The following is a 72,089-nucleotide window of genomic DNA, read 5'->3' as shown; positions in this document are numbered from 1 at the left end:
TTGGAATTTTCAAATCACGGCAGTGTCACAAGGATGGCTAGGTGAAATCACTCTTCGCAGCTGTTCCTCAAAATGGGTAAACAATCATATGGAGGTGAACGATCGGCCAAATGAAAAGTGGAGGTGACGGTGCAAACACGACCAAGGCTTTAATGGCTGATGATATTACATTCACAGTGGTTATTTACCGGGTAGGTTCATTTTTTATTTTAAAATGAGCTTAAACACTGGTGGAAACACTTGCTCATTGCTTATGTTTATTTTTTAACGAGCATGAAGTCCGCGTTAAAACTGCTCGGATCTTGCGTTTATTTTTTAACAAGCATGAACTATGTGCTAAAACTGCTCGAATCTTGCGTTTATTTTTTAACGAGCATGAACCGTGTGCTAAAACTGCTCGATTATACCAGTCATATGATAAGAATGTCTCATGTAAGATTCCATTTTTTAAGGAGCTTGCGCCTTACCAAAGCTATGCCCCGCATCCTTTCTTTATGCAAGTTAGGAAATGGCTAACCCAAAAAACAGATAAATAACCGCTCTTTCCTTGCACTCCAAAAGGTTTGCATGCCCCCAGGCATAAAGTACGATTTCAAGGTTACCCCTCAATTTGCAGATAAAACATTTGTTTTACCGGGAGAGGCCTACCTCTTTCAGGCTACCCAAAGATTGTTCTGTTATTCTTTCAACAAAACACTTATTCGGCGATGTCTACCGAGATAAACAAAGGTGAGTGACGAGACCCACCCTCTCACATAACTTTGACAAGAGAATCTTATTCCAGAACAACCCCTCTTCCAACCACGGACGGGGTACGGACCATTCATATTCTCTCGCGGAAACCTACCTTATACGCAAAGTTTTCCTGCCGAAGTAGACCAGGACGCATGCCCCTTGGGTTCCAGTCATATCCTCCCGGATTACTTGCGCTCATCAGGAGGACGGATCGTGGGTTGAGACACTTCTTGCGTGAATAGACCATTTAGGGATGGTATATGACTATTTGCGATGCGTGATCCGAGAAATGAAAGTTGGTCCACGAGCTTGACCATTCTTCCTTCATGTGGAAAACACATTACTCTAAAGAGTGAGGAGACTATAGCTCCCATGCAATATATATAGTCTCGTCCAAGGAGTAGGTTATAATCCAAGGGTCCTTGAACGACCATCACGTTCATTTGAACGGTCTTCCCTTTCAATGTTATGGGCACATTAGGGAGGATCCCTAAAGGTCGACTGGTTCCTTTAGCAAAACCTGATAGATTTCTCATTTCAGGCAAAAGCGCTGGCGAACCAAGCGTTTTCCAAGCAATAGAGGAAAGGATACTCACAGATGCCCCCTCATCAATGATAGTGCCAACCATTACCATTCTGTATATTTGAACGATAATTCTGAATGGTATGCTTGCTGGCAACCGGGGTCTGCCTAGTTGGTTCCAGTCGAACGAGACAACCAGGTTGCTTGGTGGTGGGACCAAATAGACGGTCGGGTATGACTCTGACGAAGTTCCTTCCTGTGATAAAGGAATGGGCAAATTGCCCCCTTGTTCGTCGGAGTCTGTGTTGATGAAGAGAATTTGGACGGTGTCATCTTTATTCTCCTCTGTGATGGTATCATACGAAGATAGAGCCTCTGAAGGAAAAACCGGGTCAACTGCCGCCTCAACCTTTTGACTTTCGTCAGGCATGGATCCAGACGGTTCATATTCAATGATAGGTGCTTCGGCTGACCACTTGGGCGGGCCAGCCGGGTTCTCAACTAGTGAAGGACTTGGCAAGAGTTTTTGATATCCAGGAGGAAGTTGCGCTCGTAAAATTGAGCGATCTTCTAGAACTCTTTTATCCTCGTCTAAGAAGGGACAACCATGGATGGCATGGTCGCCTTCACACAGTTTACAGGGAAATCTAGCTTTCCCTCTCTGTCCTGGGACTTCACTTTCACTAGTCGACGGTGAGCAGTCAACATGGCTATCAGAGGTTGATGCTACCGAATTTTGCAAATGGGGAGACCAGTCCCTTAGTATCCGAGGGATGCAGGGACAATTTCTGTGGAAGTGGTCTCCCTTGCATATGACACATGGCGATTTAGGCCTGGTCAGTGCTGTGTGTGGATTTTTGTCAGACGACACTTGTTTGCCCCCAGTCGCTTTTGGCTCCTTCTTCTTCTTCTATTTCCTCTTCTTTTCCTTCTTCTCCTTAGGAACTTGGTTTTTTGTTTTACCAGTTCCGTCAAGCGAAGAGGAAGGAGGAGAGGAAGAGTTAGATGAAGTAGAAGGCTGGCTGGCAACTCTGGTCTGGTCTAACTGTTGACTCGACTGTTCAGGAATAGTGGTGTTCTGAACGACATTGGTTGAAAAGAGCCAGACCGATAGGCCAATTGTCAGTCCTGGAAGCGACAATGTGGCCATATGGGGCGCACCAACATCTCCCCAAGAGGAGAAAGGACTAGGATTTCCACCAAGGGGAATTCCTTGGTTGGTGTGCTCCATTTTTCAACCTAAAGATCAACGCAGGAATAAGGGGTGATTGTTCCGTTTAAAATAAATTTTAACGATTTAGACACAACTTGATTTTTCAGTTTTAAAGAGTCGAGAAAAAGCTAAAGATGACTCTAGTCTCCTTCGATGTTTTAACGAGCCCGAAGTGACAAATGCTCGGATGGACTTTTTCCGTTATAGAGTCTAAAAAAGGCCAAAAGGAATTGCTCTGGAGTTCTAGGCAGAGGGTGTGCCAAACTTTTCGCAAAACCGCATAATACTTTTTAGGGTACGGGCGGTCGATCTTCCTGAATGCTGTGTTCAGTGCATTGCGATCAGTAGGGCGGCCGACACGGCTTCCTAAGGATAAAGGTTTTATGCCTATAGGGGTCTCCCAATATATACGCGACGGCACGTGGGAGCACAATCCATACTGGCGCTATTGTCCCTCAGGAGGAATCACCCACCATCCACGAGATCGACAGTCACCAGGCTTAACGACGCCGGAACACGTCTCTAGCCTAGACCTCTATGTTGTGCGTTATGTTGCAAAGCGTTGTTAAGTTCATTCAATTTATTTTAGGTTGACCTTTTTAGAAGTTTGCCTTTCAAGGTTCACCACGAGATGTATGATACAATTCCTAAATGCAGTCTAAAGATGATAAGCAAGCTTTATATCTTTTCAACTTTGAAAATCCTAGCTACTAAGGGAAAAGAAAGACACCATCTTTTCTCAAACAGCAATCAGCACACTCTAATGCACTTTTCCTAAATCAGACATGCAAACTATCAAGATGCAAATGCACAATGCAGGTGTTTGTTTTCCGATTTCTTAGTATTGATGCCTACACAGAAAGCTTTTTGTACAACTTTGAATTTGCTTTTAAATGACAAATACAAACAAGTTTACTTTTTCAAAATTAGAGAGGGTAGAAGAGATTACAACACTTAACGATTTTTGAAATGAATACTTGTTTCGATACTTAAAAGAGACAAACTCAAACCAATAAGCAATAGTAAATGTACAATCAATCTGCAAACAGCCAATGAACTCTCTTCTAAGATCACAATCAACAGATCTGAATCAAGGGCTACAGGATGACTATTTCACTCATGCAAAGGAAAACTGTAAATGACGCCACAAACACATAAAAACACTCACAGTCTTTTTGTACAAAAGGAGGCGGAATCTAAGCAGAGAAAAGGAGTTATTAGACTGTACCTATGCTGGTTACAGGCTGCAAAAATCAGAGATCAAAACAAGGCAAAACAGAGCAGAGAACCCCAGCTGTACAAGGGCAAACTGGTTCAGCGCAACCTCAACACAGGGGTTTTGACATTCAGCGCAGGTAGCCTTCACGGGACCTGCGTTGAAATGCAGAATCCCTTCACTGGGTCTGCGCTGAAGGAGAAACTCGCGTTTCTCACTGGGTTCTGGGTCACATATTGCTATTTAATTCACTTTTTCAGGCCAAATAAAAGCAACAAGCAAGGTACAATCAAAGGGATGCTTTGAGGGGGTACTAAGATCTATCACAAAGGATCATCAAATCATTTGTGAGTCCATTGTTCAGATCATAGACAAGTCCAGTGATTGGATCAAAGCAGCAACTGTCCACTTTGCATCCGGGAATAGCAGATGCAGTTCGATTGTTGTTGTCAAGTCTATGAAACAAACAATGATAGAAACACAAATAAAATGACTAAACAGATCTCCCCAGTGGAGTCGCCAATTTGTTGTGGGGAAAAATGCCTATGCAAGACGATCCTATCCACCTAAGGTGTGACAGTGCCTTAGCAACAAACAGAGACAGCTATGCTGGTTTCTTCCTTTATGAAATGTGAAAGAAGAGAGATAAATAGACTTACCGGTGTCTTCCGTTTGTCCCTCGATCCGGTCTCTCTTCTCTTTGGGAGTTCACAGCTACTTGCCTTCTCACTCGCCCAACTTCAACAGGTTCATGCAAGATCACAAGAGAAAAACTACTTGCCTTCTTGCTTGTCCAGCTTCAACGGGTTCCTGCAAGATCACAAGAGAACAGCTACTTGCGACAAGAGAAGAACACTACGCAAAGACAGATATTCACATTCATAACTAGTTTAGGATTAGAAATAAACCAAATACACTAATGCAATCATACATCAAAGACACATCAGTATATAGGAGAAACCAAGATGGCTTTATTGATGAATAACAAGGTTCAAGAAGAGATACAATGCAGAGGGCTCCAATCCAGCATCTCCTTCCCATCAAATGGAATTCCTATCTTCACCCCCTTCAAAGCATTGAGCACCCAATGATTCCAATCTCAAACCAGCAGCAATTCTTCGCAATAACAAAATTCCAGCCTCCAGATCTCATGGAGGAGAGATCCATATATAGATGTTTGGACAGAGGATGAGTCAGCTTGAGATCTGACTAGTGTCCTCTCCCTCTGTCAGTTCTTGATTCCACTTGGAGGTTCTTGCTTCCACTTGGAGATTTGGAACCTCTTACTCATCACCAGTCGAATTCCCTGAGGTAAGTGTCATTTTGGAAGCTTCCTGGGTTTTGACACCTTGAGAAATGAGCTTTCCACATGTCCACTCTCGTTCAGCGCAGGTAGCCAGTGTTCCTTTTGACATTCAACGCAGGTATCCAGTGTTGGCTTTGACATTCAGCGCAAACAGCTAGTGTAGCCACTGAAATGATCCTGAATTGACTTGTTTTTTAGCAGTTTCTGGTGGAGAACTTCTGTGAATTGTTGTGGTTTGTTAGCCTTGTTCCTCTAGGGGTAGGAACAACATGTTTAGGGACTTTGGATCCCTTAGATTATGGACATTTCATGCTCAATGTTGTAAGGCACAAAAATGTCTATAACACACATGATTGAGAGTAATGATTTCAAATTCATGTACCAATAGCTTCACTCGTAGATATTTTCCAAATAGGACTTGGTTATGCACATGATACACACCATTCAATTGCATGACAAGTAATAAGGAACCTAAATGAACATGAAGATGAAGGATGCGATGAGCAAGGGAATCAACTGACAAACCTATCACTACATCATATTCGTCCTGCTTATTGGTGGCAGATCCAAAGCACATGCCATTTGAAATGAATAACATAGTCAAGGGGGTAAAAATGGCCCAAGTTGTCGAGGCTAGATTCTTAGAGAAGCGACTTGCACTGTCAACATGACCGATATATGGTGTGGATGATGGATCCATCTGAAAGGTGCAAAAGACAATGGATGAGATGATGCAATCTACCTAACTTTATGGCAGAAATAAAGTCACACAAATCAAAGGGATGTGCTGTGAGCAACATTTCTGTAGGTAGAACGGATTGAGAGAATTAGGATGGAGATCATCTTCAAAATTCTCTTGAAGGAATGCCACCTTACTCAAGTGTAGGGTTAATCAGGGGTATACATAGCTTCCATGGTGTCCTCATTAGGCTGGGAGATGGGTGAACGGGAGGAAGACTAAGTACATGATGCAGCGACATTACCTGGTGCATAAACCTAAGGAATAAGGTTCGCATACTCATCATCTTGAAAGGCAGATGTCGTACTAGTAGACGGAGGGTACACTGATGTTGAGACCTCAGATTTTGTCAAAAAATGTTTGATAGAAATGCATGTAACAACCTCGGGAAGGTTTGCCAGCGAGGAACTCAAGGATGATGATAGGTAAAGAATCGGGCCTGTGGTGTCTGTCATCTCGGCATTGGGGGGAGGGATCACAATAGAAGGGCCAAAGATTCCCTATTCTAGTTGAGTGATGGTACCAAAATCCATAGGTAGTGGAGTAGAGGTTCCACTATGAGCAGCCCCATAGTCACAAATTTTCCCAAGGCAACCGTAAAACTCATCGAGACGAGGGAAACAACGAGAGTAGTGACCATGAAGGTCACACAAGGCACAACGATGGTATGTGTGAAGCATTTTGAGTTTCTTAGTTACCGGTATGTTAAAATGGACTTCCAAAATATTTGACTCAGGAAACGCTTCATGAAGCAATGGTTTAAGTTGAGAAAGTTTAGGACAATTGTTGGTGGTGTGCCCAATGACGTCACACAAAGCACATGGAGGTGTCAGCTTTGAGGCCTTAGGGATGGGGGGAGGTTGGGGAACCTTGTCCTTCAAATCTTTCCTTTTGGCTTTTCCCCCTTGGCTAGATGCCTTCACAATAGGAGCTGGTTCCTGTTGAGGTTGTGATGGAATTGATGCAATGGCAAGGTTCATGGGGATCAATTGAACCAGGTTCAAAGTGTGATATCGTCTTGACTAACCAAGCAGTGTGTTTGCAGGGGGATCAATGTACCATACTGGGATCTTGAGAGTAATGTTAGGAAGGACCAGTGAAGCCATGACAGGTATAGAAAAAACTCCTGGAGGGGGGAATAAGAAAGGTATCTGGCCAACAGGATAATGTCCTGATGGAATAGCTCCTGAATGGTTAAGACCTTAAGGAACAATTCCTAGAGGAAGCATAGGAGAGGAACTGAGAAATGGAGGAGGTCTTGGGGGAATGGCTCCAAAGGGTTCAGCTAGAAGAGAAACACCAGGATGTTGAGGAGTTGGTTGTTGATCAGGTGTACCTGAATTCTTAAGGGAAGGCTGTGACACTTGTAACATGCAAACACTCATGGAAGTAGGTTCAAAAATGAGAGGGGGAGGACCAGGGAAGGAACCCAACAATGAGGAATCCTTATAGACTCTAGGCGAGACACTGGTGCAAGGAGTTGAAGACTGGTTGTCGGACATTGACAAGATGATGGAGTCGTGAGAGGTCATGGATGTCAGCTCGTAGTAAGTCAACTGATCAATGGTATCGATCTTCCCTTCATGGGGGAAGCACATCTTGCAGAACACCATAGATGCAACAACTGACATGGGATATGTGTAACTATGACCTAAGAGGATGTTTTAATCCAAAGGGGCATCAATGAGTTCGATATTGACATGAAAGTCTTGCCCACAAGGGTCACTAGACAGTTGCGATACATGCCAAGGGGCTGGGAGGAGTGTCCATCCCAAGCATGAAAGAAGATGCTGGAGGGGGACAAATCAAGTGATTTGAATTTTTTTCCAAATAGCAGTGGACATCACACAGGTAGATGCACCTTTCGTCAAAAATTCATCTCGAGATGATGGCATTATGAACCCTAACTGATATCTAAAAAGCAATAAATGAAGGTAATGTGGGGTGCTCTGATGTATCAACCGGGAAGAGAATCAAACAAGCATCGAAAGGATACACTACACCCAAGGAAGTTAGTAGAGCCTTATTTTGGGAAGGGAACGACTCGAGAACTTCCAGTGTCGACATGGCGGCAGGTGTTTGCGCCAAGTCGTCTACTATACCGTATGTATGGGTAGCTCTGTCAAGAGCCGCATTACGATGTAATGGTCCCTTTGGGATCTTGGGAATGGCCTCAACTTTGGGTTGAGGGATCTGCAAAGGACCATTCGGTGTCGTAAGAGGCTTAGCGAAAACTTTGGTTTTGGACTCAAGAGCTCACGAAGTACAGGGCTTGTCATATTGATGTGACCGAGTTTGTAGGTTGATATTGGAGGGATTAACCTCATCAGAGTTCATCATTAGGATCTGGTAGTCACTTGGACTAGAAGGTTGGGGGAGGCGGGCTGATTAGCCTGGCTGTGGTTGAGAAGCAAGAAATCCTTACAGAGGGAATGGATTTGTGGGCATGACTAGTTGATGTGGCGCAGGATTCTAAGGTGATTGTTGACCTTGAGAAACTGCTTGAGTTTACCACAGTTAGCGCATTTGGGGTAAAAGAGGACACTCATGTGTATGGTGGCCATGACACCACCACATGAACAAGGCTTGTTCGTACAAATAACATTGTTCTGCTTGGGCTGCCTGCCCTATTGTTGGTTGTTAGTGTTAGCCTAGTTCCCTTAGGGTTTAGTAGGCTGGTTACCTTGGTCACCCTAGTTAACCTTGTTACCCTTCCCCTTATTCTTTTTCTTCAAATCCTAGGGATTGGTATCACTATGTTGCAAAAACACTTGTCCCTGAGGGGGAAGTGGCTGTTGGGGATGAGGATGCGTGGGAGGTTTCAGTGCTAATGCCTAAGGGGCTAAAGAAATAGGCTATGCATAAGAAGGAGCAACCGCTTGGTAGATGAGTTAGGGCCCTGGAAACATGTTGCTAGCAGGAGGGGCATAAATGTTGGAGAAAATGGTACCCCCCTGTGGATAGCCATAACTCTGCTGAGAATATGGTGAAGAGTGTGAAAGGGATCCAATGATAATGTCAGTGGCGTGAGATGCCCCCAGTGCATTAGCACTTCCATGACAAGGGAGGTTTGGAATGACGGTATAGACATAATCGAATTGAGCATAAATCAGATCATATCTTAAAGCAGTCTGGAGAGCTTCTTCCTCAGTCTAAGGAAAATGGGATGCAACATCTTTCCCAATGGGGGATAAAAGGCTCTTAAGAAACCAATCTATATATACACAGTCATTGAAAGGTGGGGCATGGCTTGTGCTCCTCCTTCGACGCCGCTCTTGAACATGGTCAAAAAGGCGAGTGGCAGAGGACTGATGGAAAGTGGTCAATAGCTTTGTACCAGTGTTGTATCAGAGAGGTAACTAGAAATATGATAAGAACACTTTAGGAAGCATCGCGAAAATGGAATGAGAGGCGCAGGGCTGGTCTACATACCATTTTTCATCATCTCCAGTGAACGTGCATTGGAAACGATGAAGACAAATGGAGTCATCGGTTATGGAGTTGGATGAACACTACATGTGGTAGGATCCTCTCCAGCAATACCCTCAAACTTTGGGATGTATGAGGGAAGATTAGTTGACATAGAGGGCCAACCTGCATCATGGTGTATGGGGTCATTTATCAACTGGTTAAGATCCGATAGACTTAACCCAGCCATAAAGAGGAGCACGGGGGCTACTAGAACGGTTCCTGAGACTATTTCGCCTGATGTGACCATCATCATAGCACTGGAGCCACCACCAGGTTGGGTTCCTGCACCAGCTGTGGGTCCAGACATGATGATGATATGAAGTGAAGGAGGCTCAAAATCAGATGACGAATCAGAAGGACCAGGAGAAGAGTCAGGATGGGGACTCAGAGGGATATGAACTCGAACCAGATGGGGAGGAGTAATACGCCCAAGAGGAAACTGGGGGTGAAGGTATAATAGTCTCCACAACTCACGCCTTGGTGGGGAAATGATGGAAGGACACGCAGAACATAGAAATGGTGATGGGAGATCAACAATATATCTTATGTCTCTGATGCAGTGAGATAAATTTATTATGTTAAGTCTTGGCTTGGCGTTGTAAACCAAGCGCCCTTTGCTTAAGGTGTGCTTGTGTGTGCAAGTGTATTAATTGATTTAGCCTAGATCATGTTTGTAAAAAAGAAAAAGATTTGCTGAAAATAAACTGAAATAAATAACAGAAAATAAACAACAAAGCAATTAACTAAACCCCACCTAAACTGGGTTTGCAAACATTGTACTGCTTGGTGGCTAAACCGATGGAAAATAAATTGAAACGGTCAACAGATCTGAATGTCAGTGTGGCTGGGATCAAGTGACACTAAGCTGTTGTAAAGTGGTGCAGCAATAGCAAAAAACCAGAGGGAAAATCACTGCAAAAATATAAGGAGATGGGTGAAACACCTAGGGATAGCGCTGGGACCCTAAGGGAATGACCAAACAAGTTTAAATCTGAAATTATGGATGGTAGAAACCTATCTTATTAGATCTAAAGCAAAAGGTTACAGATCTAGAAAATGTGATTGTAAGTGTTGCAGAAACTTAGACTTCTCATTGAGCTAAACTCCTCCTAGAAAGGTGGAAGTGTACTAGAAACCATAGGGGAGGCTAAATTTGACTTCGATGAGTAAAATAGAATGGATCAAGGCCTAACTGGGATAACTCGGAGGTCAGACACCCAGCAGATAGCTCTCAGCAAAACCCTGAAACAAATCTGAGAAAAACCCTAAAACCCAAAAATCGCAGGTTCTGATATGTTTTTTGATGAAATCACACATTTTGGACTGAAAGCTACGTGCTAGAGCACATATCGGACCTTTTGGGCTGAAAATTTCGATTTCTATTTTGAGACTCTTTGTTTGCAAATTAAAAAAAAAAAATCGCCTTTATCGCAACTAGTTCTTGTGACCTGCGGAAACAACCAGAAAGCTTACGGAAGTCAGAAATTTATCAAATCTAGGGTTAAAACACTAGGAAACATTAAAGAATTTGAAAAAGAAGAAACCCTAAGTTGAAAACTAAATGTCACGCAGGTCTCTGGATCTGAAGTATAAAACCTAGTGGAGTCACCAATTTGTTGTAGTGTTTTCCTCTCAATGATGTACGAAAAGAACCCACTTAATATTGTGGATGAAAAACAATATCAACAATAGAAATGACTGCTAAACATTGTAGATCTACAACTATTGATAGAAACAAAACTTGCGAAAATTCTAATTTATGCTATGATCATAGTTAAATAGTGAAAGAAAGAGTAATAACCCCAAACATCCAATGCAAACAAGATATGCAAAGAATAATTTAATAATCACACCTGTGAAGAGAACAGATAAATGTTACCAGTCCCCCTCTATGGGATGGGTTCTTGGCTATCCTCAAATGTCTTTAGCTTTTGTAGAGTCTCTCTCCTCTATAATGCATAAACCCAACAAAAATATGGTGTGCGACAATGAAAATAATCAAAAGTGAATAATGAATGGAAAACCCTCCTATTTATAACAAAATATTGAGTTATCCTCAAATAATGAGAAATAATAAAATATTATTGATCTCATTCTTGGAATTACGACTTGGAATATTTTATTATATTTGTTTAGGAGGGAAAAAGTATTTAAACTTTTATTTAGAAATAATCAACAAATAAATGATTTATTTATTATCTCAATGAATTTATTAAGGAATAATAAACAAATAATGATTTATTTAATTATTCTTAAGGGATTTAGTCCAATTTAACAAAGAATAGTAATTAATTAATGATTAATTAGTTATTCTTAGAGAAAAATAAGATAAATAATGATTTATCTGTTTATTTTTCATGATTGGGTTAAATTTAATAAGGAATAATAATAAAACAATGGTTTAATTAATTATTCCTAGAAGAAAATCAAATAAATACTAAATTATTTAATTATTCTTCATGGGTTTAACTATAAATTACTTAATAAAGGTGGTTTATTAGGTAATTTCTCACAATGAAAGAAATTTTACTATGGTAAAATTGGCTTTATGTTGTGTACTTCGATCCATCTAGAAAATTAGGCTAGATGATCAATGTTTTGGTGATAACAAATATACAGTTGAGTGTTGCAGCCAACCTTACACCTCCTTTTGCAAGTTGCTTCTCTAGAATGGGCAAGCAAGAGAGGAAATAGTCATACGTAGAAGAAGGAATTTCAGTTCTCATGGATGCCAGAAAACACAGAAAATACAATAATCGCATCTGAAATTCATGAGTATACCCTCCAAAACACTATCTTCCTCACTATCTTTGTAAGCCCACTTGCAAGCTAGAATTATACTTTCATCTGCATACCTGATGTCAACAATTTGAATTCCAATAAATCATGATTAATAAAGCCAAAAAAATATCAAATAAGGTGAATCATATAAATAATGAAATCATAGTGGTCATTATTCAAGTTCTATGGAATTAATGTCTTAACTTAATTCTGAAATGGAGCTTCCTCCCTGAAAAACCCTAAACTTATACTACAATTTGACAAACAAATTATGGTTATGAATATATCCTCTCCCTAACAGCTAAACAATTTAGACGAAATCATCTTAGAAATTTTATAAAAAACAAGTCAGACAATCAATTGAAAATACATTAACATAACAAGTATTCCACCAGTTTTAGCAAGTCATTGCATGGTGCAGCTAGCTGAAAGGAGACTGTATTTGGTCACAGCTCTTTATTTTTTTATGGATGGTATTAGTTTGACTCAAACCCTCAATCACCTGGACCCTGTTTCAAAGCAACAAATGTCATCTAAAGGCATTATGTTCTAAGTATCGAGATACAAGTCACAAGTTCCATCCATTTTTGTGTTTATGTTTGAGTCCTAAGCTCTGGAAATCCAAAATCAAAATTTTATGCTTGAGGTTATTGAGAGGGGTGTAGTTCAAACTAGGATAATTTGGTGGTTTTACAAAATGAGTTGGAAGAAATAAAAAAAAGTTTACCAAGTTCATCAAGAACCATATGTTGGAGCAATAGTTAACAAAGCCATTAAAATAAGTCCATTTCACAAATTTCAATCCAAGGGTGTTGGCAGTTTAGGAATTTTAAGACTTACACTGTCGGGAATACAACCTCATGTCTCTTACATTTCTCCCATGTAGGTACTTCATGAGACCAACTGCCCTATTTTTTAAACAATACATAAATTTTATCCTTGATGAAAGTCATTATACTTACATAAACTGAGACTTTTTTCTTGCACAATTTTTCTTCTTCTTCAGAAGCTCATTATGATGAAGAAGTAATTAAGCAATCTACCAATTTAACTACATTTTCAGATGAGAGAAAGGGGGACAAAAAAAAAAAAAAATCCGAATTGCTTTTATCATAACATCCAGATCATTGTCACAAAATTATCTCTAAACTCTTTCTACTCCAACTACAAATTATTTCATTTCAATGATTAAAAAAAGCTATTTATACACATCCTCATTTCACTGTTTAAACAAAGGTATCTATACATGTCCTTCCAACAGAATTAGAGTTAAGATAGATCTAGGCTGGTTATATATTAGTCATCATCATATTTCTTGATTGAGTGAGTATCATTTTTTTATATATAAATACACAAAACATTGCTAAATAGTAATGGTTTTAAAAAAATATGTACATTATGCACACAAAACAACAAAGCTTAAAAAATGTATTAATTATGGGGAAATGAAATTCTAAATGAAAATGCAGAAAATATTTCTCAATCAATATTAATTGCCCTCTAATATCTACTATTTTTATTATGGTCAAGTATGATCAATATTATGGTCATGTATGATCATAGGATATAAACTTTATTCTTTGTCATATGGCTAAGACTATGATATTTTTATGATATTTATTAGGGAAGTTTAACATGCAATTTCTAACTTCCAAAGCCTTTTCAACCACATACAAGCTTCCAAGTGCTATCCAAGGTGGGTAGGTGGGATTCAAGAGGCATGCTCCAGCCTTCACGTCATCATCCAAATGAACATTTTTCCTCCAAAAGATATGCGAGGGTATGCCTCCTCTACAATTCATGCAAATAATCCCCATAATTCTTTTATCATTAAAGCTTACAAAGTATACATATTTAACCCAAAATATTATGGAAAAATATAAAAAAATGTCTAATCTAACCACATAAAACTAATGAAATCAAAGCCATGAAAATAGAAAACAATCCTTCTCGTTCTAAGAAATTTAATTCCAAAACCCAACTCATAGGGGGAGATCAATTGGCCATTGAGATGTTATGAAATATTATGTAAACCATGAAATTCAACATTCAAATCCTATGGGTCAAAACAACAACAAAAATTTAATCCCAAGACCCTAGTTCCTAGCATTCAAGTTTTCTTCAACTCAAATAGACTTCATTAGTGCCATGCATGCTCAGTATAATACAGAATTTTAAAATTTAAATGAATTTTTGTTAGGAAGCTTAAGGTTTCAATCGTTAATTAGGTTGTTGATACATATTAAAGTTGATGGAGAGAAGCATTCTTAGAGAAGATTCATATGTACTGCAAGGCTTGGATATGACAGTACAATTCACTCTACACAAGTATATGTAGAAAATGACAAACCCATCCTTCTAATCTTCATACCAAATCTAGTTCTTCTTACATGACTGTCCACTATAATCATGAACATGTTTTTGATGAAGATGCATGCTCGTAGTTCCACTGCCATGAGATAATTTATCAAAAATACCATTTTAACTAACTATTTGTGAATGTGATCTTGATTGGAAAGAAAATAGTGTTAAATGTTTAACATAATATACCGGCTTAAGATTGATAATAAAGAATTTTAAAATTTAAATGAATTGTTGATAGGAAGCTTAAGGTTTCACTCGTTAATTAGGTCCTTGATACATATTAAAGTTGATGGAGAGAAGAATTCTTAGAGAAGATTCATATGTACTGCAAGGCTTGGATATGATGGTACAATTCACTCTACACAAGTATATGTAGAAAATGACAAACCCAACCTTCTAATCTTCATACCAAATCTACTTCTTCTTACATGACTGTCCACTATAATCATGAACATGTTTTCGATGAAGATGCATGCTTCTAGTTCCACTGCCATGAGATAATTTATCAAAAATACCATTTTAACTAACTATTTGTGAAAGTGATCTTGAATGGAAAGAAAATAGTGTTAAATGTTTAACATAAATACCAGCTTAAGATTGATAATTTCGATGGAATTGACAAATCTAGTCCCCTCAATGGTTGATGGGATCCCATGATTTTGATATTTGTCAATCAATATCCTATGCACTCCCTCTAACCGAAAGTTTTGATATTTCCTTGCATCCTTAAACCTTATTCTTGGAAATAATTGTTAGGTTCTGAATCCTCACAATTACCTACAAATCTCTTTGCCCATGTGAAATATTCTTTCCTAGATTGACTTTAACCAACATGTTCATTAACACACAACTCCTTGATTCTTTCCTAGCTTGTTTTAACCAACAAGTGCATTAACACACGACTCCTTGATTTGGGATAATTGATCAAAAATAATTTTTACCTATTGACTATTATAAAACCAAGAGTGAAAAAACATAACAATATAGATAGTTTAAAATAAGAAATACTAAATCACAACTTTCCAACTACACCATGATTAAACCAGTTCCTATAGGAAACTACAAAGTAAAAGCCTAAGAAAAAACTCAGGCTTTTCAGTCAGCCTGAATTTTCCATTCCTCCCTAACCTCCAAAGAGAGGGACAAAAAACAATCTACACCCCCAAACTCCCCAACCCAAAAATAAAACTACAACATAGAATATTATCCATTCTACTCACCCCCAAAATCTACGACATGGGCAAGTATCATTAATATTAAAATAACCAATTAACTACAAGGCCTTCTCGATCTTTCCAATCGCATGACAATGTCTGACTCGAGAATGTTGGTTTTGATTTCATTATGAGGAATGACCACACCTCCATTACTATATACCTCATTAGAGACATGGACATCCTCCCCCGATATGGTCATGTTTCCAACGCGAGCCCATTGACCAATAGTAGAGTGCCAACCAATGCTACTTATAGACACACAATTATGTTTATTGATGCACACTCCACACATAGTGGTGCACCGTGATGGTCTCACTCCTGCCTCAATCACACTGCATGGGCCAATGGCCACATCTGACCTAATCAGGGAACCCTCACCAATCTCTGCAGTGTTGTCAACAATCACATTTCCAACAATGTTAACCCATGTTGCTAATTTATCTGGGATGTTTCTTCGAAGAGAACCTAAGTAGAGCCTTAGGCCAAAAATATAGTCTCTAGGTTGCCCAATATCTATCCAAAAACTAGGTAAAGCCATAACATAAAGTTGTTTCTCATGTATAATATTTGGGAACACATATTTTTCAATGGATGTGGGTCTCAACTCAATTGAGTCCAAAACACTTGGGTTCAGAAGGTAGATTCTTGCATTGATGTTGTTACCAATAAAGACTCTAAGGGTTCAGAAGGTAGGTTCCCGCATTGATCTTGTTACTAGCAAAGAACCTAGGATTCTCAACAAACCTCTCTACCTTTAGAGTGTCCTTGTCAATAATAACAATTCCATATTTCAAGGATTCATCAACCTAATTAAAGAGATCAATTCTTTACTATTTACCTTAGAAACGATAAAAAAATTGAACAAAGAATGAATTTACAAAATGAAATTATGAAAATAAGTTCCCTTGCAATTTGGCTTTTGCAAAGAAATGCCTTGAAAAAAAACAAAGAAAGGGAAATGGTTGCAAGTGAAAAGGGGCTTCAGGAGTTAGGACAACAAACTTTACATTGGTCACTGTGATGGATGCTTCTCCTCCATGTTTTGTATGGAATCAACCATTTCCTTTAATGGGTATTCACTAATTTCATCACTGTTGAGAACAAAATGGCTCCCCCAATCCATCTCTCAATTTGTCCCTTTCAAGAGCTAAAGACCTAGCAATGACCATGGGATCTGTTTCCTTTGAAACAGGTAATCGTAATCCCATGTTTCATTTCAAACGCATTCAATAAGCTAAGCATAACTTCATCAACACTGATAACTTTGAGTGCTTCAATCCACTCAAAATTTGAAATCCAATTTGTTTATTTTTGATACAAGAAACAAACAACCTCCTTCACCACTACTACTCTTACAAGTTTATGTGCTATACCTAACGAAAAATCATTGACTTATTCACAAAGTCAATCGGAGGCTTAGGGACACTCGGTGTCAAGTAGCGCAGCCTGGTTCCAAAACCACCTACCAATATGAGGGTCGTCATGGTTTCTTATTACTTCTCCTAGTTGTTCTAACCATTTCCCTCCTTTGTTAATCGATCGGAGTCAAATATGCCCAAAATGGGTCCAAGAACTCCCATATCAAAGCCTAAGTAACTTGTGGTGGTGCATTAGAATGTGATGGGTGCTACAATTCCGGCATCATCAGGACTAAATCAATTCCTGTATGAAACCACAAAGTGCAAGCTTAAGAAAAGACCAGTATTTTGAGTGAGCCTCAATTTTCCATTCCTCCCCTAACCTCCAAAGAGAAAAACAAAAAACATTCTGCACCTCCAAACTCCCCAGACCAAAAAGAAGCCTACAACATAGAAGATTATCATTTTTACTCACCCCCAAAATATACTACATGGACAAGTATCATTAAACTTATTTCTTCAAAAGAAGCTAGTAGATATGAAGAGAAATTAGTTCATCTTGTGAGTATTCTTAGAGTCTCTTGTATTATAGAATATGTAAATTTAGGAAAGCAGGTCCATTCTCACATGATAAAAGTTGAGCCTAAGGCAGATGTATTCATTGAGAGTGCTCTGGTCGACATGTATGCTAATTATGGCTATCTAAAATAGGCATGCAATGTGTTTTATAAGATGCCAAAATGGTATTTAGTTTGATGTAAATCCATGATCATAGTGTATGCCCTTAACCAACATCTTCATAAGGCAGTATAACTGCACCTTCTCATTTCAATCTAGACAAAACAAGATCTGATTTTGTTAATCTATTTCCAATAAAACCATTCATAGCCACTATGGCAGCAATTAAACTAGTTTCACTTGAGACAATACCACTTCCCAAAGGTATACCTTTATGAAGACCCAATAAGAATCCAACCGACCTAACTCCCACCAATTCCATCGTTGCTTTGGTTGTAATACCAACACAATTTTTCATTGGATTGAGACTGAATCAATTATTGTCCTCATCGATGAAAGATATAATGATCTTACCAAGTTTCAAATCCTCATCCACCTCTACAGTGACATGATCCCCCAGTCCCTCAATATAATAACCCATAAAGACAAATCTAGATCCAAGACTAGCTATTGTTTCTGGAGAAAATCCTGTAACTAACTGAAGAAGAGGGGTCGCTTCAAACTAGATCACATGTTTCAGACTCACTTGTTGTGCATTGCATCAGACATTAAATACATGGGGTAGGTACCCAAGTGATAATTTGGTTCTAAATCTACCCAATCCAAAACAATAATTAATTAGGCCCAAATAAGGTTCTAAATAAAAGTAATGGTTCTTTGTTTATGCAAAAAGGCTTTCCATATGTGCCTTGATCACTAACTTTGCCAAAACTTATGCAAAGGGAAAAATTGTGCACTCAAAATTTAGCTTCTTCCATACTCTTTGGATATCCATTGTATTCAAGATGAACTAATAGTCTTGCACAAATGGCGCGCAATTTTGTTCGCATGGCTTCCAAGATGCTCATTTTCCGATTTTTGAATCCCAAAGTGGGTAACTATCTGCCAATTCCTCAAGTATTTTTAGTTACTTCTTTACCTTTGCAGAGAATACAGTCAACTTAACTTCAATTGCAAATTTCCATATATTGATACAACCCCTATAAAAACCCAATTCCTCCCCTGTCTCAAAACCAGTCTTCAAACCACCATATCTTCCTTCTGCTTTACCCAACTCTACTATGTCTTTGAACCCTTCACTGTACCCTTGTTGAATGTGTTGATCCTCAATATTTAGAGAGGATTCAAATATGTCTACAAAATCTCCTACTTGCCCAGATGAACCTAGCATGACCAAAATGAAAGCTTCAAAGCTAGTTTGAACCTAGTGCTTTGGTGTGGCAAGCATTGCTTGATACTTGCAGAGTGCATGACAATATGAAAGTTTGAAAAGGGGTGTAAAAATGTCTCAGTGTGCTGGAACCACAAGATGATGACCCATCCAGTACACTTCGCACGAGGGGAGCACCATTTGTGGAAAACCAGAGTCTTCCTCATCCCAACAATCACCCCTCTCAACAGAACGAGGCCATCTTTACCAGTGATTTTCCAGTACCCACCTTTGGTAGCCTAATTCTTTCGTAATCCATTAGGGTATTTCTTTGTATTCCCCTTTAGAAAAAAAAACTAGTGTTGATCCAAGCCCTCGAAGCATCCCCTGACCATTATGTTAGATGTCTCTTACTTGTAAATATCAATATCTGTAATTACATTCAAGTAAATGGGTTTTGACTCCGACTTCGACTGTGATTTGAAGTTAGAAAGCCTCCTATGGAGATAATAGCAGACCAACTCTTTGTTGGTTGGATGAAATGGAAAGCTTGAAATTAAGAAGTTCAAGTCATTCATGAACGCCAGTACTTGTGATATGCTGTGAACTAAATGTAGAGTTGTGTTCGTTGAAGGCTCAAGGTTTTTAGTTCATGTTCAACCCCGCCACTTTCCTTAGCGTTGCCTCCTTTTGCAAAATGGGTACAAAGTCAAATGGAAAAAGACGGAAACCTCGCTACATATTGACCATGACTACCAAAGGATTGAATAAAAAAATATAGTAACACTGAGTAACGTGGTGAAAAATTGTTGGATGCTTTACCATGTGGTCAAAAATTATTTGTAGGATGAAATTAAGCCTTTCTTATTAGTTTAATCTACCCAACCAAATCCATCATAGGAACACCTTCAGTATAAAAATTAATTATATGAGGCACATTTACTCTATGTATAAATATGTTTGGTTAGTCTTGATTAAAATCATTGTAAAACATCAATAATTCTACTCTCATTGTGCTTGCTTCATTGCTACTAATATTATATCTCATTGCTAAGGAGTTGTAAAAATATTTCACTCTCATTTCTTTTTTTTTTTAATGTCGACCATAATAAAAATTTCAATGTCCAAAGAGAAAAAATAATTGAAAAAAAAAATAGCTAAATTACTTGTAATAAGAATAATAAGAAGTTCATTAAATTTTTAATATAAAGGTAATATGTGAAAATATTAACAACAATAATAAATAAATAAAATAAATAAATAAATAAATAAAATAAAATCAATGTGTGTCATAAATAAAATATTTCAATATCTAGCATTAATTAATATTGATATGTATTTAAAAATATATTTATAACAAGAAATATTTTAATGTGTATAACGTGGTTTCTAAATAAATATTTCAATGTTCATATTAAGTAAAATATTGTAATGCCAACTATGTATATTTTATATATGCACCATTTAACTAATAGAGGAAATTGACATTTTCTGAGCATTTTTCCAAAAATTAGGTAGATATTTTTATGAATCAAAAAGAGTGTTGAATCCATTTATGCATTCAAAAGTGCACTCTAAAAAATAAGAAATCACAATCTTCCTAGAAATTGTATGGGCAAAAGAAACATGTGTCTACTAGTTGAAATTTTGCACACACACATAATGGTTAAAATGTTTTAACCATACTCATTATTCTAGATACTAACCCTTTTTCAAATATATATTTTTAGTGAATTTTCTCTCAAATCCAACAAATATTTATTAAAATTGCAAGTTCAAGTTTGAACTTTACACAACCCACTCAAAGGCAATTTTCAATATATATATATATATAAACCACAAATCTATCAAACCCTAAGAGATCATATAAAAATGTTTTGCTCTTTAAAAACAGTTTGCACCTACAAAAATTTGATTTATCCAGCTAGGATAGATCTATATTGGTTTTGGTCCATTGGATTTACTTTTTGTTATTGTTAACTTTGATATAATGGTTTTGACTATATATATATATAAAACCCTAAATTACCAATTTCTCAGAAAGATAAAACTGCACTAGAAAATATCTAATCCATCCCAAGCTCGAAAATCCCTAACCGCAGCAGAGTGGAAATGGCACACGGTTTGCCTTCTAAATTACTAATTGCTAATGAAGATAAAACTGCACAACAAAATATCTAACCCATCCCAAGCTTGATTTATTATCTATTTAAAAAGCCAAAATCCAATAGAGATCTCGTTTAGCTGGAATGGTTTATGGCTAAGAAAAACAATGAATCTCCATATATGCATGGAACGATAAATCTCAAAACGCTATTAAAATGAATAAAAAGTTTAAATTCCAATTTGATATAAAAATTTCTATAATCTAAATATAAATCTCAAAATGCTATTAAAATAATATAAATCTCAATATATCCATATCTTCTTAAAATCTTTAAAACACATCAATAATTTAAGTGTGAGTGCTAATATAGGAGAATAAAATTTACTCTAGCATCAATTCCTGTTCAAAATTTACTTTAGAAGAAATAATCATCATCATTAGTGTTCAAAATGTCTATAATCTAAATATAAATCTCAAAATGCTATTAAAATGAATATAAACCTCAATAAAACTCCTCATCATTATCATTAATATATCTATATCCTCTTAAAAATTTTAAAACACATCAATAAGTTAAGTGTGAGTGCTAATATAGTAGGATCAAATTTACTTTAGGATCAAATCCTTGAAAATGTTTGTTGTATATTTTGGGTTTTGATTTAAAATTGTTTTATTAAATAAAAAAATATGTTAGAAAAGAAAAAAAATATATCTTGAGTGATAATTTAAAATGAAAGTTATATTTTTATCTAATTATCAATAAACTTTTTAAAGTAATATATACATATTTTTTTAAATAGTTATAAATTATTTTTTACATTCATAAAAAAATAATTATTTTAGTCAATTAGATTTATTTTAGGTGGTTGGTAAGAAATAATTGAATTTAACTAGTGCCTATGATACACTGAAACTTGTACAATCCTCATATAAAATATAGAATATTTAAATAATTACCTTAACTATAAATCAACAATTTATTACCAGTGTTAACCAAACTATACTATTTATAAATTCAAGTGCTAAAAAATATTTTACATAAATTCAAAACAATATAAAACTAATAAAACATTTACAAAATAAAAAATAAAATAAAAAACTAGATTTTATAACCAAGTTTCCTAAGGTATATTAAAAAATCCCCAATCAAATTAATAATAATAAAAATTTAAAATGAATATAAACATCTATACCTTTGTATAATAACCATAAGTAGAATAAATAGATCTTATTATAAATATCTAAACTCTATAATCAAGTTCTAAACCATATGAAAAGAAAAAAAACACAAACAAACAAACTTAATCATATTGATAATAATAAATTTGAAATATAAACCTTAACAATCGAAATAATAATAATAAAATAATCCTTAAAATTGAAGTTTAAACCTGAACATCAAATTAATAATAATAAAATTGAAAAATAAACATAAATATCCCTATAAAATTCATAAATTAATATTTTTTTCAGAACGAAAAAACTGAGATATATTATATTAAGGCAATATAAAGAGCAGATAATTACAATCAGATAAGGGTCTTTAAGTAGGCCCCGTGCATCAGAGAAGGATCAAAACAAAATGCCGGATAAGAAGATACACTTGATCAGATAATGCCTAGGATGTGGAGCAGATTGTCAGATGTGGACAACAAAAATTATAGTACCTGTAGAGGAAGCACGTAACAAAGAGGAACAAAATGACATCACGCCTGAAACTTCGGTGCATCAAAAACCCAGGAGGGAGAAATCCTGTATGGGGAAAGAAATCCCCTCAGAAATAACTTTTTACAGACCATATACCTGAAGGAGATAACATCCCGTCCTTGGATGATTTCTTGCAGGGAGGGAGTCATAAAGGGCGACTACATTATGAAAAATAGACATGAGAGGTGCTCTCATGTTCCTGAAAATAAAATCATTTCTCCACTTCCAGACATACCATAGAGTTATGACGATAATGGATCTCCATGATTCACGCTGCCCACTCCACCAAAAGAAAGCATCCTGCGAAGAAGCATGGGCCACAACGGGGAAGCCAAGAAATGCTGCCAATTCATACCACAACAAACGCGTTTTCTGGCATTGAAAAAACATGTGGAAATTGCTTTCCTCTGCCTCTTCACATAACAAGCATATACCCGGACTGTGCCAGTTCCTCTTAATCAAGTTCTCCCAAGACAGGTTTTTGTTGTAGAACACTAGCCACGCAAAGAAGATAAGTTTGGGGGGACATCCTGATTTCCAGAAACAGGGAGGAAAAAGAGGGCCTGCGGGAGCATTATACAGCCCAATCAGGTGGGAGTATATGTCTTTAACAGAAACCTGTAATTTTGAATTTGGAACTTGCCAGACCAGAACATCAACCGGCTGAGTGCGAAAAAAACCACTACTCCTCAAACTGTCCCTGATACTGTTCCACTGTCAAGCCAGAAGATCATTCATCCCCAAACTGTCAGCCTCGATCCACGAAGGGGTGTGGTCCTACCATGACACGATGAGTTTATCCCAGGTGAAGAAGCCCTTTCGATGGAAGAAGCTTAGAAGATGCTCCGGAATAGAAATTTTCTCTCGCCCACTAATGAAAGAGTCAACGCCAATGAAAATCTTGGTGCCTGTTTGGAAGCTCCATATAAAGTTCTTTAGAAAATAGTTTTCGATCTTCCGAAAACTCAGCCAGATGGCCGACCCTTGCTTGGACCCGATCCTTCCTAATCTGTACCAATGGTCCTCCTCTTTTCCGCCCATGTATTTCATTTTGATAGTGCTGCTCCAGGGTCCCTCGCCATAGATCCCCCTCCATAATGATTTACAGAGGAGCGCCTTCCCGAAAGTTCTCAGGTCCAACAGACCCCATCCGCCAGAAGACTTCGGCATGGAAATCTTTTCCATTTTTACGAGATGAAATTTACTCTGCTGATATTTACCACCCCAAATAAAGTTAGCAGTGATCTTATTCATCTTCTGGAGGATACTCGCAGGGAGAAAGAATAAATGAGCCCAATAGACAGCTAGTTGAGATAGAACTGCTTGCACCAGAGTAATCCTACCAGCCAGAGATAGGCTCCTAAATTCCCATGCAGATATTCTATTATAGTATCTGTCAATTATCCATAACCAGTCAGCTTTTGAATATCCCTTTGGCTTTAGCTGAAAGCCAAGATATTTAAAACCATTCTTTATGGATTTCATATCAATATCAAATAACCGGGAGACCCATTCAGCTGTATCCATGTTTGTGTCATTGTGGAAAAGGGTAGACTTTGACTTGTTGATATGGAGACCAGTTGCATCTTGAAACCTTTTCAAAATGAAATAGAGGTGGGACCAGGTTCCTCTGCACAACATAGCGAGGATGAGCACATCATCAACAAACAGGTTATGCGAAATGAAGATTGTCCTGCAGATCTTAAGAGGTCTGCATCTGTTAGCCCTGACAGCTTCATTAATACGAAGGCTAAGAGAGTTCATGGACAAGATAAATAAGAGAGGAGATAGGGGGCAGCCTTGACGGAGGCCCCTTTCAGCAAGAAAGAAAGGGGAGGGGATCCCATTTATGATAACAGCATAGCTAACTTTCTCCACGCAAGCCATGATCCAGCTAATGATGTTGGATTTGAGACCAATCTTAGCTAATAAGCAACGGATAAAACCCCAGTCTAAGCAATCAAATGCTTTTTGCAAATCAATTTTCAGGATGGCAGCATCAGACTTATTTGAGATCATGGAGAATAAACTTTCTTGCGTGATGGCCACCGCATCCAGAATATTCCTCCCTTTGAGAAAAGCATGCTGGTCCTTTGTTATATAACAAGCTAAGATAGATTTGATTCGCTCCGCGATGATTTTTGTGATGATTTTGAAGGAAATATTGCAAAGGGAGATCGGCCTGAAGTCTTGGAAAGAAACAGCCTCCGATTTCTTTGGGATGAGGGCTATTTGAGTGGAGGACATAAACTGGTGAATGCTGCCTGACATTCTCGCCGCCTCGACCATCCTTAGCAGGTCTCGTTTGATAAGATCAAAGAAGTGGATGTAGAAATCTATCGTCCAGCCGTCTGGTCCAGGGCAACTGTCTTTCTTGAAGGATTTTATAACAGCCAGCATTTCGTCCTCCGTGATGGGCCGGAAGAGTTCTTCGTTTTTTCCCTCATCAAACATTTGGGGGAAAAGATCTATGCCCCATAGAATGTCCTGAAACCTGCATGCATCCCCTCTTTTATATTGCTTTTCAAAATATCTCACGGCTTCCATTTGGATATCTTGTTGGGAAAGGAGGAAGCCACCCTGACCATCACTGATTTTCCATATGGAGTTTTTTTCCCGCCTGGAGCTAGCGAACCTGTGGAAAAATTTAGTGTTATTGTCGCCTTCTTTAAGCCAAGTCGCCCTGCTTTTGAGTCTCCAAGAAGCCTCCTCCTGCTTTAAGATTTTTTGCTTACTCCTTTCAAGCTCATTTATGCGACATCTGATCTCAAAAGGAAGTGTATCAGCATCCAGGGGTCCGGAGATGCTGTCCAGTTCCTTTTGAATTTCCCATAGGAGCTTTTTGTCTGAGAGGCTCTTCTTTATTTGCCAGTCTTTAACTACCTTTTTAATCGAAGCCATTTTGTCTCTGAAGGTCAAAAAGGGGGGGAGCTTATCTCTTGCTGACAGGTCTTTCCATGCATTAGAAACAGTCTCATTGAAGTTTTGGTCTTCCAACCAGCACCTGTTAAATTTAAAGGGGTATCCTTTCTTGAAACCCTTCTCCCTCCATTTGAGAGATATCGGCCTATGATCAGAGATGAAGACATTTTCTGTTGATGAGAAAGGCATCCCCAATCTGTCTATAATACTGGCTTGAACAATAAAGCAGTCGATTCTTTTTGTTACACACGCCTCCCCGGACCTTCCATTATCCCAGGTTAGCATCATTTTGGAGGGGGAAATGTCTATGCGATTTCTATGCAAAAATTCATATTTGATGAGATCTGCCAATGGGTCTCTTTTCGTACTTTTTCCCCAATGTTCCTCTGGATTTAGAGTCACATTGAGATCCGCTGCAATCATTAAGAAGTCTATATCAAAAAATTTTGAAGCAAAAAACTTGGTCCAAAAAGGAAGTCTGTTTTTGTATGGGGCATAGATATTCAAGATGTTGATTGGGTAGACATTTCCTCTTACAGTTGCCGAGATAAGAATGCCTGCGAAACATTTGAAAGCTTTTGCTCTGATCCAAGCAGGATCCCATAAAACTGCAAGGCCTCCCGACAGACCATTTGCCTCCGAGGCAGCCATGTGCCAGGAAGGAAACATCTTCCTAAAGTAAGAGATGGTCACCGACTTATTATGCATAGTTTCTTGGATTAGAATAATTTTTGGCTGATCTGAGAGAAACAAGTTTTTTAGAGCCAAAAATTTGTGGTCTGCTCCCAGACCTCTAATGTTCATAGATAAGATGAAAGTCATCGAGGAGATTTCTCAGCCGCCCTTGCTCTAAGAGGCCGATTCTCAGTCATATCAACGATGGGAACATCAACCAGAGACAGGTTCCTTACTCCTTTTGCAGTGCCCTCCGGCCTCCCCCTAAAATGTCTGTTGCCTCTGTTGTTTTTCTCCGCACCATGATATTCTTTGCAGAGTCAGGGCTTATAAAAAGAGGCGAAGGATTTCTCGGCTTGTGGATAGTCAGGGGTTCCAGTTCAAGCGACTTCTTGCTAAGGAGAAAGTCTGTGTTGCTGTCAAACAGGTTTTGAGGTGAAGAGGTTGGGGAGTTGAGAGGGGTAGCAGAGATCAAAACCTCTTTTCCTTTTATAGATGGGCCAGCTGCCTTTTTGAGGGGTGGGGATGGAGACGAAATGACTATGGTTTGGGACCCCACAGAGAATTCTTTGATGGGCTGGGCAGACTGCGGAGGAAGAGGAACCTCTTTGTCGTCCATAGGAATCAGGGGGGGACACTGGAGGCCTTGGGGTAGAAAGCTGGATGACAAAATAGCCTTACTAGAAATTTCCAGGAGGGAGTTATCCTAAGAAAAATATAACGGGGATTGACTGGTAAACTGTCCCAAATTAGGCAGATGAAGCACTTCATCGCGATCTGAAGGCGAAAGGTTGATAGTGGAGGATGGCTTAGCCCATTCAAGGGGTTGTGGAAACGTTCTATGTCTGGTTTTATTTGTATGATAGCTGCTAGAAGCCGACCTGCACTGTGAGAAATTATTTATCAAATGTCCTGTTTTGTGACAAACCGCGCATCTAAAAGGGACTCCCCAGAAGTCCAATCTTTGAACAATTTTTGAGTCCTTCCACGATATCTCTAAATGGTCCGGGAACCCTCCTCTGAAAGCCTTTTCTATAAGAATCCATGCTATCCTTTTATCCTTTTCCCCAAGGCATCTTGGGTCGACATACACACATTTACCTATGGCGTTTCCAATCTCCATAAGAGTTTCCTTTGACCATAGCTCCAAGGGCAAACCCGGGAGTTTAACCCATATTAGGTTGTTTGAGGGAGTGTTCTTCAGTGGGTTGTATCCAATATACCAGTTGTAAAGAGCTAGGAAGCTCCTTTTATAGACCCATGGCAGTTTCTGTATGGCTTTGAGGTCACTGGCGTTGATGAAATGAAAGCAGTACCAGTCTTTCATGAGGTTTGAAATGATTGGGACATAACCAATCAGGGGCTTCCATTGAATCTCCAGCCATTTCCGCATCATGGCGTCGTCCATCTCTGGAAAATGCCACTTACCAACTAGAGCCAGATCCTATAAACTTGAGATGCGATCAGACAGAAAGATGTTGTCTAAGTGAATAGCAGCGGGCAGAGGAGAGATTTTGACAGGCTTTAAGTTTTTGTTATATCCGTTGTCGTGTTCATGTCTAATTTTATATTTGCTATATTCCATGCGGTTACCGACTGTTTCATAGGTTACCTTCCACGTGGCGTGCATTTTGGATGACTCACCTCCCAACCTGGCATCAATCGGCAACGAAGGATGAGTGACCACGTCGTCAAGGGCTGACTGCCAAGCCCTCGAAAAAGTGGCACCATTCGGGCCGGCCTCGGCTTGGATGGCTGCTTGAATCATGGCCTCCGTGGCCATAGAGTCCGATGCACTATCCATGCGGCTTCACATGCCACACCTTGGGATTGTCTAGGGTACCTTCTGTCCTGGCCGGATTTCCCAAATCAGGACTTTACTTCCCCTGTTAATGGAAGTTGTACTTTGGCTGTGACAAAACAGCCGAATAGTGTAGGGCCAGAAGAGAATAATTAAGAATGCACTGATGGAAGAACCTCCAGATGGAGGAGCTGGGGACCCAAAGTAGGTCGATACCCAAGGAGAAATAAATCCTGATGACGGATCCAGCAATAAGACAAGATTGGAATAAGACTAGCTTTTACTTTACAATCCCATCAAGTACATGCCATGTCAAACTCAGTACAGAATTTCAAAAACCAATAAGATTTGCAATCCAAGAATTGCAGACTTTTGCAAGGCTTCGCTTGGAAGTTGAAATTTCTGGGGACCAGCAGGTTTTCCGACCCTGAAAAATCAGGGAGGTCTTATGAGATGGAACCTGTCACGCCCCCAATTCTTTTTTCATTTAATTGAGCGGGTGCGGCACTGCCTAAGTTATAAAGATGTTCCATCGTTAATAAAATTTACGAACTACGCCTTAACAATTCATAATCAACATGAATTCATATTATTAATGTGCGGAAACCATTAACAATATACAACAATAAATCAACTCGACAATATAATAATAATCAATATTTTATTAGATATGCAAAGTTTACATGACCGGGAGCTGCGCTCAACCGGCGTTCTATAAACGGGAGGGCTCCCGCCCATGCAAGAGCGCACGGCGGTCTGCCAAGACTCCACCAAAATACAACTTTACACATACAACATACAACCCTTGTGTCGTTCGGCGGGCAGGCGCACCCGTGCACGAACCCACCGCCGAACCGCAACACACAACAAGTTATATTATCGTGTGGTGGCGACCGACCGCACACACACACAACCGACTCACACCCGGAACAATGCCCGACTCGGCGGGCTCATCCACCAGCTCGGCGTTTTACCCCTACGCACTTCTTTTTTGCGCACTCCACTTGTGCGATGAAGCAAGAGTGAAGTTCATTGATGCAAATGAACCGCAGGTCGCCCATGTTTATACGCACACTAGCTTGTGCGTTGTCTCCTGGCCGACGCTACAAAACATAACGATGAACGCCCCTCACTTAGTTTCTCCACCGTCGGCTCGCCCTAAGTTCGGTTACGCTCATCGCTCACCCATCCATCGCATATATAACCGCCACAAGTCATATTACTTGCGCGCCTCTTATGCGATGGTGACCAACACTTAGTCATTTTTGCGAGTTGGAGGAGCGCGCGCCCGGTATGAACCGCATGGCGTTACATCCTCCCCCACCAGAAGTCATTGTCGTCCCGACAATTCCTACTCTCCTCTTCAACTTCATGTCGTACTTCGTTATCTTGTTCTTCCATCTCCAAAGTGAATCCTCCATTTCCCAGTTGTCCTCCTCCGGTGCATCCTTCCATCTGCAAAGAAATTCCCGTCGCATGTGGCAACCAACTCCCGTAGTTCTGAGACTCAAAATCTTCTCCAACTCTAGTCTTGGTCTGTCCACAATCTCGGCTGGTCCTCTCGTCGGTTCAACCCTCTCTGGATGGTCTGAATCAAGTCTACATCTCTTCAACTGACTCACATGAAAAACTGGGTTTTTCATGTTCATATGGAGTGGAAGCTCCAGCTCGTAAGCAACATCCCCCACTCTCTTCTTCACTGGGAATGGTCCCTCATACTTCCGTGTCAGTTTGCTCGTCGTCCCCTTGGCTGGCTAAAACTGCTCCCCGGTAATCCTGAGAAACACCATATCTCCCACACCGAAGTGTGCCTCCCGTCTTCCACGATCAGCATACTTTTTCATCCTCCTTGCAGCATCGTTCAAGCGTAACCGTGCTAACTCCAAGGTCTCCTCCCAAGCCTTCATGAACTTCCTCGTATGAGGACTTCTCAAGAAGCCTCCCGTCACTACGGTATGTGGTGCAACCGGCATCTGCCTATTTACCAACTCAAATGGACGATACCCCGTCGCAGAACTCTTTTGAATATTGTAGCTAAACTGAGCAATATCCAAGAGTTCAGGGCAATTCTTCTGATCAGCCGTCACATAATGTCGCAAGTAGTCCTCCAGCAATGCGTTGATCCTCTCGGTCTGTCCATCTGTCTGCGGATGGTAACTCGAACTCATCAACAATTCTGTCCCGGCCAACTTGAACAATGTGGTCCAAAATCTCCCTATAAAACGCGGATCTCTATCCGACACAATACTCAACGACATCCCCCAATACTTCACTATGTTCTTAAAGAACAACTCTGCAATCCACTCGGCTCCACAAGGTATCTTTGTAGGAACAAAAACAGCATACTTGGAAAAACGATCAACCACGACCATAATCCCATTATACCCCTGAACCTGTGGTAACTGAGTGATGAAGTCCATCGAGAAACTCATCCATGGCCTCTCTGGAATCGGTAAAGGCTGCAACAGTCCTCCTTGTCTCTGAGTATCCAATTTGTCCTGCTGACAAATGATGCACATGTGTACATACTCCTCCACATCCTCTCTCATCTTCTCCCAAAAGAATCCTCTCTCCAACAATGCCAAAGAACGACGCTGCCCTGGGTGGCCAACCCATGGAGAATCGTGGCACTCCTTCAAAAGGTGCCTCCTGAGTCCAGATGACTTTGGAACATAGAGTTGATTTCCAAAGAACAAGAACCCGTCTCGTAGAAAGAACTTTCATGTCTTCCCCTCCTTTATCTGCTTCACTATATTCTGCACCAAAGTATCGGTTTCAACACTTTCCTTGATCTTATTCTGCATCTCTTCTGACATCTGAACTCAACTCCTACTCCTTGCTGCCCGGTCTTCCTCCTCCTCCAATGCTACAAGTTGTCCCTTTCTGCTAAGGGCATCTGCTACCGCATTGTGTCTACCCAGTCTATACTCGATAGTCATGTCGAATTCTGCCAAGAAGTCCTACCAACGAGCTTGCTTTGCAGAAAGCTTCGGTTGTGATGCAAAATAACTTGCTGCAACGTTGTCAGTCTTGACAACAAACGACTTCCCAATCAGGTAATGCCTCCACACATGAAGAAAATGGATGATGGCAGTCATCTCCTTCTCATGGACCGGATACCTTCGTTCTCTATCCTGCAACTTCCGGCTCTCATACGCCACTGGATGCCCATCCAGCATAAGAACTCCTCCTGTGGCAAAATCTAAAGCATCAGTGTGTACCTCAAACGGTCTCTCGAAGTCAGGAAACTTCAGTATCGGTGTTGTAACCATCCTCTTCTTCAAGTCATCAAATGCCTCTTGACATTTGCTCGTCCAACTCCACCTCTTGTCTTTCTCCAATAAGTCTGTCACTGCCGATGTCACCTTGGAGTACCCCTCTACAAACTTCTGTTGGTAGTTGGTCATGCCCAAAAACACCCTCATCTCATGGACATTCTTCGGTTCAACCCAGTCCTCAATCGCCTTTACTCTGCTCGGCTCCATCCGTATGTACCCTTGACCAACAATATGCCCAAGGAAAGGAATCTCGGTCTGAGCGAACACACACTTAGACTTCTTCAAGAACAACTGATTTGCCCTCAGTGCCTCAAATACCATCGCCAAGTGTTTCTTATGATCCTCCATGTTGTCACTGAACACCACTATATCGTCCAAGTATACTACTACGAACGAATCCAAGTATGGTCGTAGAACATCATTCATCAAAGTGCAAAACGTAGCAGGAGCATTGCACAAATCGAATGGCATAACAAGGAACTCAAAGCTACCATACCTTGTTACTATTGCGGTCTTCTTCTCGTCTCCTTCAGCTATCCGCACCTGATAATACCCACGCCTTAAGTCCAGTTTGGAAAACACTCGGGCTTTCGCATGCTTGTCAAAGCAATCAGCAGCCAATGGCAAAGGATACATGTTCCTTACCGTCTGCTTGTTCAATGCACGGTAATCACAGCACATCCGTAGCTCATTCGAATCCTTCTTCCGCTGGAACAATACCGGAGCTCCATAAGGGGACCTTGAAGGTCTAATGAAACCTGCCTCAGTTAACCCCTTTAACTGGCGTTTCAATTCCTCCAACTCAGGCCCTGACAATCGATAAGGTGCTTTAGCCGGGGGTTGCTTTCCTGGCTCAAGCTCAATGCTATGGTCCACTGCACGCCTTGGTGGAAGTTTCTTCGGAAGCTCATCAGGCATCAAATCCGCATACTTGGTAAGTACATCAGATATCTCAGCTAGAACAGGCGTCCCCACTCCATCACCTTCAGCATCCTTGAACATCACCGCATATGTCTCCATATTTGAATCCTTCATAGCCTTCTCCAAAATCAGTGCCGAAACATGCTGCACCTTGACTTCCCTCCTTTGCCTATGAGTGGGCAAAGTCCAAGTTTGTGATTGTCCATCCAGCACTTCCTCATCACAGAAGGGGACAACAATAGCCTTGTTGCCCTTCAAGAAATCCTGTCCGAGTATCATATCAAAGTCGTTCATCTCCATCACCGTGAAGTCCAACTGACCTTTCCAGTCTTTTATCTGCACAGGTACTTCGTGTACCAAACCCGCCACCTTAGCTCTAGAGTTCACTACCTTGACCTCCATATTCGATGGGGTGATCGTCAGCCCAGCCTCTTTTGCCAACCGTGTCGTCATAAAGTTATGTGTGGCACCCGTGTCCACCAGAGCTTGAATGGTCTTGCCATGAACCATCAAGTCCACGAAACCCAGACTGTTCATCCATGATTTCTCCATAACCTTATCAGCTTCACCTGTCATGAGCAACCCTGCTCTATCAGGCTTCACCATTTCACCTTCACTTCGTTCAGCAGCTTCAACACCCCGTGAACCTGCTTCATCAAGCTTCTTCAACCCTGAATCAGCTCTGATACCACCTGTCACGCCCCCAATTCTTTTTTCGTTTAATTGAGCGGGTGCGGCACCGCCTAAGTTATTAAGATGTTCCATCGTTAATAAACTTTACGAACTACGCCTTAACAATTCATAATCAACATGAATTCATATTATTAATGTGCGGAAACCATTAACAATATACAATAATAAAATCAACTCGACAATATAATAATAATCAATCTTTTATTATATATGCAAAGTTTACATGACCGGGAGCCGCGCTCAACCGGCGTTCTATAAACGGGAGGGCGCCCGCCCGTGCAAGAGCGCACGGCGGTCTGCCAAGACTCCACCAAAATACAACTTTACACATACAACATACAACCCTTGTGTCGTTGGGCGGGCGGGCGCACTCGTGCACGAACCCACCGCCGAACCGCAACACACAACAAGTTATATTATCGTGCCGACCGCGCACACACACAACCGACTCACACCCGGAACAATGCCCGACTCGGCGGGCTCATCCACCAGCTGGTCGTTTTACCCCTACGCACTTCTTTTCTGCGCACTCCACTTGTGCGATGAAGCAAGAGTGAAGTTCGTTGATGCAAATGAACCGCAGGTCGCCCATGTTTATACGCACACTATCTTGTGCGTTGTCTCCTGGCCGACGCTACAAAACATAACGATGAACCGGTTACGCTCATCACTCACCCATCCATCGCATATATAACCGCCACAAGTCATATTACTCGTGCGCCTCTTATGCGATGGTGACCAACACTTAGTCATTTTTGTGAGTCGGAGGAGCGCGCACCCGGTATGAATCGCAGGGCGTTACAGAACCCCTCTAGTTACAGGCTCAGTGGGGTTCAAGGCTAACCTTCGGGGATTAAGTAGGCCAAAAACATAGATTGAGACAATCCTACCTTAAATCCAGTCTTTCAGGAAGAAAAGCTTGGGCATGAAAGACAACAAGAATACTTTTCTGAGATGGAACCCCTCCAGTTGCAGGCTCAGTGGTGTTCAAGGCTAACCTTCGGAGATTAAGCAGGCCAAAAACGTAGATTGAGACAATCCTACCTGAAGTCCAGTCTTTAAGGAAGAAAAACTTGGGCATGAAAGACAACAGCAATACATTTCGATTATGCACCACCATGAGCCTATTTTGAACCGGAGATCTGAACAAGGTTTGTAAAAAACGATGTAATTCTTTGCTTTCTGTGCTAAAATTCGGAGGACACTGGAACTATGAGCTTGGGAGGGTTTGGCTTCAGGATTCATTGGAGTAAAAGCAGTCTATAACACTTTTTATGAAAACCAGATAGTCATCAATCTCTCTGATAACCGAGACTATACACTATGTAATTCAGAGCTATCCCATCGTAGTTCTTTATACACAACTTATAACTAGACTGAGAGCAGATGAAAGACTGACCTTTACATCAGAAACGAGCCGAGGAAGGAGCCGATACGTCGCCTCCTAAACTGTGAACATAATCATCTATGTAGAAACTAAGATAGATAGCTGAGTGGTGAACATTAGCAGCCATGTAGAAACTCAGACCATAATGAATGACTCGTTATATTGAAAATTCATATTAACCGTAGTAAAGGACGAATCGCAATTAACAACAGGTTTATTCCGGAGAGTGAGGCAGTCATAGAGTACTATAAACTGCAGCACACAATATCGAACCCATAAAAAGCTCAATTTATTATTACAAACACAATATAGATCTGCCCTAGCTGAAATGGTTCATGGCCAAACAAGAAAAACAGGCCGCATTGCCCCGCAGAGGAATGCATAGCCATTCATTCAGCTTACGTGAACCCCACCACCTGCGCTGGACGAGAATACTCGAAACCCTAATAAAATGAATAAAAGCTGAACTTCCAACCTCATAAACAATAACCCATCCGAGAAAGCGTCTATATATATATAATTTTTAAAAACAGATTTTTTCCGAAAGACTTTGAAAATTTCAGATTGTATTTGAATTTATGAATATTTCAAAATGCAGAGAATGAAATTTTTAAAATTGGATGATGTATTGCAAATTTCTGGAATATTTCAAAATCTACACTTACTCATATTAATCTTTTATCCACTATTTAAAACTATATTTATTAAAATTAGCTTTTCCAGAATTGACAGATTTACGGATCAGATATACTATGTGTTTACTCATATTAATCTTTTATCCACTATTTAAAACTATATTTATTAAAATTAGCTTTTCCAGAATTGACAGATTTACGGATCAGATATACTATGTGTTATGGGATATATTATCCGAAAAATAATTTACACTGTTTTTTCGATAAGAGTCATCCTCGCCTATATGGAGTAACGTAAAGCGCAAGCGCAAGCCCAAGCCCAGGATGTGACTTAATGATTAATGCTAATAATATTTAACAGCCCTCGCTTTGAGTTTGAAAACCCCGTTTTCAGTTATCTGATAATACGTTACGTTACTTTGATAACCCAAATTTATGATTTACGATTTTCGTGAGGGTGATAATTCTTTCCAGAAATATATACATTTCTAGAATCTGCAATTGAAATAAACTCATCTCATATAACACACATTAAAAAAATTAAAGAGAATTTAAGCTCAAATGCTTACCATGACTAGAAGGAGGAGGAAGGCGCAGGTGGTTGAGGTGGAGTGGTGGAGTTGGATGTGGGGGGTGGAGTGGTGTAGGTGGAGCTGGAGCTGGGAGTTGGAGTGGGTGAGACGGAGGTGGAGCTGGGAGTTGGAGTGGGGAAGGTGGACGTGGGGCTGGGAGTCGGAGCTGGAGGTGGAGTGGTGTAGGTGGAGGTGGGAGGTGGAGTGGTGAAGGTGGAGCTGGGAGGTGGAGTGGTGTAGGTGGAGGTGGAGCTGGGAGGTGGAGGTGGAGTGGTGTAGGTGGAGCTGGGAGGTGCAGGGGCAAGAGGGTCTTGTGAAGGACTGGCCTCAGACTGTGGAATGGGCAGAAGAACGGTAATGATCACCGCGAACAGTGCAAGAAGAAAAGCTCTGTTGTATGCCATTTGAATTCCTGAAATATATACGCCTTCAAACTCCTCCACCTCAAATCTTGAAGTCTGTCAATAAAACCAAAAGCAAAAGCAACTAAAGCAGCAGAAGCGTTGAGACTTTGATGTGAGAAGAAAAGGGTAGCGAGAAGAATTTATAGGCAGAGACGAGATGAAGGGTCAACGAATACTCGCGCTAAACTACGAAAACGTCACGCAACGTTCATTATAGGTTGCCCACTACTAACGTTGATCTCAACGGCATCATAATTATTATTTTAGGAAAACATAAAATGATGGTGAAATTTGCTGGTTGTATTTATCCGGAATTGCCGAGAGTACAAGGAATAGTGCTGATAACGATCACGACTTCGTTCTTAAGAAGGCATAGCTGTTATAGTAATAATTGTCCCAAACAGTACAAAGAGAGGTCTATAGGATTATTAAATTAGAATTGTTGAATTTCTCTAGAAGAGATGTTGTTTCAAGCCTACCAGGAACAAAGAGATTTGTTGTTTGAAGTTCTATGATTTTTGGACACCATATTCCATTAAATACAACTTAATTTTTTAGAAAAATTCAAGCCCAATGTAGTTCTGCCATGCAAATAGTTCTGCCATGCAGACATACACTTAAATCGCTACTGGGCTTATGATATTGACAAATTCAAAGTAAAATGGTATACAAGAGAATGTACCAAGCTAAACCACAAGTTAGACATCTTCAAACCTAAAAAAGTACATAACAATGGTTTGGCAAATCAATAGCGATCATAATTGCTTTTCCTTCCACATACATACAATTGCTCCAAAGGGGAGTGCAAAAGCAATCTCCTATAAAAATGGACCTATATATCTAAAAACAATATCTTAGCCATGAGGAAAAAGAATAGAAAGGTCTGAGGACCATAAAGCCACAGCCATGAGGATATCATAGCCTACTGGTGCTGTCTGATGAATGAACCATGAAGGGGGAAAGCTCTGGTCCGTGAAAACTGCTTTCTTTCACACAACTACCGAAGGGAGAAGAGAAACAAACAGGTCATCTAGAATAAGGCTCGAAAGAAGAACTCATATCAGCTCTTTGTATTAAGACCGCAGCAAAATCTTACTACCAAAACCTCCTAACAGAGCCTTTTGATATCTCAAATCCCGCTAGCAGACTAAACATGGGTCCTCGTCTAGGAAGAACTGAGATCAGTTGTGTAATCGATGGAAATAGGTAAGGGCCCCAGGCCTGTTGGTTTCCCTATTGATTTCTACCAAAAACTGTGGCACATTATTAGTAGGGACCTTTTAGCAGCTGCTAAGGAATCTAGGGTGTCTGGAAAGATACTGAAGGATATCAATTCACCTTTTTCTACACACTTAAAAGTAGAAAGTAGAAATGGGGAAAGATTTTATTTAGGTTCATCCAAAAATAAAATAACAAAGGGGATTCAAGCAAGAACCCTCCATACAAAACAGTACCCAGAAGAACAAATGCGTAAGGAAAACAGTCAAGGTTTTGAATTCAGTTTCAAATTTTAGAATAGAGAAAACAAAATAACTTATGAGTTCACTTGACCTTCACTTGAAATTTTGGTTAAGAAGTAATTCAACGCCCAAGGATCATCCAATTGTACAGAGTCTCTCGTGTAATTGTCTACAACCTCTAAAGTTCTCCTAATTGGATAGTGGTACCGATGTCTAAGAAGAGTGACACCCTTGCATTTCTCATGAAAATGATCAAGTTGTCCTAACACAGAGAAAAACTACAAAACAACCATCAGGTGACTTGCTTAACAGACATCAAACTTACATCAGAGATTGATGGGTTTTTACATATCACTTTTATTGAAATAGAGAAGAGATGGTGGGAAAGACTTGATATTATGTATTATTCTTTTTTTCAATAAGTATGGTGAGCCTTTTTTTCCTTAGTTAATGTCCATGTGGATAACAATACTAAACTTCATTGTAGCTATCCTATTATGTATCCTTTTTTACTTCATTTCATATTATTTTAGATTGAACTTTGGCATTTTCTAAGAGTTGCACTTGCATTCCCACATTGTACTCATATTAATTGTATCCTTCAGTCTCATTGACCTATTTATGGTTATTTGTTAAACATTAATAAAATTATATTTGCACTCTCACATTGTATTCATACTAGTTGTATCTTTCAGTCCCATTCACCTATTTATGGTTATTTGTTAGACTCATACTAGTTGTATCCTTCAGCCCCATTCACCTATTTATGGTTATTTGTTAGACATTAATAAAATTATATTATCTTACTTTATGGAGCAATTTCATCTGACTTACTGTGGATTCTTGTTACCACTCCCACATTGTACTAATACTAGTTGTATCCTTGTCCCATTGACTTATTTATGATAATTTGTCCCATTGATCTATTTATGACAATTTGTGGGACATTAATAAAATTAGATCATCTTATCTTACGGAGCATTTTCTTCTGACTTACTGTGGATTCTTGTAGATCACTCCTCGAGTTCAAAGAATTTCCAACCCCCAGCTAATTTAAATAGGGATCATTTTTCATAGTTGTAGCTTTTTGCTTGATTAGCATGATCAGTGTCATGCCAGTTTCCTTGAAATTAGTTACAGCGTGAAGCTCAACATTGAAAAAAGGAGATACATCCCACTGATTAAACTGATACAACAGAACAAACATAGTAAATAGTACTACAATGAGACATCATGCATGCAGAATTACAAGAGGACTAGAAGGCTCACTTGTAATTGCCAAGCCAAGTAGATGCCATTTAATTTTGATGTGAGTCATATATATGATGAAAAGAATAAATTAAAAAGATAGTTTATGTTGGGTCGCTATAATGCTAGTGATTACCCCATTACTATTGTAGTTATACCCCTTATTTATATTGTTGTGCCCCTATTACCCCCATATTGTTATTTATGTGCCCCATAGAATCCCCCTATTGTTATTTTTGTGGATTTATATTATTATTGTTAGGTTGGCTGGATTATATTGTGACTCCCTAGACTCCTATATATAGAAATGAGGTTTTGTCATTTGTATCATCCAAGAATTGTTCATTTATGTAATGTAAAGGAGGTTGCCCCCTCAAAGAGGCTGAATTCTAAGGCGTTGATCTATCTTTTCTATCTTTTCTTGAGCTGGTTTCATAACATTTGGTATCAGAGCTTTGGATTCTAGGGTTTCGCTGCTCCAAACAGGTCTTCGTGGAATTTTCGCTATAACTTTTTTTCAGTGATGTTTCAGAATCCGCAAAAAAACCCATTTGAGAAGAAATCGCGCTGAACCTTGGGTCTGAATTTCAGAGCTTTTCGCGTGATATTTGCTGAGATATGATCTGAGGAAGTTGGCCTTTTTGCAGACTCCTGAATTACATGCAAAACAGGTGACCTGGGGAAAATCGTCATAACTTTCTCTCTGAGGATCAGATTGAAATTTCGTAAGAAGGTACAGAAAGAGAACGGACTGTAGCTTCTTGTGTGTGTGTTTCAGATTCAAAGGTTGAAACAGTGACTCGCGGCACGTTGTACAAGTTCGCTCTACTGAACCAGACTAAAAACAAGTCACTGTGGGAGATTTCACATAACTCTTCCTTGGAGAATCCAATTTGGCTCAGAGCTGTTGCATTGGAAAGAGGACACAGAAGGCTACTACAGGTAGTAATTTCAGAATTTTATGATCCGAAATTATAGAGATACATCAGATTCAATATCAGGCTTCTATAAATTGAAAAAAGGTGTGTAGTTTTTTTTAAACTTTTGTGTAAGCTTGGTTTAACGGAATTCAAAGGGCATAGTAAAGCATTATTATCGGTAACTGATGCCTCGAGGAAAGAAAATGCAAACACCTAGTAAGGAACCTGAAAGCTCTAGCATGACCCATGAAGAAGAGGAAGAAATGCTACATGATCTATCAAAATTACAAGAACAAGTGCAACAAATGTCACGCTCACAAAAGCTAACAGAAGCTAAGATAAGTGGTGTGGAATCTAAGATAAATGGCGTGGAATCTAAGATAAATGGCGTGGAATCTAAGATAAAGGGCATGGAAGCTAAGATGGATGATTCGAAGACAGATTTGAAGAGAGACATGGCAGATTTGAAGATAGATATGAAGACAGACATGGAAGAATTGAAGAAGTTGCAACAAGACAGGGTCAATAATGGTGAAAAGGTAGTAAAGGAAACTCATGATGAGAAGAAAAGAAATGTTAATCATGATTCCATAGACGCTAATGTTGGATCGAAGAATCACCATATTCCAAAAATCGATATGAGGAAGTTTGATGGCAAGGATCCCGCCACATGGATATTACAGATGGAGCAATTCTTCGATCTCAATAATGTGCAAAATGCACAAAAGGTACGTATGGCAATTGTATATTTGGAACCAAATCAGTTTGTATGGTATCAATGGCTTTTCTCTCGTAAAAAATTTATCACTTGGTCAATTTTTACGAAAGAATTGATAGCACATTATGAAGATACAAAAAGCAACATTTTTTTTAGCCAATTGATAAGTCGCAAACAAAAGGGTTCAGTAATGGAGCACATTGAGGAGTTCCAAAAATTGAACATAAGGGTAAAAGATATTCCAGAGGAGCATAGGATTGATGTGTTCATAGGGTCTTTAAAGGATAATATCCAACATGATGTTCGCCTTTGGGAACCTGATTCATTAGAGAAGGCATTCTGGTTAGCAAGAAAAATGGAAAGCAAAATTATGGCAACCAGGAAGCATACCACTCACAACTATAAAGATGGAAGTGTGGTTGCCTCTTCACAATCTATGTAAAATAATTTCTTCTCAGCACACTTATCACCTTTTGTGTATTTGCTATCACAACTGTAACAAAGCCCTTTTGCTCTTTTTTCTTCCAATTGTTGTGGTGTCAACCTTATAGGTTGTGGAAGACTAGGGGCAACCACACTTCCATCTTTATAGTTGTGAGTGGTATCCAGCACCAGAGTGTCAAGTGATGATTGCAAATGGAGGAACAATAAATTGCTCTAGAAAGTGCCATAATATCAAGCTATCCATGGGAGAATATGTATTGACTAGCCCAATGCTTTCCATTCCAATGGGAGGTGTGGATGTTGTACTAGGAGTCCAATGGCTACAATCCTTGGGTACAATAGCTTTTAATTTTCAAGAACTTTTCATCAAATTTTCTACGAAAGGAAAGGAAGTTGAATTAAGGGGTATTGCAGGGAAACCAGGAAAGATAATCAGCTCTCATGGTATGACAAAGCTTCTAAAAAAGGAGCAAAGAGGTGTAATTGCACAATTATGCTCGCTAGATGTTTCCACATTGGAATCATCTATTTCTCCAGATCTCCAAAAAGTCCCAGACAATCATTCCAAGGTATATGAGACTCCCAAGGGTCTCCCACCTATGTGTGATCATGATCATGCTATTCATCTGATTCCAGGAAGTGTTCCTCCAAACATCAGGCCGTACAGATATCCCTATGTCCAAAAAAGTGAAATTGAACGTATGGTTGCAGAAATGCTAGAGGTTGGTATAATTCAACCGAGTCAAAGTTCTTTCTCATCTCCAGTAGTATTGGTGCACAAGAAGGATGGATCATGGCGCATGTGTCCGGATTATAGGGAGCTCAACAAGCTCACTATTAAAGATAAGTTCCCCATTCCTGTTATTGATGAATTACTGGATGAATTGCATGGATCAATTTACTTCACCAAGTTGGATCTTCGTTCGAGATATCATCAAATCAGAATGAAGATTGAAGACATTTCGAAAACGGCATTTAGAACTCATGAGGGTCATTATGAATTTTTGGTCATGCCTTTTGGCCTTACCAATGCACCTTCAACATTTCAAGGTTTGATGAATTCAATTTTCAAACCATTCCTTAGAAAATTTGTGTTAGTATTTTTTGATGATATACTAATCTACAGCAAGTCTTGGAAGGATCATGTTGAACATGTTGACAGGGTGCTACAACTATTGGAGGAGAAACAATTATATGCAAAAAGATCCAAATGTTTCTTTGGAGTCCAGGAGGTGGAATATTTGGGTCATATTGTATCTCATGAAGGAGTTAAGGTAGACCCTAGCAAAATTAAAGCCATTAAGGAATGGAAAATCCCCACATCCATAAAGCATCTGCGAGGATTTCTTGGGTTGACAGGGTATTATCGCAAGTTTGTTAAGAATTATGGGAGAATAGCAGCACCTCTAACAACATTATTGAAGAAAGATTCATTTTCATGGACTCCGGAAGCAACAAAGGCCTTTGAACATCTTAAAGAGGCAATGTGCCAAGCATCGGTCTTAGCTACACCGGACTTCACAAAAACCTTTATTGTGGAATGTGATGCTTCAGGAAATGGAATTGGTGTTGTTCTAATGCAAGATGAAAGACCCATTGCTTTTGAAAGTCGTCCAATCAAGGGAAAGTTTTTAAGCAAAGCTATTTATGAGAAGGAAATGTTGGCAATACTCCATGCACTTAAGAAATGGCGACCCTACCTAATGGGAAGACACTTCAAGGTAAAAACGGATCATGATAGCCTTAAATACTTTTAGAACAAAGATTATCCTCTGAAGAGCAACAAAAGTGGGTCACAAAGATGTTGGGTTATGACTTTGAAATCATCTACAAAAAAGGGAAGCAAAATGTGGTGGCAGATGCACTCTCAAGAAAGGATGAGGATGTGGAAGCATTGTTGTGTGCCATTTCTATTATCCAACCAGATTGGATAAACGAAGCAAGGGAGGAATGGAAGAATGACGAAGAAGTGTGGGCACTTATTCGAAAGCTACAACAAGATTCCAGTACTTCTGATACATTTAGCTGGCAAAATGATTCGTTATGGTACAAAGATCGCTTATACCTCTGTAAGAATTCCCAGCTAAAACAAAAGATTCTTATGGAATTGCACACTTCTCCCTTAGGAGGGCACTCAGGATTTTTAAAAACTTACCACAGGGTTAAGAAGGAATTTTTTTGGGATGGCCTTAAATCAGATATTCAAAAGTTTGTGGCGGAATGTTTGGTTTGCCAGCAAAATAAAGTTGAAACAATTAAGACACCGGGTCTATTACAACCTTTATCCATTCCAAGCCAACGTTGGGAGGAGGTTTCAATGGATTTTATCACAGGTTTACCCAAGTCTGAGGGAAAGAGTGTCATCATGGTGGTAGTTGACAGACTTACCAAGTATGCACACTTTTGTGCATTATCACATCCATTTAAAGCCAGTACAGTTTCTACTGCATTTATGGAAACAGTTCAAAAGCTACATGGAAACCCAAAGATTATTGTAAGTGACAGAGATCCCATTTTCACTGGAAATTTTTGGACAGAATTATTTTCTTGTCTTGGTACTCAGTTAGCTCATAGCTCATCTTATCATCCTCAATCTGATGGGCAAACTGAGATAGTAAACAAATGTTTGGAAGGATATCTTCGTTGCTTTGTATCTGATAAACAGACACAATGGGTCAAATGGTTGCCTCTGGCTGAATGGTGGTATAACACTTCCTTCCATACAGCAACAAAAATGACCCCATTTATGGCACTTTATGGGTATCAACCACCATCCATCACATCATATTTAAGAGAAAATTCTAAGGTTCAGGCAGTGGAACATCACATCGAACATCAACAACAAGTCCTCCAACTCTTAAAGGATAACCTCGTGTTGGCACAAAATAGAATGAAACAACAGGCAGATCAACATCGCAGTGAAAGAAGTTTTGATGTAGGTGATTGGGTATTCCTACGGCTACAACCATATAAGAAAATGTCCCTAAAGCAAGCTAAGAAGGATAATAAATTATCACCAAAGTATTATGGTCCATACAAGGTGTTGCAAAAGATTGGTACTATGGCATACAAATTGGAGCTTCCTGCAGCTTCTCGATTGCACCCAGTTTTCCATGTTTCATGTTTAAAGAAGGTTATAGGTGACAAGCTCCCAATTCAAACAATATTGCCAGAACTTGACGAGGAAGGAAAAATTATATTGGAACCGGAAGCAGTCACAGAAACAAGAACTCGACAGCTACGAAATCGATCAATTTCAGAGTATCTTATCAAGTGGAAGAACTTATCCGCTGAAGATTCCACATGGGAGGATGAGAATTTTATGCAGAAGTATCCAGAACTACTCAAGCGTTGAGGACAACACTTTTTTGAAGGAGAGGGGCATGTTGGGTCCCTATAATACTAGTGATTACCCCATTACTATTGTAGTTATACCCCTTATTTATATTGTTGTGCCCCTATTACCCCCATATTGTTATTTCTATGCCCCATAGAATCCCCTATTGTTATTTTTCTGGATCTATATTATTATTGTTAGGTCGGCTGGATTATATTGTGACTCCCTAGACTCCTATATATAGAAAGGAGGTTTTGTCATTTGTATCACCCAAGAATTTTTCATTTATGTAATGTAAAGGAGGTTTCCCCCTCGAAGAGGCTGAATTCTAAGGCGTTGATCTATCTTTTCTATCTTTTCTTGAGCTGGTTTCATAACAGTTTACCCATAAAGATATGCAGAAACCTAATTCCCAAATGGGTTAACCATCACATACATTATCCAGCTGCAAACTCCGGCATGGCATATCACCAACAGAAACCCACTGGCCAATGTACAACAATATTTTGTTGGCATCTAGTGTTATAACCATGGAGTAATTTTATGATCAAATTTAGGTTTTTTTTCCGATCTGAAAAATTAAAAAATGGCGAATGAGAAACATAAGGATTTGACATTCCATTCTTTCGTATTCAGATGAGTTGAATACTGGAGTCTCTCAAGCCATCAATGAGGGACTTAACCTTCCTGTGGTATTTTTGTTCCCTCTTCATGAAGGCTGAGACTGCAGGGATGTCCTAGAAGAGGGGACACTACCCCAATATTTTTCTGATCATGCCAGCTACGGACACATCCCGAGTGGACCCCTGCGAGCAGATAGATGACACTACCGTGGCGGTGGGAGTGTGAAATACTTGGTCTGTGATGTACTTGTTAGAGAAATGGACCTTGAGCACGTATGGCTTCAAGTACTTTATGATGATTCTCGTGGTTGCATCAGGAGGAGGAGAAAACACCATCTTCTCTTCTCTGCAACTTGCAACTGATGTCCTTCGATTTTTCACAGTGACCGTAGTTTCGTGGTTGCAACGCTGATTTATCCTGTGTTGTATACATCCGAGAGTCGAGTTATGGGAGACACTCTGTATATATATATATATATATATATATATATATATATATATGGTATACAAGTTACAGATTTTATATCTGGCCAGGTTTAATGACTGGTAAAGTGCTTTGAAGTTTAATGAAAGAAAAACATTTATACTTCACTGCTTCTTTTTTTTCGGTACGATACTTCACTGTTTTTTATTTATATGGACTGTAATTAATGTTAAATTTTGTATTTAAATCACATTTTCATTGATTCAATTGTTCTTCCCTTGCATATTTTAATATAAGGACTTATCTAATTGCTCTATATTTTCCTTGTGACAAAATCTTGCAAATATAGCATAAAACAACAAAAGAGTGTTTGAAAATGTACATTTGCTGAGACAGGAATCTGATATCCATAATCAGACGATGCCCATCACTAGATTATAGTCAGTCACGTCATACGATGCTCATCACTAGATTATAGTTAGTCACATCAAAATTTGACAACGGACAAAACAAGAAATCATAGTTTCATTGATATAATTGTTTTTCCCTTGCATATTTCCAATATAAGGACTTGTCCAATTGCTCTATATTTTCCCTTGTGACAGTATCTTGCAAATTTTTAGAACAACCAACAATTGATTTCAGATGAAATAGTGAAGTAACTTCTTAGCTGTTATGACTTGAAGTTCAGATGGCCTCCAAGTTCGCAAGGATAATAATCCCGAAGATTGTTGCTCTGTATTGAAATTGCTTCGTTGGTTTGTTCCTAGACCAGATGGGGCAGAAGTATTGTATTCAATCATTTCCAATCACAATTCCAAGGCCTGCACCGCTTCTGCTGCATGAAGCCCATGTAGATCTAACTTCCAAATGTCCTTATGTTTTTCATTTCTAATTTGAAGAATTTCTGCAGCTGCCTTAGCATTTAGTTTATCTGCAGCCAAATGTTCCTCTTTTGATTTTAGAGAAATATTCCTAGCAGTGCTGTGATCGCCTCGCAAATAAGCTCTTTCAGCTTCCCTTGAATGTCGATTTGCAGCCCTGCTTGAAAACAAGCGATGATAATATATGTTCATGCCTTCCCAATTATCAGTAATGATCACCTTAGAAAAATTCAATGTACTTCATGGAAATAGGCTGGAAAAATACCTGAGCATCCGCAATGATTCCTTTCAATGTTTCAAATATACATCATCTTCCTCCCATTCTGGCTCAGGGGGAGCAGTTAGCATATGTCCTCTTGAAACTGTCACATGTAAATTTTCAAAACCCAAGGACTCAGGCAATAGAGGGCCACTTCCTTCATAACTCTAATCAGGTAGAGAATTCTCAACAGCTTCAGATGCATCAGAGGGATCTGAATTCTCCGGCAACGTCATCACAACCATAGACTCCAGGGAAGCAGAGGCTTGTTCAAGCTCATAATTAACAGCCACTAAAACATCCTCTATCAGGCTCTCATCAGCCCAACCATACAAGGCCTTCAGTTTCTCTACTGCAACCTTTTTCTTATTTGCATCATCTGTCACGCCCGACAGCATAACAGTGCTAGCCAGGGTTGTATTAGAATAAAGATCAATCAATTTCTCTGGCCTAACAACAACTTTTTCTATTAATTGAGAAAATCCTTTCCAGGGTTTGCCTCTAGAATTTGGAGATATAAAGGAAATATTTTCATGCCGCACCACAACCGAGACATCATTCTATCTTTCAGATAATTCTTGTCCATAATAGAACCCTGACTTAGCTTTCTCTGGAGATGATTAGAAGAGGACGAGTTTGGAGGAAAAGGTGGGAAAGGGTCCACGTCAGCCTTAGGAACCCCACCCCGCTGTTGGGCATCAAAGGAAGCCCATCCTAGAACCTTAACCCTTTACCGCGGTGGTCGGATGGACCTCTTGGGAGCATCACTAGTGCCCATCATGGAGCACTTACCTGCCGAGAAAAGTATTGTTGGGTCTGTATAAGGAGATCACACGATTGAAACGGTTTCCGTCCAAAGCAAGATTAAAAATCGAGGTCTACTATTTACTCCTTCAGCTAAAGATAAAGGGAAACAGATCATTCATTAATGAGGATCTTATGCATAGAATTTCAATGTCGTACCTAGCTAAAGAACTCCCAAAGCCACCCGTCTGTACTTCCAGAGCTCCCAAAACCATGCGCAGGATTTCAAAAAAACAGAGTCGCTAGATTTTTGTTGTCGATTTTTCTTTTTTCAAAGGATTTGATGTACAAATATGAAGAAGATGCATTGAACTTGCATTGAGAATTGAACTGAGAATCCGTTAACAAAGCGCGTGAGCTCTGATAAATTTTGACCCCCCTCAAGAATTGCAGGCTGAGAACAGATCCAAATCGAATTGCGCTCGGCTCTTGTCGTGTTGCTATAGAAAAAGGAGCAGTTGGATTTTTGAGCGAATATATACACGGCACTATACTAACCTCTAAACCCTATCGAATGTAAAGGGAGGAGTTTGTGCAGACATGTGCATGCACCTGGACTTGGGATTGTGCTGCACCCAAGTGGTCTACCGTAACTCCGCCGTAAAATGGGTAAAAACTGACTGTAAAATCGGCTGCAGAAACCACTCTTTAGATCAATGGTTGAAAGTGTGTCTCATCTGATCGAATGGAGCAGAGTAAATAGGTTGACAATTGTTGATGCATAGGAAGGCCTATCGGCCTAATTAATCTGTTTAGTCTCTCCTTTTGCAAGTTTAGTGTGTGATTTTTATATAAATTAATAAATTAGCAAGAGAACAAACAAAAGTCATGCTTGGTCACTAAACACAACTTGCATGAAGCATGGTGAGAGTGATTCCATTGTGATGAGTGTTTTTCTTTTGTTGAATGGATATTAATGGTTAACCATTTTTGTAATCACTAAAAAGACTAATATGATTTTGTAAATTATTTATGGGGAGTGGTGCTCGATGAGATAGAGATGTTTTAGGAAGGAAATGGAAACAAAATGAATTATGAATTATGATAGGATGCATTCACAACCAGCATTCTATATGTAAAATATGATGTTTCACAATCAGTACTCTATGTTTTTGGAAATAACATATAAGTTGCTTTTTATCATATGGGATGTTATTTTGAATAAATTTAGTATGTGATTTATGAGATTTGGAAATATATTTTATTTATGGTGTATTTTTACGATGAATTATAATAAAGTCATCACCTTTGTAAATTTAATATGTTTTTATAATGATTTAGTAAATTTGCTTGAGTTTTTTTAATATGGTTTTTACATAAGTTGAAATTATCATTTTCTTATGTTTAATATGTGTTTTATAATAATTTAATAATATCTGTATAATTTAATAATATTTAATAATGATAATATTTAATAATTTAATAATTTAAAAAAAAAAAAAAAAGATTTTTAATAATAAAAAAATTATATCAAGGGACAATTTTATCATCAATACGCAAATATTTAATGTTTACATTTTGACATGTCTTATATTTTAAGACATCTGACTCAAAGATGCTCACTATTAAGTTTAATATATCTAAAATATATTTATGGAAATTGTTATAAATACTTTGTACGGCTAGAGGTGCATTCTACAACTTAGTATTAAGGAGGTTCTTAATTCCTTCCATTCTTCAAGTTTACGTGTCTTTTTAAAATAAAAATAAAATATTTTCCTTAGCATCTCCATTCACTTCAATGTAAAAAAGTTTTACATTTAATTTGATTCATGACTACTCCAATAACAAATAAATGTTATGATAGATCTACTTGCGTAGGTTCATCCTTTCTTTACAAGGTATCTGCATTTCCTACCTATATAATATGAACATGGTGCTTCCTACTTATATTTGGTTTGTATCTACATATGATTGGATGATGTATTGTTTATCATTTGGAATGCATATATGATGTGAGATTGTATAATGGGTAAATGGCTCTGCCTTCAATCTCACTCCCAAGATGCTTCTCTAACTTATCCCATTTTCAATGTTCAATCCCCGACAAGCATCTCTATCACTTGTCTCAGTTAAAATTTGATGGTGAGGATGGAACATCCATAACCGATCACATTTTTTATTTCCTTAAGTTTTCCGAATCTTACGAGATCGATGATGAATAGTTTTATTGTGTGCTCTTCTACCTCACCCTTGAAGGTTGCATCAAGTGATGGTGCCACACATTGCCATTAGCTTCCATCTATTCATTCGAGCAACTCATTAGTGAGCTCCGACAAGCTTTTCATAGGTATGATTCTCAAGATGTGTTAATAAGGATAAATGAGCTAAGAACGAAACCTAAAGAATCTCTAGAGGATTTTTCTATTAGATTTTTCCATCTTTGTTTTGAATTTCCTAAAAGATATGTTGACTATGTTTATTTGAGTGAAAAATTTCAACGGTTGGTTTTCGTTTCTCTGTAACATCTTCAATTCAAAACAAATTCTGATTGTTATGAGTATCATGATAATTTACAAGTTACAAAGTATCTAGATTTTAGGCCTAATCTTGTTTTTCCTATCTCTTTGAATCGGGAACAACCTCAAGCCTCTAAGGGGGGAGATTTATTCTTGTGGGATTTCTAATCCTCCTCCTTCTTGTTACCTAACGAAGTTCTGGTCGCAAATAGTTCAGATGATGAAGAGTGCTTTCAAGGAGATGAATCAAATTGTCTTAGTTCCCAAGCTCTCGTATATCCTTTTGAATTTTAATATGAAAATTATGTTGATGCAACATCTCTCACTGTTGATGAAACCCAACTTGAGCCTGTTAAACATATGCCTAGGTTTATTCTTGGATTTCATTCACTTGTCGATAATGACTCGGGTCTTGTCTTAGATAAAGTTGATTGTCCTATCAAATCCACGGGCCATATCATGCATGCAAATCAATTTTTCCCTCTACATGACACTAATGTGCAGAATGTGAGTCCTGGTCTGAATAGTGCCCCTTCATATGACCCTTTTCATCCATTATACCCCAATGTATTTCATGGGTCTACTACATTGGCGGTTTCTGCAAATATTTCAAAACTTTATCCTACTAGTGGTGTTGGGTGCAGTCATGTTCATCATGGTGATTTTACACAAGCATATTATGAGAATATTGAATATCTTATTGTTGATCTCTTCCATCCGTAGTCTTTAACATGTGAAGAAGAAAACCTTACATCTGGGCCAATTCAAGATGATTCTCTCATTTCTTCCTCTTCACATTCAATCCAAGAAGAGCCTTATGTGTGAGATATCCAACCTAATCAAACTGGTGGCTTCAGCGATTGCCATTATATTGAAAAAATATTCACTCACACCTCAAGTGATTATAATTTGTACCCATTTGTTGATCCCCCGAAGCCATTGAAGTTTGTTGTTTCCCATTTCAAAGGTTTGGAGTCTCATCGGGAAGTTGAGGCACTTCAGTGCCCACTCATGGTTATGTTTGATTCTCACATTCTTGATGAGACCCCTGAAACAAGTCAAATTATGGTTTTTGCACATCACTCCCCTCTCAGCATCATCTTGCGAGAAGCAAGATCATCTCAGAAATCCTTTGATTTAGGTGAGGTTTCTCTGAACATGCTTTTCCACCCCCTCTCAGCTAATATGCATCAACCTCTATACCCTAATTTGTTTTCTGAAGGGAGTACACTGACCATTGTCCCAATTATTTTTGACTGGTTCCCAGCTGGTATGATTTTTGAACATATACAAGAAGATGATGTCTTACAATCCTCTACATATGCAAGTACGAATCGCCTAACCTCTCATTTTCCTTAGAATCTTCCATCTAATTCATTACATTCTTGGGAATCTAAAGAATTTGATCTGTTGAACTACCAATCTATCAGTATTCAGACATTTGATCCAATAAATAATATTTTCACTAAAAGTTGTACTATCACAACTAATGATGATCATATGCATTCACCTATCAATCTTGCCAAACTACCGATATTTGATGACTTGTTTTTTGAAGGTTCAGAGATTTGTCAGGATGGTGAGGCACTTCAACTTCGGTTGATGGTTATGTCAGGTCCTAAAAACCTTGAAAAAATCCATGGACAACTTCAAAATAGGGTTCTCGGGATTAGGGTTTGCCTGCTTGAATCTTCTGGTATCTTAGTTAAAGCTCAAAAAAACTCCTCTTTTAAAAGTTATCAGGTTGATCATCCTCGATATCATGATAGGGTTGTTGATTGGCTTGAAGGATCTTATCTAGTGGATTTCTCTGCTAGCAGGCAACATCTTTCCTCACTTACATTGGATTTAGGGTTAACCATGAATGGATGTATGTCATGGCTAGATGATTATAGATTTCAAGTTTGTGATTATGTTTGCTAGGATTAGATTGCAGTTTGGCTTGAATGGTCTTTTTTGGCACATTTTCTTTTAAGTAGACATGCCTTCTTGTTGTTATGCATGTTTCACAGGTGGCCATTTTGGTTTTTGTACAATTATTTTTACAGATTATAATCGTTGTCATCATTTTTTTGTAGGCTCAGAACTGCTGTGGTGGCTGCATTGGAATTTTTATTTCACATGACCCGACCTCCTCTCTCGTTAAATTTGGGTATAGGGTTTAGACTAGTTAGGTTTTAGGTTTTGCTTATTAATTTATTGATTAAGGTTTTATCCTTATTATTTTCTTTATGGTTTAAATTTGTTATGTTTTCTTTTCCTTACTATAGGTAGTTTAGTTTCCTTCATTTTGATTTTCCACTAGCTTTCACTCGGATTCTTGCACTACTCGTTGTTGCATAGCGTGCATAACATATTTGCATGGTTATTTTATCTACAATCATATGATATCTTCCACAAATTTACATAACACAAGATTGCATTTCATCATAAGACCTACCTATTGCATTACATCATGCATTTATATTCTCACATAGCACACATTGGTCAATGACCTAGTCATGCATTTTTCCCTATGTTGCATGAAATCTCATGAGACTTCACGAACCTAGAGCCTTACATCCTTTGATTTTATGACTAGTTTTCTCTCACTTGTTTTCATGTGATCAAACCTTAAAGTGATTTCTTTGACCTATTCGAACATGTTGAAACCTTAGAAGAGCTTCCCTAGTCACCTTGCCTTAACATTTAAAACCTAGCCCTAATGATTGTGTGTAGTTGTGATGTTTACTCCAATAGGTAGGTTCTCTTAGAACCAATAATCAAAGTTACATCCTGGATATCTCTCCTATGATTCTAATGTATTAACAAGGAAAACAGGAATAGATTTCTCATGAGGAACCGTAATCAATTTGAATTACGTGTACCCATAACCTGAACCTTGTGCTCAGCATGGTCTTCAATGTTACAATGACTTGTTTTCATTGCTCACTTGTTAGTTGGATATGAGATATGGAAGCATAGCATGAGGGCAAACCTAAATCAGAATATGTTTTAGTTTCTGTCAAACAAGGAACAACCTCTCTTTCTCGTAAAATAACTCGAGATCCCTCATCTTCCATAGTGCAATGAATGCCTAGTAATCAGTGCAAATGCACACATGAAATAAAATGAAATTAAATAAAGGATAATGTGTAACACCCTCTTCCCACATCCACCTAAGTAACTATGCTAACCGAGGTGAACATTGGACGAGAGGCCACTATGATCAAATTTGACCTCCTATGTGACCTTAAGGAAGTGGAATCAATGGAACATCCCACATAGTCATCCAACATCATCAATAGAACCATCAAGAGATAAGTCAGCCACTCAGACAGTCTATCCCTAGGCCCCATTTCATTTCTGAGCCTCTGAGGCCATAGTCGCTCTCATGCTATGGGCAAGGGAGTGACCAGAGACCTAACATTTCTCTCATAGGCCTGCATGTTAGCGACTATGGACCAAACTTCCCAGTTTTTTGTGAGTTATCTCAGGGTTTAAGCCACTTTTTTACGCCCAAATACTAGGCCACTGCCCATAATGGAATTAAAGCTTGAAATCAATAAAGGTATAGGGAAACAATGAAGCAAAAGAAATAAACTCAGTAAGACCTTAACCACGCCGCTACTAGGAATGACAGGAATTTCATCAAACATATGGTCAACATGTAACCTACAGGTGTAAACAAAATAATTAAGTGTAGGGATCTCATACTTATCTAAGAATCATTGTAAACCATTCTTCCCTCATGTCATTTTCTGCCTGTTTGTCTATTAGGCCATATATAGATTTTCCATTCATATTAAACTAAAACATGTTGAGATACATACATAGTTGTTGTCATAAAATGTGCATATAACTAGAATAATAGGAACACAAATACAATAAATATATAAGCCATCAAAATCCATATATACACCAGTACATTTACACATTAAAAATCAACCAAATAAATTTCCCATTAATCAATGCAATGAACCAACCGGAGATGGGACTACCATTTTCCACTTGACCATAGATTAACTGAGCCAAGTCTCTCCTCAGCCAATCATCCCCGTGCCTTATTCGAAGCATGAATGTGGGACTTATAGAACACATCAAAAACACCAATCAATATAGATCCCACCGAAGTTCTCTCCCTACACTGTGAGGAATTTGAGTTCCTGCTAGCCTCTCAGGCTTTACCGTGCATCCGCAATCCGTCCATGGATCAGTTGGCCCTACACTTTGACATACTCTCTGGGATTTACTGTGCATTCCATCCTAGAATAACTAGGCCTAACAGACAGAAGATATATCTCATGGCTTTATCGTATATCCCATCATTAACTAGCAAGGATTCCTAGGCCCACCAAGGCTCACAATTTGGATTTACCGCAACCCAAAGTCCAATTTGAATTTACCGTGTAGTGGAGCTTTATAACATAACTCATTACGATATTTACATCCATACACATGTGTACATATAGCAACATCACCATAAATATAGATACCAGAACATATGCCAAATTATATAACAAAAATATATCAAACATATACTAGTTATCATATCTAAGTGCATATCAAAACATCACATAGCATATAACAAACCATGATAAACAATATACCAAACCATCATTAAAAAATACCAAACCACCATAAGCTACAACAAGGAAGGATACATAACGCGCATCTGATCAACCATCTCGCATGTAGCTTCATTGAGCCCAAAGTGCTTCCATTGCACTTTAACTTGCTCAATTGCTCAGTTCCAGAGGATGAGCACATTTTTATGCAATATAAATTGAGGCACCAACTAGAATTCTCCATCTGGTTCCACCTGCAATATAGACCAGTCAATCACATGATCAACATTCTTAACATACTTCTTAAGAAAAGATACATAAAACATCGTGGAATTTCATTGTCTGAGGTAGTGCAAGTCAATAGGCTACTGGCCCAATCCTTTCAACGATACTAAAGAGTCCACAAAACCATGGTGCTAGATTGGCACATGAGCCAACCTGTAAGGAGCTCTTATTCGATTTGATGCACAAGTACACCTATTCCGCAACATGGAACTCCTTGAACAACATGTTCATGTCCGCATAACTCTTCTTCCTATCATGTGCTACCTTGAGATTCTTCTTAATCACGTGCATCTCCTGTTCCATGTCTACCAACATATCTCATCCAATCAATACCCTGCTAACCAGATCACTCCAACTAATGGGAGTGTTACAACTACGCCCTTACAATTCCTCAAAAGGACTCATCCTCAATGACTCATGATAATTGTTGTTGTATGTGAACTCTACCAAAGGGAGATACTCTTCCCATTTACATTGTTGATGCATCACATACATCCTCAACATGTCCTCCAATATCCTGTTGACCCTCTCTATCTGTCCATATTTCTGTGGATGATAAGTTGTGCTGAAGGAAAACTATGTGCCCAAACCCGCAAATAACTCCCAAAACTTGGAAGTGAACTTTTCATCCTTGTCTAACACAATATTCTTCGGAACACCATGTAGTTTAACCACATCTCTAATAAACACCTATGCCACATCACTAGCTGAGAACCTAAACTTCAAAGAAATGATGTGTGCAACCTTTGTTAACTTGTCCAGAATGACCATGATGGAATCATGCTTCTTCGTTGTCTTCGCTAGCCCTGTGATGAAGTCCATTGAAATGACTTCCCATTTCCATTAGGGAATCATGGTTGGCGATAGCAGTCCACCTGGATGTTTACACTTTGCCTTCACTCGCCAAAAATCAAAGCATCTAGCCACAAACTCTATTAAATCCCTCTTCAAATTATGCCAATAGTAATATCTCTTCACCGCTATAAGTGTCTTTTGATAACTCAGGTAACCTGAATATGGTTTCACATGAAACTCCCTCAAGATCTCCTTCTTGAGTTCACTATTATCTGTTACATATACCATATCTTGGATATATGTAGTATAATATAGAACTTTAAAAGATAAATGAACCATTGAAAGTAATCTTAAGGTTTCACTCGTTAATTAGGTGCTTCATACATATAAAATCAGATGCGGAGAAGCATTCTCAGAGAAGATTCCTACGTACTGCAAGGCTTGGATCTGATGGTATAGTTCACTTTGCACAAGTATATGTAGAAATTGATGAACCCCACCTGTTAGTCTTCAAACCAAATCTGCTCCTTCTTACATGAAGGTCCACTATAATCATGAGCAAGTTTTGGTTGAAGATGCATGCTTCTAGTTCCACTGTCACGAGCTAATTTCTCAAAAATATCAATTTAACTAACTATTGTGAACATGCTCTTGAATGGGAAGAAAATAGTGTTAAATGTTTAACATAAATACCAACTTAAAATTGATAATTTTGATGGCATTGACAAATCGAGTTCCCTCAATCGTTGATGGGATCCCATCATTTTGATCTTTCTCAATCAATATCATATGCACTCTCTCTAACTCAAAGTTTTGTTATTGCCTTGCATCTTTAAACCTTATTCTTAGAATTAATTGTTAGGTTTTGAATCTTCACAATTACCTACAAATCTCTTTATCCATGTGAAAGCTTCTTTTGTAGATTGATTTTAACCAACATGTGCATTAACACACAATTCCTTTCTTCTTTCCTAGCTTGCTTTTAACCAACATGTGCATTAACATGCGACTCCTTGATTTGGGATAATTGATAAAAAATATTTTTTACCTATTGACTATTATAAAACCAAGAGTGCAAAAACATAACAATATCAACAGTTTAAAATAATCAATATTGAATCACAACTTTCCAACAACATCATGACTAAACCAGTGCCTGTAGGAAAATGCAGAGTGAAAGACTAAAAAAAAACTCAAGCTTTTCAGTCGGGCTGAATTTTCCATTCCTCCCATAACATCCAAAGGAAGAAACAAAAAGAAATATACACCCCCAAACTCCCCAACCCAAAAAGAAGCCTACAACATAGAAGATTATCCCTTTTACTCACCCTCAAAATCTATGACATGGATAAGTATCATTAATATTACAATAACCAATTAACTACTAGGACTTCTCCATCTTTCCAATCACATGACGATTTCTAGATTGAGAATGCTAGTTATGATTTCTTTATGAGGAATGGCCACACCTCCATTACTATATACCTCATCAGAAACATGGACATCCTTCCATGATATAGTCATGTTTCCAACGTGAGCCAAATGACCAATAGTACAGTGCCAACCAATGCTACTTCAAGAAACATAAGTGTTTTTCTTTATGCACACTCCATGCATAATCGTGCACCATGATAGTCTCACTCCTCCCTCAATCACACTCCCTTGGCCAATGGCCACATCTGACCCAATCAAGCAACCCTCACCAATCTATGTTGTGTTGTCAAAAATCACATTTCCAATAATGTTAACCCTTGTTGCTAATTTATCTGAGGTGTTTCTTCGAAGAGAATCTAAGTAGAGACTTAGGCCAGAAATATAGTCTCTAGGTTGCCCAATATCTATCCAGAAACTAGGTAAAACCATAGCATAAAGTTGTTTCTCCTGTGCAATTTTTGGGAACACTTATTTTTCAATGGATGTGGGTCTCAGCTCATTTGGGCCCAAAACACTTGGGTTTAGAAAGTAGATTCCCACATTGATCTTGTTACCAACAAAAACTCTGGGGTTCATAAGGTAGATTCCCACATTAATATTATTACTAACAAAGACCCTAGGCTTCTCAAAAAATGTCTCTACCTTTCCAGTGCCTTTGTCAAGAATAACAACACAATATTTGAGGGTTCATCAATCTAATTCAAGAGATCAATTATTTACTGTTTACCTTACCAACCATAAAAAATTATTGAACAAAGAAAGAATTTACATAATGGAATTATGAAAATAAATTCCCTCACAATTTGGCTTTTGCAAAGACATGCATTGCAAAAAAAAAACCAAGGAAAATTATTGCAAGTGACAAGGGTATTTAGGAGTTAGGACAACAGTATTTACGTTGGTCACCATGATGGACGCTTCTCCTCCATATTTTGTATGGAATCAACCGTTTCCTTTAATTCGTATTCACTAATTTCATCATTGTTGAGAACAAAATGGCTACCCCAATCCATCTATTAATTTTTCCTTTGCAAGGGATAAAGGCCTAGCAATGCCCATGGGATATGTTTCCTACAAACAGATAATCTTAATCCAAAGTTTCATTTCAAACGCATTCAATAAGCTCAACGTAACTTCATCAATACTGATAAATTTGAGTGCTTCAATCCACTCACAAATTGAAATCCAATTTGTTTATCTTTCACACAAGAAACAAACAACCTCCTTCATCACTACTATTGTTACAACTTTATTAGCCTTACTTGATGCAAAATCATTGGCTTATTCACAAAGTGAACGAGAGGCTTAGGGATACTCAATGTCAAAGGGTGCAGCGTGATCCCAAAACCACCAACCAATATGAGGGCCTTCATGGTTTCTTATTACTTCTCATAGTTGTTCTGACCATTTCCTTCCTTTGCTAATCAACGAGAGTTGAATATGATGAGAATGGTCCCATATCTCCCATGTCGAAACCTGATTAGTTGGTGGTGGTGCATTGGAATGTATTGGGTGCTAGATTTCCAACATCATCATGACTAAATCAGTGCTTGTATGGAACCACATATTGCAAACCTAAGCAAAAACTTAGGATTTCTAGTCAGCCTTCCATTCCTCCCCTAAACTCCAAAGAGAGAAGCAAAAAACAATTTGCATCCCCAAACTCCCTAACCCAAAAACAAGCCTACAACATAGACTATTATCCCTTTTACTCACCCCCAAAATCTATCACATGGACAAGTATCATTAAACCTATTTCTTCAAATGTGGCTAATAGATATGAAGCCAAATCAGTTCACACTTGTGAGTATTCTTAGAGTCCTTTGTATTATAGAATTTGTCGATTTAGGAAAGAAGGTCCATGCTCACATAATCAAAGCTAAGCCTAAGGCATATGTATTCAATGAGAGTGCTTTGGTTGACACCTATGCTAATTATAGTTTTCTAAAAGAGGCATGTAATGTATTTGATAAGATGCCAAAAGTGTGTTTAGTTTGATGCAATGCCATGATCATAGGGTATGCCTGTAACCAACATCTTCATAAGGTAGTATAACTGCACCTTCTAATTCCAATCTAGACAAAACAAGATCTATTTTTTTTAATCTATTTCCAAACAAACCATTCATAGTCACTGCAGCAGCAACTACACTAGCTGCACTTGAACCAAGACCACTTCCTAAAGGTAGACCTTTATGAAGACCTAGTAACAAGCCCGCCGACCTAACTCCCAACAATTTCATTGTTGCTTTGGCTGCAATCCCAGTACAAATTTTCATGGATTGAAGCTAAATCAATTATCATCCCCATTGATGAAAGAAATCATGATTTTACCACGTTCCAAATCCTCATCCACCTCTATAGTGACATAATCCCCCAGTCCCTCAACAACACAACCAATAAAGTCAAATTTGGGTCCATGATTAACTATTGTTGTAGGAGCAAATGATTTAACCGATTGAAGAAGAGGGGTCAGTTCAAATTGGATCACCTATTTCAAACTCACTTGTTTTGCATTGTTGTGGACATTGAATACATGGGGTCGGTACCCACGTGATAATTTGGTTCTAAATCTACCCAATCCAAAACAAGAATTAATTAGGCACAAATCAGGTTCTGAATAAAAGAAATGGTTCTTTCTCTGTGCCAAAAGCCTTTCCATCTATGCCTTGATCACTAGCTCTGCCAAAATTTACACAAAGGGAAAAAATGTTCACTCAAAATTAAGTTTCTTTTGTACTTTTGGGATATCCATCATATTCAAGATGAACTGATAGTGTTGTGCAAATGGCACAAACTTTTATTCTCATGGCTTCCAAAATGTCCTGAACTCACTCATTTTCTAATTTTTGAATCCAAAAGTGGGTAACTATCTGCCAATTCCTCAAGTTGTTTTAGGTTCTTTTGTACCCTTGCAGAGAATACAGTTGGTTCAACTTCAATTGCAACTTTCCATATATTGATACAACCCCTGTAAAAACCCAATTCCTCCCCTGTCTCAAAACAGGTCTTCAAACCACCATATATTCCTTCTACTTTACCCAACTCTACTCCATCTTTGAACCCTTCATTGTACCCTTGTTGAATGTGTTGATCCTCAAGATTTACAGAGGATTCAAATATGTTTACGAAATCTCCTACTTGCCCAAATGAACCAAGCATGACCAAAATGTAAGCTTAAAAAATAGTTTGAACCTAGTGCTCTAGTGTGACGAACATTGCATGGTACCTGTAGAGTGCGTGGCAACATGAAAGTTGGAAAACTAGTGGCAAAATGACTCAGTGAGTTGGAACCACAAGATGATGACCCAACCACTACGCTTCGCGCAAGGCGATCGCCCTTTGTGGAAAACCAGAGTCTTCTTCATCCCAACAATCACCACTCTCAACAGAATCGGGCAGTCTTTACCCGTGGTTTTCCAGTACCCACCTTCGGTAGCCCGGTTCTTCCGCAATCCATTAGGTTATTCCTTTCTATTCGCCTCTATAAAGAAAAACTAGTAATGATCCCTGCCCTCGCTGCTAAGTCGAATCGCTCTTACTTGTAAAGATCAATATCTATAGTTTCATTCAAGTAAATGGGTTTTGACTCCGAATTTGACTTTGATTTCAAGTTAGAAAGATTCCTTTTGAAATAATAACAAACCAACTCTTCGTCCGTTGGAAGAAATCGAAAGTGTGAAAGTAAGTAGTTCAAGTCATCCATGAACGCCCAACCTTATGATATGCTGCGAACTAAATACAGAGTTGTGTTCACTGAAGGGTCAAGGTTTTTAGTTCATGTTTGACCCTACCACTTTCCTTGGTGTTGCCTCCTTTCCCAAAATGACTGCAAAGTCAAATGAGAAAAGACAGAAACCACTCTACATATTCACCATGCCTACCAAAGGATCGAAAAAGAAGAACATAATTGCGCCCACTGAATGGTTTTCCACGTGGTAAAAAGTTTGATGCTTTACCATGTGGTAAAAAATTGTTGGATGGAGGAAGATGAAATTAAGCCTTTGTTATTAGTTGAATCTGCCAAACCAAATCCATTATAAAAACACCTCTGGTATAAAAATTAATTATATGAAGTACGTTAACGATATGTTTAAACTTTAGTTATAATCATTTCCATTTCTTATCAGAAGTTAATTATATGAGGGACAATTAAGATATGTTTTAAAGTCCTTCTGAAGACACTCATAAATTAATGTTTTAAAGAAAAAAAGGAATTTGATTAGATAGAAAGTTTAGCATAAAACACTAAGAGTCAAAAATTGACTTTTTGGAGGTGGTGGACTTCTTTGCATACGCTATTAAGCTGCATTTTGAAATCATTAATAAAAGGAAATTTTTCATCCTAACGTCAAACAGGTTGCACTCAAAATGTGAATATTTTTTCATTACTAATTTGACTTCCAAACTAATTCACCTTTTTCCCCACCATTAATCACCTGGTTTCTGGACCACCTCGCGTTCCAAACAAATCAACTCTATAACTAAGTTCCAAAGAACAAAAATAAAATGATAATTAATAAAATTGAATAGTAAACATAACAACATTCATCATCCATGTAAAAACCCTAACCAGAATGACTGAATCATGTATTATATTAAAAATCCCTAACCGTGGCAGAGTGGAAATGGAACACCGTATGTCTTCTAAATTACCAATGAAGATAAAACTGCAACACAAAATATCTAACCCATCCCAAGATTCATTTATTATGTATTTCAAAATATTTAACACATCCCAAGCTTGATTTATTATCTATTTAAAAATCCATTAGAGATATAGTTCAGCTAGAATGGTTTATGGCAGGGCAAGAAAATAAAATAGCATCCCCTGCCAAAGGATTACATAGACTTTCATGCAGCTTTAATGAATCTCCATATCAGCACTAAACGATAACGATAAAACTTAAAATGATTAAATTTTTCATGCAGCTTTAATGAATCTCCATATCAGCACTAAACGATAACGATAAAACTTAAAATGATTAAATTCTAATTTGATGGAGAAAAAATATACATTTCTCTAGAGAAAAATTCCTCGTCATCTTCGTCATCCTCAAAATGACTCATCATCTTTGTGGTTGCTGACGCCGCCATGATCGTTAATTTATATCTTCTTTAAATCTTCAAAATGTCCATCATCATCATACATTTCTCTAGAGAAAAATTCCTCGTCATCCTCAAAATGACTCATCATCTTTGTGGTTGCTCATCTGACGCCGCCATGATCATTAATTTATATCTTCTTTAAATCTTTCAAAATGTCCACGCTGCCATGATCGTTAATTTATATCTTCTTTAAATCCATCATCATCATCATCATCATCATCATCATCATCATCATCATCATCATCATCATCATCATCATCATCATCATCATCATCATCATCATCATCATCATCATCATCATCATCATCATCATCATCATCATCATCATCATCATCATCATCATCATCATCATCAATCTTCTTTAAATCTTCAAAATGTCTCTAATCTAAATATTTTGAATTATTTTATTTAATATATCCATATCCTCTTAAAATACTTAAAACACATCAGTAATTTAAGTGCGAGTGCTAATATAATAGAATAAAATTTACTTTAAGATCAATTCCTTTAAAATGTTTGTGGTATATTTTTTGTTTTGATTTAAAATTCTTTTATTAAACAAAAAATTATTTTAGAAAAGAAAAAGAAAAAGAAATTCTTGATTGATAATTTAAAATAAAAGTTATATTTTTTTTCTAATTATCAATAATTTTTTTAAAATAATATCTATTTTTTTAAATACTTATAAATTATTTATTACATTCATAAAACAAAAAATTATTTTAGTTAATTAGATTTATTTTAGGCGGTTGGTAAAAAAGAATTAAACTAAACTTTGCACTGAATGGATGAATTTTAATTTGATAGCTGCAAACCTATGATACAAACTTATACGATCCTCATATAAAATATGGAATATATAGATAATTACCTTAACTATAAATCAACAATTTATTATTTATCAAACTATACTATTTATAACTTCTAACTCCTAAAACATATTTTACATTGATTTATTATTTATCAAACTATACTATTTATAACTTCTAACTCCTAAAACATATTTTACATAAATTCAAAACAATATAAAACTAATATAAAAACATTTAAAAAAAAATAGATTTATAACCAAATTTCATACCGTATATTAAAAAATCCCCAATCCATATTAAAAAATCCCCAATCAAATTGATAATAATAAAAATGAAAAATGAATATAAACATCTATATAATAACCATAACTAAAATAAATAGATCTTAACAAAGTTCTAAACAATATAAAAAAAATCTTAATCATATTAATAATAATGAATTTGAAGTATAAACCTAAGCAATCAAAATGATAATAATAAAATAATCCTTAATCATATCCACAATAATAAAATTGAAGTTTGAACCTAATCAACAAGTTTTAAACAATATAAAAAAATATCTTAATCATATTGATAATAATAAATTCGACGTATAAACCTAAGAAATAGAAAATGATAATAATAAAATAATCCTTAATCATATTAAGGATAATAAATTTTTAAAATTTTGTGGAAAAAACCTGTGAACTGTTTAAGAAACCAACGTTTCGGACTAACTTAGTGAGTCCAGCATCAAGGCAATGTGATTTTTCTTTTGAGAAGAAAGAGCGCGAAATCATGGAGCTATTAATAATTAAATGAGAAATTATTTGAAGTCTTCTTTTTTGTCAGCTTATTAAATGACTAACTAGTTGATAAATTTTATTATTATTATTTTTAATTAATTAATTAATTAATTTTTATTATTATTATTATTATTATTATTTTATTATTATTTTTTTTTCCTAATGTGTTTGCTCGTTTAAATTAGTGATTGATTATGTATATATGTTTTTAAATTTATTTATTGAAATTTATTTATTGATTTCTTAATAATTTTTAATTTATTTATTTATTTATTATTATTATTATTATTTATTAATTTAAGTTTGAACCTAAAGAACAGATTGATGATAATAAAATTGAAAAATAAACAGAATTATCTAAATAAAATTCATATATTGATATAGTTAATGCAAATTACATCGTCGCAGCTAAACTGTAAACATAATCATCTATGTAGAAACTCACATCACAGTTGAGTGGTGAATGACTCGTTGCTATATTAAAAATTCATATTAACCGTAGTAAAGGGTGAATCGTAATTAACAACAGGTTTATTTCGGAGAGTGAGGCAGTCATAGAGTTCTATAAACTAATAATATTACTGAAGATAAAATTGCAGCACACAATATCGAACCCATAAAAAGCTCAATTTATTGTTAAAATCACAATAGAGATCTGGCCTAGCTGAAATGGTTCATGGCCAGAGAAAATAAACAAACAGCGTTGCCCCACAGATGAATGCATATCCATTCATGAGGATTTCATGAATCCCGACACTTGCACGGGATGAGAATACTCAAAACCCTAATAAAATGAATAAAAGTTGAACTTCCAACCTCATAAACAATAAGCCATCCCAAAAAGCATATATATATATAATTTTAAAAACAAATTTTTTGAAAATTTGAGAATGTACTTGAATTTATGAAATATTTCAAAATATACAATAATCTTTCCTACAATATTTAAAACTATATTTATTAAAATTAGCTTTTCCAGAATCGACAGATTTATGGATGGGATATATTATGTGTTAGGCTTTAATAGATATGTATAATGATTAACGTTAATAATATTTAACAACCCTCGCTTTGAGTTTTAAAGCCCCGTTTTCACCCATCTGATAATATGTTACGTTGCTTTGAGGAGGCAAATTTATGATTTACGATTCTCGTGATGGTGATAATTCTTTATGTTATGTAGGTAGTTTTGTTATGTTTTGTAATTCTTACTGTAGGTAGTTTAGTTTCCTACATTTTCATTTTCCACTAGCTTTCACTCGGATTCTTGCACTACCCGCTGCTGCATAGCATGCATAACATCTTTGCATGGTTATTTTATTTGTAATCGGATGATATCTTCCACAATTTACATAACACTACATTTCATTGTATCATAAGACCTACCTCTTTCATTACATCATGGATTTGCCTTCTGTCATAGCACACACTAGCCATTCACCTAGTCGTACATTTCCATCTATGTTGCATGCAATCTCATGAGACTTCACAAATGTGGAGCGTTTCATCCTTTGATGCTATCACTAGTTTTCTCTCACTTGTTTTCATGTGACCAAACTTTAAAGTGATTGCTTTGACCTCTTCGAACATGTTGAAACCTTAGAAGAGCTTCCCTCGTCACCTTGCCCTAGCATTAAAAGCCTAACCCTAATGATTGTGTGTAGTTGTGATGGTTACTCGAATAGGTAGCTTCTCGTAGAACCAGTGATCAGAGTTACATCCTGGATATATCTCCTATGAGTCTAATGTATTGACAATGAAAATAAGAACAGATTGTTCATGAGGAACCATAATCAATTTGAATGATGTGTACCCATAACCTGAACCTTGTGCTCAATGTCGTCTTCATTGTTTCAATGACTTGTTTTCATTGTTCACTTGTTAACTAGAGATGAGATGTGGATCCTTAGCATGAGGAAAAACCTAAATCATAATATCTTTTAGTTTCTGTCAAACAAGGAACAACTTCTCTTGCTCGTAAAATAATTCGGGATCCCTGATCTGCATTGGCACAATGAATTCCCAGTAATAAGTGCAAATGCACACATGAAAAAAAATGAAATTAAATAAAGGATAAAGTGTAATGCCCTCCTCCCACATCCACCCAAGTAACTATGCGAACCGGGTGAACATTGGATGAGATGCTACTATGATCATGTTTGACCTCCTATGTGACATTAAGGAAGTGGAATTGACAAAACATCACACACAATCGACCAACATCATCAACAGAACACTCAAGAGATAAGTCAACCACTTGGACAGTCTGTCGGTAGGCCCCACTACTTTTTTGAACCTCTGAGGCCATATTTGCTCTCATGTTATGGGAAAGGCGGCAACTAGAGACCTAACATCACTCTCATAAGTTTGCATCCCAGCAACTGTGGACCAAACTTGCTAGTTCTGTTCAAGCAACCTCAAGATTTAAGCCACTTTTTGAGGCCCAAACAGAAGGCCACTGCCCAGAATGGAATGAAAGATTGAAATTAGTAAAAGTATGGGGAAACAATGAAGCAAAATAAATAAACTCAGCAAGACCTTAACCAGACCCCTAGTAGCCATGACAGGCATTTCATCAAACATATTATCAACATGTAAAATATTGGTGTAAGCAACATAATTAAGTGTATGGTTCTCATACTTATCTAAGAATTGCTATAAACCATTGTTCCCTCATGTCACTTGCTGCATATTCATCTATTAGGTCATATACACATTATCCATTCATATTCAAGTAAAAACATGTTGAGAGCCATGCATAGATGCTGTCATAAAATGTGCATATAACCAGCATAATAGGAACTTAAATACAACAAACAAATAAACCATCAAAATCCATATATACACCAATACATTTACACATGAAAATCCACATAATAAATTTCACATCAATCAATGCAGTGAACCACCTGGAGATGGGACTGCCACGTTCCACTTGACCATAGATTAGCTGAGCCAAGTCTCTCCTCATCCAATCACCCCCGTGCCTTATTCGAAGCATGAATGACAGACTTATCGAACACATCAAAAACACCAACCAATGTAGATCCCAGAGGAGTTCTTCACCTACACCGTGAGGAATCTGAGTGCCTCCTAGTCTCTCAAGCTTTACTGTGCTTTGGCAGTCCGATCCAATGATCACTAGGCCCTACAAAGAGACACACTCTCCATGCTTTACTGTTCATTCCATCCGAGAATAACTAGGCCTAACAGAGAGAAAATATACCCCTTGGCTTTACCATATATCATGCCATTCACTGGCAAGGATTCCTGGGCCCATCAAGGCTCATAATATGGATTTACTGCAACCCACAGTCTGGTTTAGGGATTACTAGGCCAATGGCTTCATTCATCCTTAGTCCGGTTCAAGGACCACTACACCATGTGTTTGTCAATTCGAAGGTCCACCCCACTTAGCTTCGAATCCAATCTAGTAATCCCACATAAACCGAATGAGAGAACCCATCTCACTAAACTATCAAAAAATGTAAAGGCTAGGCTGAAAATGCTATTGCACCTGGAAAAACCATGCCATGTTAGAAAATAAACGCATGAAACCCCATGCATTCAAAATCCAACAAGGGAAATACACATGTAAGTTTATACCTGAAATGAATCCAGATGTAGTTGCTTAATCCTACCTTTCCCTACTTGATCTTTGCTTCCTCCTGCCTTCTTTTCCTTTCTTGCTCCAATGCCAAAGTGCTCCAACAAAACTCTAAGTGTTGAAGGATATGATAGAGAGAGAGAGAGAATAATGAGAAAGCTCCAAAGTTAAACCAACAAAAGGTTACGAACTGATCCTCAGAGGCCTTTTTATGAATGAGGCATCTATTTTCTTCATTTTCCATTATTTTCCTTCATTATCCTCCTCACATGCAACCTATGACCTTTCACCTCCTTTTTCTCCTAATTTACTTTATTTTCATAAATAATTGTGCCAAAAATGCCATTTTTCCTCTCCAAATCCTTAGTCATTTCCTTTCCCAATTTCCTTAGCCATAAACAACCAAATGAACACCCCCTAGGATGTCTTGCCCAACACTCATCTTGGAATAAGTGTCCCATCAACAGTGGTTATTTTTTTTAACTTTTATTACATGAAATTTTCACTAGGGCTATTACAGCATCCTCCCCCTTGGGGGACACCATCCACAGTGTTCAATCATTCATATTCATCAACAACCTATTGAAAGAAGACATACTTCTCATGTAGCTTTATAACACATATCGATGCAGAATTTACAATGAAAGATCTTCTCAAGAGAAAAACGTCATGAAAAAATGACAACATACCCATAGTGGATATTTATAATACAACTCATTACGGCATTTACAATGATCATCCTTCCGATTGCCAACTGATATAACATCATAACATTATGATAACATAACCACATGATAGCATAATAACATGACACCCATACTGCATAGTGGAGATTTATAACACAACCCATTACAATATTTACATCCATACACATGGGTGCATATAGCAACATCACCCTAAATATAGATACCAAAACATATGCCAAATCATATACCAAAGAATATATTAAACATATACTATTCATCATATCTAAGCACATATCAAAACATCATATAACATATATCAAACCATGATAAAGAATATACCAAACCACCATAAGAAATTACAAAACCGCCATAAGCAAATACCAAACCACCATGTCAAGCTTCTTTGCCTCAATCAGAAAACAAGGAAGGATACATGACTTGGCATCTGATCCACCATCTCCCATGTAGCTTCATCGGGCCCAAAGGGATTCCATTGCACTTTAACTTGCTCGATTTCTCAGTTCTGGAGTATGAGCACATTTTTCTACAATATACACTAGGGCACTCAGTAGAATTCTCTATCTAGTTCTACCTACAATATAGACCAGTCAATCACATGATCAACATCCTTAACAATCATATTAGTAAAAGATACATGGAAAAGATCATGGACATTCACTGGCAATGGTAGTGCAGGTCGATAGGCTACTAGCCCAATCCTCTCAATCATATTGAAGTGTCCACAAAGTCGTGGTGCTAGCTTGGCACATGAGCCAATCCACAAGGATATCTTCTTTGGTTTCATGCACAAGTACACCTATTCCCCACCATGGAACTCCTTAAACAACCTTTTCATGTCTGCATAATTCTTTCCTATCATGTCCAACCTTGAGATTCTTCTCAATCACCTGCATCTTCGGTTCCATGTCTACCAACATATCTCGTCCAATCAATACCCTGCTAACCAGATTACTCCAACTGATGGGAGTGTTACAACTCTGCCCTCACAATTCCTCAAAAGGACTCATCCTCAATGACTCCTGATATTTTTTGTTGTATCTGAACTCTACCAAAGTGAGATACTCTTCCAATTTCCACTTCTGATGCATCACATACATCCTCAACATGTTCTCCAATATCCTGTTGACCATCTCTGTCTGTCCATCTATCTGCGGATGATAAGCTTTGAAGAAGGCCAACTCTATGTCAAAACCTACAAAGAACTCCCAAAACTTGGAAGTGAACTTTGTATCCATGTCTAACACAATATTATTTGGAACACCATGTAGTCTAACCACATATTTGATAAACACCTGTGCCACATCACTAGCTGAGAACATAGACTTCACGGAAATGAAGTGTGCAACCTTTGTTAATTTATCCACAATGACCATGGTTGAATCATGTTGTTTCATTGTCTTCAATGACCCTTTGATGAATTTGTTGGGTCCCTATAATACTAGTGATTACCCCATTACTATTGTAGTTATACCCCTTATTTATATTGTTGTGCCCCCATTGCCCCCATATTGTTATTAATGTGCCCATAGAATCCCTCTATTGTTATTTTTGTGGCTTTATATTATTATTGTTAGGTCGGCTGGATTATATTGTGACTACTTAGACTCCTATATATAGAAAGGAGGTTTTGTCATTTGTATCATCCAAGAATTGTTCATTCATGTAATGTAAAGGAGGTTTCCCCCTCGAAGAGGTTGAATTCTAAGGCGTTGATCTATCTTTTCTATCTTTTCTTGAGCTGGTTTCATAACATTTGGTATCATAGCTTTGGATTCTAGGGTTTCGCTGCTCCAAACAGGTCATCGTGGCATTTTCGTTATAACTATTTTTTTGTGACGTTTCAGAAGTCACAAAAAAACCCATTTGAGAAGAAATCGCGCTGAACCTGGGGTCCGAATTTCAAAGCTTTTCGCGCGACATTTTCGGAGATATGATCTAAGGAAGTTGGTCTTTTTGCAAACTCCTGAATTACACTCAAAACAGGTGACCTGGGGAAAATCGTCATAACTTTCTTTCTGAGCATCGGATTGAAATTTCGTAAGAAGGTGCAGAAAGAGGACGGACTATAGTTTTCTTTTATATATTTTTAAGAGTCAGAGGTTGAAACAGTGACACGTGGAACTTCATACAAGTTCGCTCTACTGAACTAGTCTATAATCAGGTCACTGCGGGAGATTGTGCATAACTCTTCCTTGGAGAATCCAATTTGGATCAGACTAGTGGCATTGGAAAGAGGACATAGAAGGCTACTACAAGTCACAATTTCAGAACTGGATGATTCGAAATTACAGAGATACATCAGATTCAATATCAGGCTTCTACAAAGTAGAAAAAAGTGTGTAATTTTTTTTTTAATTTTTGCATAAGCTTGGTTTGAAGGAATTCAAAGGGCATAGTAAAGCATTATTATCGGTAACTGATGCCCCAAGGAAAGAAAATTCAAACACCTAGTAAGGAACCTGAAAGCTCTAGCATGACTCATGAAGAAGAGGAAGCAATGCTACATGATATATCAAAATTACAAGAACAAGTGCAACAAATGTCACGCTCACAAAAGCTAACAGATGCTAAGATAAATGGCGTGGAATCTAAGATAAAGGGCATGGAAGCTAAGATGGATGATCTGAGGACAGATTTGAAGACAGAAATGGCAGATTTGAAGACAGATTGGACAAATTTTCTACAAGAAATACTTACTAATGGTGAAAAGGTTGTAAAGGAAACTCATGATGTGAACAAAAGAAATGTTAATCATGATTCCATAGACTCTAATGTTGGATCGAAGACCCACCATATTCCAAAAATCAATATGAGGAAGTTTGATGGCAAGGATCCCGCCACATGGATATTACAGATGGAGCAGTTCTTCGATCTCAATAATGTGCAAAACACACAAAAGGTACGTATGGCAACTTTATATTTGGAACCAAATCAGTTTGTATGGTATCAATGGCTTTGCTCTCGTAAACAATTTATCACTTGGGAAATTTTTACGGAAGAATTGATAGCACATTATGAGGATACAAAAAGCAACACTTTTTTTAGCCAATGGATAAGTCTCAAACAAAAGGGTTCAATAATGGAGCACATTGAGGAGTTCCAAAAATTGAACATAAGGGTAAAAGATATTCGAGAGCAGCATAGGATTGATGTGTTCATAGGGTCTTTAAAAGATAATATCCAACATGATGTTCGACTTTGGGAACCTGATTCATTAGAGAAGGCATTCAGGTTAGCAAGAAAAATGGAAAGCAAAATTATGGCAACCAGGAAGCATACCACTCACAACTATAAAGACGGAAGTGTTGTTGCCCCTAGTCTTCCACAACCTATAAGGTTGACACCACAACAATTGGAAGAAAAAAGAGCAAAAGGGCTTTGTTATAGTTGTGATAGCAAATACACTAAAGGTCATAAGTGTGCTGAGAAGAAATTATTCTACATAGATTGTGAAGAGGAAGAAGAAAAGGAGCAAGAAAGGTCAAAAGAAGAGGATATGCTCCAAGAACAAAGCCTAGATGAAGAACAAATAAATCCGACCATATCTTGTAATGCATTGGCAGGAATTACCACTCCTCAAACCATCAAGATAGAAGGACAAATCAAGAAGAAAAAGGTAATAGTGTTGATTGATTCAGGAAGCACCCACAATTTTATTCATTGTAGGGTAGCAAAAGAATTGAATTGCTTCCTATATCCAGCACCAGAGTGTCAAGTGATGATTGCAAATGGAGGAACAATAAATTGCTCTGGAAAGTGCCATAATATCAAGCTATCCATTGGAGAATATGTATTGACTAGCCCAATGCTTTCCATTCCAATGGAGGTGTTGATGTTGTACTAGGAGTCCAATGGCTACAATCCTTGGGTACAATAGCTTTTAATTTTCAAGAACTTTTCATCAAATTTTCTATGGAAGGAAAGGAAGTTGAATTAAGGGGTATTGCAGGGAAACCAGGAAAGATAATCAGCTCTAATGGTATGACAAAGCTTCTAAAAAAGGAGCAAAGGGGTGTAATTGCACAATTATGTTCGCTAGATGTTTCCACATTAGAATCATCTATTTCTCCAGATCTCCAAAAAGTCCTGGACAATCATTCCAAGGTATTTGAGACTCCCAAAGGTCTCCCACCTATGCATGATCATGATCATGCTATTCATCTGATTCCAGGAAGTGTTCCTCCAAACATCAGGCCGTACAGATATCCCTATGTCCAAAAAAGTGAAATTGAACGTATGGTTGCAGAAATGCTAGAGGCTGGTATAATTCAACCGAGTCAAAGTTCTTTCTCTGCTCCAGTAGTATTGGTGCACAAGAAGGATGGATCATGGCGCATGTGTCCGGATTATAGGGAGCTCAACAAGCTCACTATTAAAGATAAGTTCCCCATTCCTGTCATTGATGAATTACTGGATGAATTGCATGGATCAATTTACTTCACCAAGTTGGATCTTCGTTCAGGATATCATCAAATCAGAATGAAGATTGAAGACATTCCGAAAATGGCATTTAGAA

At 38.0% G+C, this 72,089-nt stretch overlaps 1 protein-coding gene and 2 pseudogenes across 1 annotated transcript; all 3 read right to left on the bottom strand.

Moving 5' to 3' along the window:
• Positions 1-15,617: 15,617 nt before the first annotated feature.
• On the bottom strand, positions 15,618-17,049 carry LOC149164730 (mannose-1-phosphate guanylyltransferase 1-like; annotated as a pseudogene).
• Positions 17,050-26,928: 9,879 nt separating this feature from the next.
• On the bottom strand, positions 26,929-27,630 carry LOC149164729 (uncharacterized). Its single transcript, XM_089429588.1, has one exon. The coding sequence runs from the start codon at positions 27,628-27,630 to the stop codon at positions 26,929-26,931; it is 702 nt and encodes a 233-aa protein (XP_089285714.1).
• Positions 27,631-56,527: 28,897 nt separating this feature from the next.
• Positions 56,528-57,927, bottom strand: LOC149164728 (mannose-1-phosphate guanylyltransferase 1-like; annotated as a pseudogene).
• Positions 57,928-72,089: the final 14,162 nt, after the last annotated feature.

This window comes from Pinus tabuliformis, chromosome 5_1, assembly GCF_031772625.1.
Source record: "Pinus tabuliformis cultivar Carrire ecotype Pingquan chromosome 5_1, CPIR1, whole genome shotgun sequence".
In the NCBI taxonomy this organism is placed as follows: Eukaryota; Viridiplantae; Streptophyta; class Pinopsida; order Pinales; family Pinaceae; genus Pinus; species Pinus tabuliformis.
Note: the sequence above shows the minus strand (reverse complement) of the source record. Positions and strands in the feature narration are given on the sequence as shown.

Bases quoted from the DNA above. Each gene is read 5' to 3' on its own strand.
- LOC149164729 (XM_089429588.1), bottom strand. From the start codon at position 27,630: ATGGACGACGCCATGATGCGGAAATGGCTGGAGATTCAATGGAAGCCC.